Raw genomic sequence first — 72089 nt, 5'->3', positions numbered from 1 at the left:
AGATATATGAAGAAATGAGCGGTTTTACGCATTTTAAAGTTTTTCTAATTTGCCGCTTAATATAAAAGTGCTTTGTTTTCTGCGTGAATTGCGTCCGGATTTTCAGTAAATTGCAAAATGTAATAGTAATTTTGAAAATATTCTGTGGAGTTTGGGAAAAGAGTAGTTGGAAATATTTGTTGAAGTAATAGCCTCTCCATCAAACGCAGATTTACGCAAGTTTCCGCTTGGTTTCATTTCCACTTTCCGTTTTCTTAAACCATTTAGATTTTCAAACGGTTTTATTTGATGGAAAGTATCCTTATTAAATTTCTTATATCCAATAGTAAATGCCAACTTATTAATTCTCCAGCTTAAACAAGTGTTAAATATTAAATGTTGTTTATTTTTATTTTCTGGGTGCGAATTTTATTGTCTTGTTTCTCATGTACGTACTGTATTTGCAAAGTTTAAATTTACCAGTAGATTTCTTTTTTAATTGGGTGTTCTCTGTGTAAATCAATAAATTCAATAAAATTTTCTATTGTTTAATATGAACGCTATTTAAATTAGTATGCTTAATTGATTTTTTTTGATAAAATATGATATATTAATTATATAAAATGTACTAGCAAATTGAACAATTACTGCCTCTTTAAGCAATTTTGTGAAATTATACAATATGTTGCCATTCTATTCTGCACATTTTTGTTCATTATTGTAATTATCTTTATANTTTTCAAAAGAAAGCTATGTATTTGGTAACATTTATGCTTACATCGACAATTGACAGTCCTTCTCTATAGTCCTTCGGAGAGGCAAGAACTTTGGCGTCAGTCGTAGCCCTGGGGCAGACAAGATGAGATTGTTGGGCGAAGCGGATGATCGGTGAGATGGTGCTGTGGAGTTCTAAGTTGTTGGTGGCGACACAACAGAATACAGATTACAACTTTTTGCAGAATACAGAGGAGACCCCGTCTCAACCTTGAATTTCTAATTTTTATAGTTTTTTTCTCCCACTATTCATATTTCCAGTTGGCCTCTCGTCCCCTTCCTCACTTCCCGATTGGTCTCTCTTTTGTTTTGGGTGAAAACCGAGACTGACTCGGGTCATGGGAAAGGTCTGATTCCAGGTGTCTATTTGATGCCTTTTTTGTTTATTATGCTTGGAGATTGTTGACAAAATTGCAAGACTTGCGCTCATAATTTAGCCCTGTTACTTGTGATTTCTGTCATCTGGATACTTTAACGATCATATGCGATGAGTTATATCTCTTAAATCTTTCCCTCTTTTCTGAAATTGTTTCCCTAGATTGATTATTTATGAGCGCTTGAGTCAAAGTTCTATCTGTTTATGAACACTTGTCTGAGTTATAACTTTTCGTTTTGACATTGACAGTTTGTTTAACACATGTTGGAGTCATCCAAGACTTGTTGTTTATATTTTGTGCCATGTTGTTTAAATTAATGGATTTTTCCTTTTTCTCTCTTATTTAGTCTATTGTTAAAATTTAAACATAAGAATTCCATGATTTACACAATTTTGGACTTCATTTGGGTCCTCGCATATGTGAAATTATATTCTAAACTAAAAAGCCTTATTTACTATTACTTTAATATGTTTATTTACTCATATCAAAAATAATTAAATATTTGATTTATAAAATCTGTGAAATGATAACATTATAATAAATTATTTTTAAAAATTTCCCTTGTGTTCTGCTAAATTGTCAATTAAATAAAGTTATGTATTTCTGTTAAATAAACAAAAGTCTACAATATTCTATATTAATTAAAATTGAAGAAATAAGATAAAAATGGCTAACCCCATTTAGGAGAATGATACTTTGTCAAAATTTATACACAATACTCTTTTGTTGTAGCAGCTCCTTTTCCATATTCTCCTTTTAACTTTACATGGAAATGACCTGGGAGTGACACAGAAAACTAAAATAGGCTTTAACAAGTAGGGACTAATTTAGTAGTTCTGTACTTTCAAAATACAAGTAGAAAAGTCATGATGTTATTTTCTATAGAAAGTTGGGTCTGGATAAAATGTATAATAAAATTTCAATTACTAATCAAATATTTATGAAAATTAATGGATAGACTTAGAATATCATAACTATTTGGAAATAAAAGTAAAAAAAATTGTTTATATACATGCACATTACTGAAATAATGGGATCAGTACATCATTGGCATAGCATATAAGCAAAGCTCATTATTTATATTATTAATTTAAATATTTCTATGAAAAAGTTTAACACCATAATTTGTGTGTGGGTGTGTGTAACATTTTGGTCAAAATTGTTTTAAAATATGCAAGATAAGATCAAATGTATTTAAAGCTAGATAACTTAAAACTTTGATTATACATTTTATTGCTAAATATATTAATGTAAAGAAAATATTCAAGAGATGATTTTTATAATTTTTTTATGGTTTACAGCATTAAGAACAATATTTTCATAAAATTTTCAATTATAATAATTTAAATCATTATATTATTTATTAAAGTATCATGATTACATAAATTGGTATTTCATAAATATAAAATTTATTTGAGAAATAGCTTAAAATTTTCTATATATCATATCTCAATTTAAATTTTTTAATGTAATAAAAATTCAGAACTTAACATTAAAAAATAGAAATATATAATATTCAGTTAAATTTATTCATGAGAATGTAATAAATTAAATACTTAATTTATAGAGATGGAAGGCTACAGGAAGGAGATCAGATTCTTGCCATTGATGGGCAACCATTGGATAGTAATATCTCTCATCAGCAAGCTATAAGTATATTGCAGCAAGCTCGAGGGTTAGTTGAATTGATAGTTGCAAGAGGAGGAATACCAACTGATCATCCTGTTAAAGATCAAGATCACTTGCAAGCTTTAGGTGAAGGAGCAAAGGAATCTGATATGGTTGTAAGTTAAAATTTTTCTTGCTCAATATGAGTAAGTAATATAATCATTGCTGCTATAATGACAAAGATTTATCAGTATATATTTTAAATTAATGTGCTTATACTCACTCATGTAAGTGTTTTGTTACATATAAAATATCAGTTTTGAATAACTATAAAAACAGTCAGTTGCTATGAAGCAACTGTCATTTTATTAGATTTCAAGCTAAATAAATAATTATTTGACTTAAAAGTTAATAATTGAACAATTAAAAGAGCAGATTTAACTATGGAAACATTAGAATATTATATTATATTTGAAAGCTAATTCAATACATAAACTAATTCCATATAAATTAATTCTTATTAAATCAAACACAGTTCAAAAATCCTGTGCTGTTTGGTAATGTTAATGTTATAAATTTGTTATGAAATGTTATTTAAAAAGTTACTAGTTAAATTTTGAAATACTGTCTTAGGCTACGTCCTATGTGGCAGTGTCCAGTGACTGCGAGCATGAATGCGCTTCCAAGCAGAGCAAACAAACTGGTTCAAACAAATGTGCGTGTCCAGAGTAACCACGTTTAGCATACAGTGACAACCAGATGACGCTTCTACACATGTGTGCAGGAAGCAGCTACCAAGCAAGTTTGATTGTCACTTCCGCTGCTTGCGCTTCCAGTGAAGAAAATGGCTGATTCTGTAGATGAATGAAAACAGAATGACAAATGAATTGTGTATATATGTTGTATGTACTTTAATTAATAATCTTTTATGTAATTTAATAATTTCTGATTCTGTAAATCTAACGTTTTAAAATAAAACTTTTTTTAACTTATTATTCTATGAAGATTCTTTATATTTGTGGTGTATCTAGTTAGTGATAACAATTACCTGTCAAATTTACCGTTTTAATGCTTGTCATATTTTCCGTAGCAAGCATTTGACAGTCATCTCGCCACCATTTTGTAAACAACATGCATTCACTCTGGACAGAAGTCGCTTGCAAGTTGGACACACGTACAAAGATTTTTTCTGCTCATGGTCACTGGATGCTGCCACATAGGACATACCCTTAAACATTATTAAGATATTTAAGTGACTAAATAAAATTAATTTTTATATCTTGAACAGAACAACTAACACACTTTTAAATCATGTGATAAAAAATTAAGAGACCATTTAAATATATGTTGTTTACTTATTAGTTAATAAATTGATTTCAACAGTTTTAGCAAAACCAAAAATCTGTTTTCAAAATGGTTTTAAACAGGCATAGAAAACAGAATCTTTATTATGATTTCATTTTGTTTACCTTTTTTTATTTTTAGTTGGCATTAAAATATGCTTGCATTTCATATGGTTCCACATAACAATACTACCAACTATACTCCTAATTTCTCCTAAGAAAATTTCACTGTAATGTTACAATTTACACACTGCGCCAATTTATTATATTAACTTTTTTAAAGTAATGCTACACATTGTTTATATTTCAATTTGTAAATTAAAATTGATGTTAAAACAGCAGCAATTAATCTTAAAATGATAGTTTTTAAATGTTGTTTCTTAAACACAGACTCCAATGTTTATCAGCATTAAAGAAACACTGACATTTTTTTGGTGAGAATTAAATATGATAGACATATTCATGAATCTTGGTTAATAATACTTACTGTAGAATTTTATTAATGTTAATAAAATACAATAATAAAAATTAATTCTACTGAATTTAGTTTGGGTTTTGAAACTGATTTGTCAACTGATGTTTAAAAATGGGTTTTTACTGAAATAAATGAGTTTTTTTTTTTTTTTACCAATTTTCAGCAAAACTGGTTAATTGATTTTGAGAGTTTCTGGGTTTTGCCAGCTATTCAAATTCAAATAGTTTACTTTTGACAATTGATCATTTGAAAATTTAAAAATATCTAATTTTTTATTAGATTGAATTTATTTAATATTACATCTAATATTTTATTTAGCATTATAAAATAAAACATATTGAAAACAAGGTCCTTAATTTTTGAGTAAATATACAATAATAAAACAGTTTAAATTATGAAATAAATATGCAAAATGATAAAATTTTTATTTTTTTGTGAAAAAGCTAACAACTGAATGGGCTCAAGTGGAAGCAGTAGATTTGATAAATGATGGAAGTGGATTAGGATTTGGTATTATTGGAGGAAAAAGTACTGGTGTAGTTGTTAAAACAATTCTTCCAGGAGGAGTAGCAGATAGGGTAAGTTAATTAAATATTTTTTATTTGAAGTTTTATTATATAGAAATAATTTAATTGAATATCATATATATAGCTGATCTGTAGATGAAGTTATGGAACATTAACGAAGCCGTAAACTGAATAATAACTATTGCTATCTTTCATTTTATATTTTGTTTATAACATAAATATTTTTAATGTGAAAATTGGCAATTAAATTTCAGAATTTTATTGTTTAGTCACTTCTTTGAATAAGGATAGGTTATTCAAACATACTTTAACTAACATTATACATGTTGAACTCTTGTACATGTTAAAAAACACATTATAACTTGCATTTGACGGGCACCTGTCAAAACGGGCAAAAATTTTTGGCACCGAATAGTTTATCCATAGAGTCTTCATATAAGTTATCTGTATTAAACGACCACCTGTGTAAAACGACTGTGAGCATTGAATTTTGGTTTGAAACAATATACAACAAATGTAATAAGCGACCACTTTCACAAATATATCTGGTCTAAACTATTGTTCAATAACGTTTCCCCCTCCTAATATAATGAATTAGTCTATACTCTCGTTCGAACCCACCTCGGCACTTCTCCCACCCTTGAAATTAGGTGCAGGTGTTAATGAATTAGTCTAGCAACAAAGGAAATTAATTTCAGTTTCTTTGAAATTGTCCAAAAAACGAAAGAAATGCAAAGTGCTGTCGTTAGAAGATCGTTTAAAATTATCACAACAGCAATTAGCGGCGAAGTTTAACTGCGGGAAAACAAAATTTATTTTACCGTAGACCTACAGTATTTTCCTAGGGAGTATAAAATATTGTACACTATACAATTAATTGGCTGATCTCATCAAATTGATAAAATTTGATGAGATCAGCCAATTAATATTGATTTGATAAAATTTATTTTTATTTATTTATTTTGAAGCTCATATACAGTACGTGTGCAATAAATAGTTTCTGTATCAACCTACCTTATTTCCATGATATTTTTAGAAAAATAATATCCATGTAATTTTCGCATGCAAAATGTTCAAAAAAGAATAAATTCATTAATGCAAAAATCAGTTTTACAGGCAACCTTCCTTTTTCGATTCCGAAATTGTCATTGCAGAATGTAATGAAATTGTATAATGAGAAAAAATAATGAAATCGTTTTATTATTAATTAATAATTTTTCTCATTGTACTTAAGAAAATATTTTTTAAAAAATACGGTATTTTTAAAGTTAAAATAAGATTAAACTAACGAATACCAAAACCAAAGTGATGTAGAGATACAACACACTTGTATATTGATGACATAATACATGTAACTGAGGAGCGAACGAAAAGAACCAAGCCGAATTAATTAAGTCGGAAGAAAGAAAATGTGCATTATAATCGAGAAAATGCGACTGTTGTATTAATCTTTAAAATATTGGTATTAAATCTGTCTGATAAAATCATGACGACTCCTGTAAATTGAGTTATCTGATAAGAATAAAATACAATACCAATATAGCCCTATTGTTGAAAAATTTACTTATTTTTGCTCATCTCAAGATTTGCTTAGTAGAAATGGTTAAAAAGTGTGCAAAATATGTACGGAAATACGTTATTACAGCACCACCTGTATTGGATGACTACCTGTCTAAAAGACCACTTTTTGAAGGAACCATGTGTGGTTGCCATAGACAGGTTTTACTGTATAATAATATAGCTTAACCAAAGTAAAAGGAAAACTGGAATACATAGAATGTTGATGAATAAATTTTTAGGGGATTGAAAAACAAAAATAAGAGAAAATAAGTTTGGAGAATCATTAAAAATTATAGATAAGAACATTTTAATGATTATATATATATTTTTTTAAATATAAGATACAACATTACAATATATTTATTTAAAACACTAATTTTTGATAAAAAAATATTTTTGATATTTGTTGTCTATAAGCTTTGTCTAAAATTAAAGTGTGATTTTTCAGTGCTTAGAATGCTTTGAACAATCACTTTCACTTATGCTGTGTGCATATATATATATATAAAAGGTTTTTCTTTTATTAGTACTCCATGTGCCTCAGCTAAACTTAGTACAGCTTTGGAATTATCATCTCTCCTCCTTCCCCTTTACATTTCTAGATGTCAGGAGGCTCTTGCATAGCTTATCCACTTTTTCTATACTATTGGTTTGCAAGTAATTATTCGTCAGACATAGTTCTTAAAGTTCTTTTTATGTAGAAGTTTATGCATGGTTATGCAGTGTAGTGGGAAGAGACTACATTACAGAAACAAAACAGCACTTACAATAACACAGATCCATATGAATCTAATGTAAACAAAGTTGTCAACAATAAAATCTTGTGGCTGAAAGTCAAATATGGTGAAATGAACTACCTTATGCTCAGCCCTCATCATTTAACACTTTGGCACAAGAAATGTTAGTAATTGGAAGCACATGTCTGCATGAATCCAGCCATTTGTCATGAAGTTATTTTAATAAAAAATAATTATCCAGAGACTAGACTTTTTTGCATGGGAAATTATAAATGTCTGATTATAAATAAATGTTAAATAAAATATGATAAAAAATAGCTTAAATAAAAGTAGATGGGACACTTGTGTTTTGTGAGATAGAGACAATGGTTTTTACAATTTTTTAAAAAATATTTATAAGGATGATTATAATTCTTTGGGTTTTTCTTTTGGCTTATTTTATCCTATTGAGAGTAGATTTTACTAATTTATTTGTATAATCTGATTGTATTCAGTTTTTACAATGGTGTACTGATCATCATTTTATTGATACAAGCAAGCCAGGCAGCTTGTGTGTTTGATGAATTCTTCTGTTTGCTCTCCCTGATTGTTGTTTACTATGGTTTTTTTAAATCAGTTTTTCTTAAATTTGAACATAAAATATATTAAATATATTAAATGAACATAATAAATTGTGTTCATTTTAACTAACAGGTGTTAGTTGCTACTTTTAAAAAATATTTGTTTTCTTTTTTAAGCTGGTTGTCACAGCAGCCGACTAATTGTTTGAGTAGGCAATATTTCTGACATCCTCCCACCTAAGTTGACATAACTATTGAAGTCAATTTACAATTTTCAACAGTAACATATGTCTATAGTAATACCGTTTCAGAAAATTATGTTTCTTGTGTTTAAGAGCATATGTAGTTCAAGTGTGAAACCATCAAACTTTTACACCTTAGTCTTTTGGGTTTTGTTCACTTACCAAATTTTGAAAATCAGTTTTCAAGAACCATTCTTCCTCTCTCTCAGAATTTTCAACTGGTTTGGCTTCTGGAACTTCTTGAATTGAAGAAATTTTTAATGGGTAGAGAGACTGAAGAGCTCTGACTTTTTTCTTCTCCCTGGGTTTTAATTCTAGCATGATGACTTATTCCATCTGAAGCAGGCAATAATTTGATTATTGACTGAGAGGCCGCATTAGTCTTATATTCTCATTGCTAACAAGTACAATGTCACCAACTTTAACACTATTGTTATTACTACTCTTTCTTGATTTGTAAGACTGTAGGACTCCTAAATATTTATGAAATCTGCGATTTTTATGCTGATGTCAGAAAAATCTTTGTAAACAACTCCAATGAAAAAACACTCTTTGTGAGAATTATATTGGAGGTCACTGATTGTTTTCACACTTAGTTGATCGGAATGTACCATTAGTGTCAACAGAAGTCGATCACGTGACTCCTTTTACACGAAAAACGTATAAAAGTTTGAGCCCCCGGAAGCTCCGGGCAACCAAAGGAAGTTATACTTATTACTGTGTGCATCTTGTCTCTATACACCGGACATTGCGACTGAAGGGACATCGCCATACGACAGCCATTCAAACTTCCATGATTATCGCCATTCTACCATTCCTGCGCCGACTACGATTCATACAGCCCATTCAATGAATGCATATTAGTCATATTCTTATAGAGGTATTTGTTTTTTCGAGCATTGTGAACTCTCTCTCTAGATAGTGGTTAGAGCTGTTAGAGCAGCCTGTTTTTATAGTTAACTGATATTTAATCGCATTTAGCCTATATATATTGTTATAGCCTCATGTATCTTAGCTGTAATATTAAAATAAATGCTTGTTTACTTTGTTAAACCTGTCTCCTGTTGTTGAAAGAATGCCTGCCGGCTTACCGACACACTCCTCACTCACTTTTTGCCCTCCTAGCCATCCTATGACCACGAAATCGGGTTTTACCAACCTTGTGCAGTGTAAGTGGTCATTGGGGATTAACCCTTGACCTTCTGCTTATCTCACATATTCTAGTTTGAATTTCCTTTTGAATGCTTCATGAACATTTTTATATATAGTGTAATCTGAGTTTTAGATAATGTGTGTCTACATTGGTATTAGCATCTAGCATTATCAAGTATAATTTTTTTAGAAAAATGCTGGAGTCAATAGGGTTAAATCTGATCAGCAAACACAACTATAAGAGGTCTATTGTTTAGAATCGCTTTACAATTGCATATGACAGCATACATTTCTTCATAATCTAAGCTAGCACATCCAAGAATCTTTCTTAAAACTTGTTTTATCATATCTATAAGTCACTCTCATCAAGAAGTTGCTGGTGGAATAAACTTCCAAGTAATATGTTCTTTTTTTACTTTGTTGCAAGACTTATTCAAAGTCAATTGATGTGAAGACATTATTAGCTCCTATAAAATTTGTACCATTGTCACTATATACTGTTTTAGGTTTTCCTCATTGAGCAATAAAATGATGAAAAATTTGTATGAAAGCTTCTGTAGACAATGATGATGCAGTATACAGCACATGTGAATAGGCAAACTCAGCTTTTCTTTTATCCCTTAATATTAATGGATCAGCAAAATCTATTCCTGTAGTTTGAAAAACAATAGCATTTTGGCCAACTGGTGGAAGTGTGGATGGTGGTATAATAATCTATAAACAACACCATAAAATAGAATGAACAGTCTTTTATCCACTAAGTATCCAAAATATTTCAATACAGTGTTCAATACATAAGACATGCCAACATGTCCTAGTCTTTTATGTTCATTCATCACTAACCATTTAACAATTGTGTTTCCCAGATAATATCACAGGCATTCTAAATTCTGAAGTATCATTTTTCTGACACACATTTGTACTTGCTTTAATAATTCCTTCATCATAAAATGGGTTAAGAGCTTTCAGACATTTATCCTTTATTTCTTCAAATGATTCCTTTTGTATGATACAGATAATAACTTTTTCTCCAGAATCTATTTCAGGTACAAAAAGATCACCTTCCTTCATCTGTTGATTCCTACAGTTGTGTACAAATTGATCCAATCTGTCTTGTAATAGTTCAAGAAGTAAGTATGAATCAAACTGCTGTCTCCTATATTTAAAAGGGATGAAACATTCTTCACTTTTCTCTCACTATATACCTCTTCTTCATTCACAACGAAATCAGTACTAGGCCATTTGTTGGGTGAAAGTTAAAGTCAATCCAGACCATCCCACCACTTCAATCTCAGCAAATTATGCAAGATTCATTGTTCTGGGAACATGTCTCCGAGTCTCCTTCTGTGTCTAAAGTTTTATTTCTTGAAGTCAGTTATGCACAAATACACCCTATGCTTCTCTTTTATTCAAAAAGAACTGTTGTAGAATCTGTCCAAAAATATACTTTCTCATTCTTATTATTATATATTAAAAGAAAGTTGAGAGGCAATTGTAGCTACAAGTAACTCTAGCTTGTCTTTTGCTGCAAGGTGAGATTCTAATTCAAGCTTGTAAGAGCTGAACTTTAACAGAATCTATCAACTCAGTTTGAATAAAGAAATGCCACAGTGTAGGCAGATTGACTCGCATCCTAGGATAACTGTAAAGAACAATTTCCATTCGTGTTTTTATCATCTAACCATCTGGGAATCCTTGTTCTAGAGAGAAATATTTTAAATTCATTTAAAAAATTCAGACTTAATCTCTGTAGACTGTTCCTTGTTTCTAGATTAATTTTACCTCCCACATACACTGTAGTAAGAGCTTAAGGATCAAAATAACTAGACAGATCATATCTAGTGGATTGAAAATATGATGAGCAGTAGCTAAAATTAAATTCTTTGTAATTTTTGTGAAACATTTTTTTCAAATTCATCACATTTATTTAAAGGGTGTCATTACTTCAGTTCCAAATTATTCCTAAAACATTTGTATCTGCTATACAGTTTAAAGTAGGGTCAATATACTCCCATCCCCTCAACCCAAACTTTCTTTCAGCCATAACGTTTGTAGCCACTTGCACAAAATATTGTAACTCTAGTTTACTTTGAACACTCGTTATAGTCATCAACATAAAAACTCTTTCTGATTTTTCAAATAGCATCTTCTGGATACGTCAACTCCCTTTTCTTGATCAGTTTTAAAACTGACTGAAGATGATACTGGATCACAGCTCCTGGAATAAAGAGACTACAAGATACATCAAACACCACTCTACAATGCCTATATTGTTTCAAATTTCCATCATTTCCATAAAAGAGAAATCTGAGAAAGTTCTTATCATTAGGAAACAAGCTGATTTGTAGAAAAACTTTATGAATGTCTGCAACTATATCTATTTTTTAAAAAAAAAAGACTTAAAATTGTAGGAATCAATTTAATAAGATTTAGTTCTTTTTCAAGACATTAAGACTAGGGAATCCCTTTTGCTTAGCTGATGCATCAAATACAGGTCTTATTCTCCTTGACTACAGGTTTAGGGGGAAAATAATGACATGAAGCTTTCATTTCATTTACAGGCACTACTGCTACATTATTATCAAGGAGCCATTCTTGAAATATATCATTATAGGCTTGATAGAAATCATCTGATTTAAGTTTCTTAACTGTCAAATTCAATCTCGTGAAAGCAAGTTCATAATTCTCTGGAAGTGGGGAATGCCCTTCAATTCACAGTAAATGCACCACAAAATTCCCACTATCATCCACTTTGAACAGTGCTCAAAAAATGTTGCTCTTCAGTCTTATGAAGTTTAAGTTTACTTTTCTTTTTTGAAGGATCAGTGATACCCAATGAATCAAGAGTCCATAAATCCAAAACAAAAATGTTCTTGTTCCACATGGAAGTAACAATCAAGGCTGTATTATTAGATGATGTTTCAGCAGTGTGGCCCATGACCATCCAACCTGATTTAGTTTTTATAATTGTGAGGCCACAAGCAAGCTTCCTATATTTGCCTGTCATCAATTTACCATCCACGTCAGCTCCAATGAGAAGTTTAATTGGTCCACTTTCAAGATCAGTCAACTTAATACCATATCTTTTAAGCTCCAGTAACGTTGAACCTTTTTTTTTTTTTCCTCACAAATAATAGACTGACCAAGAACATCAAAATGACAATTATATATTGCTGATAAATTGGACAGAAACACAGTGAAAATGTTATGATCACAAATATCAGAATTAACTCTTCGAAATAGTAATGTTGGAGAGCTTTCTTTCTAATAAATTTATAATGCATCTTCTTGGCTATGAAATTCAATATATAGGAATGTTGAGAACCAGAGTCTATTATTGCATGAACAGTGTTTAATTTTATACCTTTCAATGAAAAAGCCAAAGTTTGCAACATTACAAGGAATTTTTGTAAAATTAGAAAGTGCTGTGTCTTGTTGTAATGGTAGTAAATCTTTATCTGTTCCCTCTTCAGATGGACAGACTTTTACCCTTGGGAAACTTCTACACAGGGTTAAATGATGATGATGATTGTTGCAAATCAAGCAACTCATCTTAATTATACATTATCTTACTGTATGGCTTTTCTTCAAACAAAGAAAACAACAATATGTCTTTTCCACAGCATCTTGTCTTTCTTGTAATGACATTTTTCGAACTTCCCTACGTTCCTCTGACTTATGGTATATAGAAGAAAATATGTGTATCTTCTGAAATCCTTCTTTGGAAGAAGCAAACAAATCAGCTGCAGAAGGTATTAATGATAATTTAACTCTCTTAGAATTACTATCTTCTTGTCTGTTATTAGAATGCTGAGTTGGAATGAATGTATCAAACCCTTTGATGGCCAACTGCATCCTTTCTCCTGCAGCTTCATCTTGAAGAAAACTTAGCAAACGATGAAGATCAGTCCTACATGATGAGTACTTGATTACACAAGATTATTTGGTTACAAGAATGATCTTGAGTTGTTTTTTCTCTAAACTTATGAGGAGCTGACTGAAATTTGTTGAAGATAAATGGTTTGTGAATTGTTAATAGTGTTTTGTTAAAGAGGAGTGATGTTGATAAACTTTTGCATACAATTGGAGATTGAACTTTTCTTTGTTTACTAGGAGAAGAAAATTATTCTATTCAAAATGGAACATTTATTATTAAAAGTATAATTAAACATTTAAAAGTACCACTTTTTGTTGTTTATCAAAAAGTGTAAAAAAAAACCATTATTGGAAATAGGATTATTTCTTGGGGCTGTGAAGATAATTTACAGTTTTGTTTCATGAATTATAGTAAAATTTTTGTTTGCTTTATTGTGTGAAAATTAACATGATGACAATGGCATTTTACCAGGACAACAGGAAAATTTGGTTTATCAGTGTTTGTTTTAAGGCAAGTTGACTGTATTTAAATTTCAGTTTTAAAAGCAAATCATTTCTATATACATTTGAAGAGTAAAAAGAAAAAGAATTATGAAGAAAAAACTTTATTACATTAACCAATTTAAATGTTTTTGCTATGGTTGAATATGATTTTATTACAGAAGTGGACAGCACGCCGACCATTTAATAGGAGAAACTTTTATCATACAGGTATTAAATTACAAATAAATGTTGCTAGACCGACAAGCGCTTTCAACAATAATTATTTTCATCTTCATCAGGTCATTAAATGATTTTATTGATTATTTGATTAAAAAAAATTTTTTTTTAAATAATAAATTTGAAATTAGTTATTAATTTTTAATGATATTGGTAACTGAGTCTTCTTTGAGGCTATTTATATTAGATTTAGACAAAGGATTACTGCAAAATCTAACTTATTCTGCTAGAACAATGGAAATATGCCTTTCTAATTAGTTCTCTAAAAGCTAATGTTGTTTGATATTCTTTCAATTTAAAGTTATCACCTTTATCTAAAAAAATGGGTTACTAATAGGAAGAATCATAGCCAGTTTATTATATAAACTGATAAGAAAAGGAAAGATATCTTTTTTACTTTTGTTCCATAAAAATGAAATAAAACTGGAGTTAAAAGATGTAATCTATCAGATGTTTTTATTAACCATTTCATCTGTTAAACATATTTATCTAATGATCCTGTCAAATACAAAATATAAACAGGATACTTCCCTGATTATGGAAAATTGTGAAATCATGGAATTCATCGTAGACTGCATTTCTTACTAATTACACACATTCAAGAAAACCTTTTAAATATGCAGCCGTATTTATTACATTCTAACGTTTTTGGTCATATTCAATGACCTTTTTCAAGAATAAATGGAAAAAAGAAAAAAAATCAAACTCCTAACTCTAAAATTTGAATTAAGGATACAAGCATTTTGGAATGTTTTTAAAAGGATATTCTACGGGAATAAAGAGTGCCATCTCTACATAAAGGCTGTCATTATGTAACCACAGTAGCTATTAGAACATTAAAAAGTATGACATTCAAGATATAAAATAGCATAAAAATAAAAATACAAACATACATAAAATACCAAACATAAACAATGTGATGCGCAAATACATTAGTTTAAGAGTCCTTAAGTAAGTTGCAGCTTTGCCATCGTTCTTGCCACTTATAATATACTTGCTCGCCAGGCTGCCGATACTTTGCTTGCCGATACTTCATTTCTGTCTTGGGTACTGCTGCAGTGTGAGTAAGCTCGTGTGATGAGCGCCCGGAATACAGCTAGTTTATATGTTGGCGAAGAAACGAAGAGCTGTGTTACATCAATAAACTAGCCAAGAGGTATGGGTTTAATACTAAAGCTATTACTAGCCAAATTAAGACACGTGGCAAAGTGCAAAATTTACAAAATACAGAAGAGTTCACAATGATGGAATATAAGGCCTTGCTGAGCAGCATCTATAGGCAAATAGGAGCAGCTACAAAGAAAAGTATAATTTACAAAAGGAATCCTACTATTTATCAATTGCTAAGGGCAGACAAAGATGCTGTGGACAAGAACGCGCTTCCAAGAGTCTACAGTATCCCTGCTACAGACACGCAGAGGCAGAATATGATGTTCTACATCGGAGTTACTGGAAAATCCCTCAAAGAAAAGCTGTCAGAACACCAGAGAAACATAAGAAGCAGACAGCCATGCACAGCACTGGCGACTTACGTCTTAGCTGATCCTCAAGAGGTCAAAGCTGAATGGGACCGAGCTAGATTGATACAAATAGTTCGCGACAAAAAGCACCTCCGGTATGCTGAAGCCTGGCATATCTACAAAACCAGCCAAAAAGGATTAGCTATCAACTTCCGAGATGCAAGCAAAGTATTGGCAGCCTGGCGAGCAAGTATATTATAAGTGAAAAGAACGATGGCAAAGTGGCAACTTACTTATGGACTCTTAAACTAATGTATTTGCGCATCACATTGTTTATGTTTGGTATTTTATGTATGTTTGTATTTTTATTTTTATGCTATTTTATATCTTGAATGTCATACTTTTTAATGTTCTAATAGCTACTGTGGTTACATAATGACAGCCTTTATGTAGAGATGGCACTCTTTATTCCCGTAGAATATCCTTTTAAAAACATTCCAAAATGCTTGTATCCTTAATTCAAATTTTAGAGTTAGGAGTTTGATTTTTTTTCTTTTTTCCATTTATTCTTGAAAAAGGTCATTGAATATGACCAAAAACGTTAGAATGTAATAAATACGGCTGCATATTTAAAAGGTTTTCTTGAGTGTGTTTAATCATGGAATTTTCATGAATATTGAAAATAATGTAAAATTTTATGAAAATTAATTCTAGCATGTAACAAATATAGTAATTGTGTCAATTATCTTTTTTTGAAATAATTATTAAAATTAAAAATGAAGAAAAATTACTCATTAGCCCAGGGGTGGTCAACAGTTTTTGCCTCCGGGCTAAATTGGAAAGAAAACTTTTTCCACGGGCTGAACCAGAGGCTGCCCTAGGAGGATTTTGAGGTGGTGCAAGATCTCATTGTGGTGTTACCCTGTAGAGACTGAATTGTAGATAGAGATTACAGATACATTTTTCACATTATCATGCTTTATCAACATTCTTCACTGCACTTNATTCTAAACTAAAAAGCCTTATTTACTATTACTTTAATATGTTTATTTACTCATATCAAAAATAATTAAATATTTGATTTATAAAATCTGTGAAATGATAACATTTATAATAAATTATTTTTAAAAATTTCCCTTGTGTTCTGCTAAATTGTCAATTAAATAAAGTTATGTATTTCTGTTAAATAAACAAAAGTCTACAATATTCTATATTAATTAAAATTGAAGAAATAAGATAAAAATGGCTAACCCCATTTAGGAGAATGATACTTTGTCAAAATTTATACACAATACTCTTTTGTTGTAGCAGCTCCTTTTCCATATTCTCCTTTTAACTTTACATGGAAATGACCTGGGAGTGACACAGAAAACTAAAATAGGCTTTAACAAGTAGGGACTAATTTAGTAGTTCTGTACTTTCAAAATACAAGTAGAAAAGTCATGATGTTATTTTCTATAGAAAGTTGGGTCTGGATAAAATGTATAATAAAATTTCAATTACTAATCAAATATTTATGAAAATTAATGGATAGACTTAGAATATCATAACTATTTGGAAATAAAAGTAAAAAAAATTGTTTATATACATGCACATTACTGAAATAATGGGATCAGTACATCATTGGCATAGCATATAAGCAAAGCTCATTATTNCTGCATTAGCCTAAAGAATTAAACAGATACAAAACAATGTCAAATTATCTGGTTGTAGTGATATCGGACCTTCTTGTCCTCCCTCAACTGCAGTTTTGTCAGTCCATGTGCAATCCATTTGCATGCAGTCATAAAGGGTAATAAGAAATATAGACAAAGGGCCATAAAAAGAAAGGGAGTAAAGGCGGGAAAAGGGACAGTCAGAGTAGGTAGGAGGATGGGGGAGAGAGGAATAGCAGTGGAGTGGTGGAGTCCAAAAGTGGGATTAAAGAATAAAGTATTTTTTTGTTACAATATTTAGTTGTTCCAGTTCTGTGTGATGAACTGGTGGGATGAAATCTGTTAAATCATATCTGATTCCCTACATTGGCTCAGTCAGCAGGCTAGTAAAGCCAGACCAACAACATTTGATCTATGAAAAGAGTGATTATGATCCAGAATAAGAAGAGTGATTGGCAACTGGGCTGAGTGGATAATTGGGCACGGCACAAAGGTTTGAAGAATACACAGGTTTTACACTGGAGAAGAGGTAGGAAAACTTTTTTTTGTCAGAAATGAAATTCACGGCAGAATGCTAAGCATAAAGGAAGTTAAAAAGGAAGATCTACAGATTGTGGTGGAAGAGCTTTGTGGCACACTAAATGATGATCTGAAGGTATCGGAGTTAAGGAAACTTATTATAAAAAGTGATGATTTTGCTAGTGACCCGGATTTTGTGTTGGAAATTTTGCTCTACAGTTGCTGAAAGGAAACAGAAGGAAGAACAGGAAGCAGAAGGGAAACAGGTAGAGGCTGAGAGAGAAAGGGAACGTCAGCATGAGTTGGAGCTGGTGTGGATTAGTGCCAATAATCAAAACAGGATGAGTAACAATAATCTTAGCCTTGCGGACAGCCACCCAGGTGACGGGCCAGTCATGAGTATCGAGAAATTAATTAAAAGCATAAAAACGTTAACGCTGCCAGTTCCAACTAGGTTTAAAAATTGGAACCTATTTTTCATATCTATAGAGTGAGTGTTCCAATCAAAGAATGTGCCAGAGGAGATGAAAGTGGAGATACTGATTAATATTCTGGGAGAAAAGGCCACAAACATTTTAATTTATATAACCAGAGACTAGTTAAATGATTACTTAAGTGTTAAGAAGCTAATATTATGAGAATATGAACCATTAGCTCAATACTGCCTAGAAAATTTCCTAAGTGCTATGCATAGACCCAACAAGACTCGCATACAATTTATGTTGAGACTAGCGTCAGCTTGGGAATATTATTGTGAGATGAGGAAAGTCAAGGATCTTGAAACTCTAAAACAATTCTAATCATGTTGGATAGATTATTCCAGACGTTGGATGTCAACATGGCAGCTCATGTAAGCTTCCATCAGGATGGGAGCTGGTTTAACCCTATTGACATGGTGAGCGAGTGCGATCTATATTTTGAAAGTAAAGGAAAATCACTAACCAAGACATATGATGATTTACAAAGATTGCAGCATCTTTCGGCAGGTCAGGGTACTGATCCGAAGTATGTCCCCCCACCATCGAGAGACGAGAAATGGAAAGAAGGATCTAACTATCACCAGGAAATAAAATGGAAGGAGTGCTTCATTTGTAGGTCACTCCAACATATTTCTAAATTCTGCCCTCAGAAGATAAGTCATTTGAAGTCAGCTCCTAGCATTCAACCTTTACAATGTTATGGTTAACATAAATGGGTGAGATATCGAAGGTATCATAGATTCAGGCACTCAAGTCCCAGTCTTGCGCCCCAAAGATGTTATCAACTTAAATGACGAGGGCTGGGAAACAAGTTTTGAGTTCAGCATTTGGAGAAGAGATTAAGGCATGGATAGTAAAGGTCCCTCTGGCTGTTAAAGACCACTGCAACCAAACTTTATTATCCCCTGTGGAAGTTATGGTGGCACTGACCAAGAAACTGAAGGACCCTCGTCTCATACCGCCAGGTATCTACAAAATGTTAGGAAGAAAAGCTGGCGTATATAAACCTCCTCACCTTCATAATTGTGTAAGTGAAAAAGATAGTTGTGAACCAACTGATTGGGACCAAAACAGGTATTCAGATAAAAGTGATCGATACATAGATCCTTACAATAGAGCATTGTCTGAAAGGACCGATAGTTATAACAGAAGCTATCCAAGCTGAAATGATTCTAGTAGTCGAAATTACAGTGACCTTGTAGATTTTTAAAATGTAAATAAATAGGAAGACAGTCACAAATGAAGAGCAAATTTCTCTAATTTTAGAGGAAGAAATCTAAAAGTTGGCTCTGATAGTTACATATCATGCAGGAGAAATAGTGAACGTGATCAAAACTGGCGAGATCCCAATGCTCCATGGAATCACTGGTGCGACGGTAATCACAGAAGTAAAAGTGCCTGGAATTGGCGAAATGGTAGTAGGCATCCTGAGTATGATGACAATTGGAGCAGACAAGTTGAACAAAGGACCAATAATCAAAGAAAATATTTAGGGGTTGAAGTAGGAGGTACAGCTCCAGCAGCTTTGGATCTTGTGATTATCATCAGGTCAGCTGTGATCAAGGCTGTACAAATTGCATCACGTTTTAAATAAATATTCATCTACTGTTGGTTACTGAAGAAATAACTATGATCCTCCATATAAAGGCAACCACAGTGGAAATTACAGTCCCACCAACAACTGGTGGGGTAACTGAGAACTGTTTATAACATGCCGATGATGGAGGCAGCAATGAACTATTTTGGTGGAATTTACAATACTTCCTGTTCAGCAATGTGTTTGTAACATTAATAGTAACTTTTATTTCAACACATAGTGATAAAATNCATATCTCAATTTAAATTTTTTAATGTAATAAAAATTCAGAACTTAACATTAAAAAATAGAAATATATAATATTCAGTTAAATTTATTCATGAGAATGTAATAAATTAAATACTTAATTTATAGAGATGGAAGGCTACAGGAAGGAGATCAGATTCTTGCCATTGATGGGCAACCATTGGATAGTAATATCTCTCATCAGCAAGCTATAAGTATATTGCAGCAAGCTCGAGGGTTAGTTGAATTGATAGTTGCAAGAGGAGGAATACCAACTGATCATCCTGTTAAAGATCAAGATCACTTGCAAGCTTTAGGTGAAGGAGCAAAGGAATCTGATATGGTTGTAAGTTAAAATTTTTCTTGCTCAATATGAGTAAGTAATATAATCATTGCTGCTATAATGACAAAGATTTATCAGTATATATTTTAAATTAATGTGCTTATACTCACTCATGTAAGTGTTTTGTTACATATAAAATATCAGTTTTGAATAACTATAAAAACAGTCAGTTGCTATGAAGCAACTGTCATTTTATTAGATTTCAAGCTAAATAAATAATTATTTGACTTAAAAGTTAATAATTGAACAATTAAAAGAGCAGATTTAACTATGGAAACATTAGAATATTATATTATATTTGAAAGCTAATTCAATACATAAACTAATTCCATATAAATTAATTCTTATTAAATCAAACACAGTTCAAAAATCCTGTGCTGTTTGGTAATGTTAATGTTATAAATTTGTTATGAAATGTTATTTAAAAAGTTACTAGTTAAATTTTGAAATACTGTCTTAGGCTACGTCCTATGTGGCAGTGTCCAGTGACTGCGAGCATGAATGCGCTTCCAAGCAGAGCAAACAAACTGGTTCAAACAAATGTGCGTGTCCAGAGTAACCGCGTTTAGCATACAGTGACAACCAGATGACGCTTCTACACATGTGTGCAGGAAGCAGCTACCAAGCAAGTTTGATTGTCACTTCCACTGCTTGCGCTTCCAGTGAAGAAAATGGCTGATTCTGTAGATGAATGAAAACAGAATGACAAATGAATTGTGTATATATGTTGTATGTACTTTAATTAATAATCTTTTATGTAATTTAATAATTTCTGATTCTGTAAATCTAACGTTTTAAAATAAAACTTTTTTTAACTTATTATTCTATGAAGATTCTTTATATTTGTGGTGTATCTAGTTAGTGATAACAATTACCTGTCAAATTTACCGTTTTAATGCTTGTCATATTTTCCGTAGCAAGCATTTGACAGTCATCTCGCCACCATTTTGTAAACAACATGCATTCACTCTGGACAGAAGTCGCTTGCAAGTTGGACACACGTACAAAGATTTTTTCTGCTCATGGTCACTGGATGCTGCCACATAGGACATACCCTTAAACATTATTAAGATATTTAAGTGACTAAATAAAATTAATTTTTATATCTTGAACAGAACAACTAACACACTTTTAAATCATGTGATAAAAAATTAAGAGACCATTTAAATATATGTTGTTTACTTATTAGTTAATAAATTGATTTCAACAGTTTTAGCAAAACCAAAAATCTGTTTTCAAAATGGTTTTAAACAGGCATAGAAAACAGAATCTTTATTATGATTTCATTTTGTTTACCTTTTTTTATTTTTAGTTGGCATTAAAATATGCTTGCATTTCATATGGTTCCACATAACAATACTACCAACTATACTCCTAATTTCTCCTAAGAAAATTTCACTGTAATGTTACAATTTACACACTGCGCCAATTTATTATATTAACTTTTTTAAAGTAATGCTACACATTGTTTATATTTCAATTTGTAAATTAAAATTGATGTTAAAACAGCAGCAATTAATCTTAAAATGATAGTTTTTAAATGTTGTTTCTTAAACACAGACTCCAATGTTTATCAGCATTAAAGAAACACTGACATTTTTTTGGTGAGAATTAAATATGATAGACATATTCATGAATCTTGGTTAATAATACTTACTGTAGAATTTTATTAATGTTAATAAAATACAATAATAAAAATTAATTCTACTGAATTTAGTTTGTGTTTTGAAACTGATTTGTCAACTGATGTTTAAAAATGGGTTTTTACTGAAATAAATGAGTTTTTTTTTTTTTTACCAATTTTCAGCAAAACTGGTTAATTGATTTTGAGAGTTTCTGGGTTTTGCCAGCTATTCAAATTCAAATAGTTTACTTTTGACAATTGATCATTTGAAAATTTAAAAATATCTAATTTTTTATTAGATTGAATTTATTTAATATTACATCTAATATTTTATTTAGCATTATAAAATAAAACATATTGAAAACAAGGTCCTTAATTTTTGAGTAAATATACAATAATAAAACAGTTTAAATTATGAAATAAATATGCAAAATGATAAAATTTTTATTTTTTTGTGAAAAAGCTAACAACTGAATGGGCTCAAGTGGAAGCAGTAGATTTGATAAATGATGGAAGTGGATTAGGATTTGGTATTATTGGAGGAAAAAGTACTGGTGTAGTTGTTAAAACAATTCTTCCAGGAGGAGTAGCAGATAGGGTAAGTTAATTAAATATTTTTTATTTGAAGTTTTATTATATAGAAATAATTTAATTGAATATCATATATATAGCTGATCTGTAGATGAAGTTATGGAACATTAACGAAGCCGTAAACTGAATAATAACTATTGCTATCTTTCATTTTATATTTTGTTTATAACATAAATATTTTTAATGTGAAAATTGGCAATTAAATTTCAGAATTTTATTGTTTAGTCACTTCTTTGAATAAGGATAGGTTATTCAAACATACTTTAACTAACATTATACATGTTGAACTCTTGTACATGTTAAAAAACACATTATAACTTGCATTTGACGGGCACCTGTCAAAACGGGCAAAAATTTTTGGCACCGAATAGTTTATCCATAGAGTCTTCATATAAGTTATCTGTATTAAACGACCACCTGTGTAAAACGACTGTGAGCATTGAATTTTGGTTTGAAACAATATACAACAAATGTAATAAGCGACCACTTTCACAAATATATCTGGTCTAAACTATTGTTCAATAACGTTTCCCCCTCCTAATATAATGAATTAGTCTATACTCTCGTTCGAACCCACCTCGGCACTTCTCCCACCCTTGAAATTAGGTGCAGGTGTTAATGAATTAGTCTAGCAACAAAGGAAATTAATTTCAGTTTCTTTGAAATTGTCCAAAAAACGAAAGAAATGCAAAGTGCTGTTGTTAGAAGATCGTTTAAAATTATCACAACAGCAATTAGCGGCGAAGTTTAACTGCGGGAAAACAAAATTTATTTTACCGTAGACCTACAGTATTTTCCTAGGGAGTATAAAATATTGTACACTATACAATTAATTGGCTGATCTCATCAAATTGATAAAATTTGATGAGATCAGCCAATTAATATTGTAGTGTACAATNAGCTCATATACAGTACGTGTGCAATAAATAGTTTCTGTATCAACCTACCTTATTTCCATGATATTTTTAGAAAAATAATATCCATGTAATTTTCGCATGCAAAATGTTCAAAAAAGAATAAATTCATTAATGCAAAAATCAGTTTTACAGGCAACCTTCCTTTTTCGATTCCGAAATTGTCATTGCAGAATGTAATGAAATTGTATAATGAGAAAAAATAATGAAATCGTTTTATTATTAATTAATAATTTTTCTCATTGTACTTAAGAAAATATTTTTTAAAAAATACGGTATTTTTAAAGTTAAAATAAGATTAAACTAACGAATACCAAAACCAAAGTGATGTAGAGATACAACACACTTGTATATTGATGACATAATACATGTAACTGAGGAGCGAACGAAAAGAACCAAGCCGAATTAATTAAGTCGGAAGAAAGAAAATGTGCATTATAATCGAGAAAATGCGACTGTTGTATTAATCTTTAAAATATTGGTATTAAATCTGTCTGATAAAATCATGACGACTCCTGTAAATTGAGTTATCTGATAAGAATAAAATACAATACCAATATAGCCCTATTGTTGAAAAATTTACTTATTTTTGCTCATCTCAAGATTTGCTTAGTAGAAATGGTTAAAAAGTGTGCAAAATATGTACGGAAATACGTTATTACAGCACCACCTGTATTGGATGACTACCTGTCTAAAAGACCACTTTTTGAAGGAACCATGTGTGGTTGCCATAGACAGGTTTTACTGTATAATAATATAGCTTAACCAAAGTAAAAGGAAAACTGGAATACATAGAATGTTGATGAATAAATTTTTAGGGGATTGAAAAACAAAAATAAGAGAAAATAAGTTTGGAGAATCATTAAAAATTATAGATAAGAACATTTTAATGATTATATATATATTTTTTTAAATATAAGATACAACATTACAATATATTTATTTAAAACACTAATTTTTGATAAAAAAATATTTTTGATATTTGTTGTCTATAAGCTTTGTCTAAAATTAAAGTGTGATTTTTCAGTGCTTAGAATGCTTTGAACAATCACTTTCACTTATGCTGTGTGCATATATATATATATAAAAGGTTTTTCTTTTATTAGTACTCCATGTGCCTCAGCTAAACTTAGTACAGCTTTGGAATTATCATCTCTCCTCCTTCCCCTTTACATTTCTAGATGTCAGGAGGCTCTTGCATAGCTTATCCACTTTTTCTATACTATTGGTTTGCAAGTAATTATTCGTCAGACATAGTTCTTAAAGTTCTTTTTATGTAGAAGTTTATGCATGGTTATGCAGTGTAGTGGGAAGAGACTACATTACAGAAACAAAACAGCACTTACAATAACACAGATCCATATGAATCTAATGTAAACAAAGTTGTCAACAATAAAATCTTGTGGCTGAAAGTCAAATATGGTGAAATGAACTACCTTATGCTCAGCCCTCATCATTTAACACTTTGGCACAAGAAATGTTAGTAATTGGAAGCACATGTCTGCATGAATCCAGCCATTTGTCATGAAGTTATTTTAATAAAAAATAATTATCCAGAGACTAGACTTTTTTGCATGGGAAATTATAAATGTCTGATTATAAATAAATGTTAAATAAAATATGATAAAAAATAGCTTAAATAAAAGTAGATGGGACACTTGTGTTTTGTGAGATAGAGACAATGGTTTTTACAATTTTTTAAAAAATATTTATAAGGATGATTATAATTCTTTGGGTTTTTCTTTTGGCTTGTTTTATCCTATTGAGAGTAGATTTTACTAATTTATTTGTATAATCTGATTGTATTCAGTTTTTACAATGGTGTACTGATCATCATTTTATTGATACAAGCAAGCCAGGCAGCTTGTGTGTTTGATGAATTCTTCTGTTTGCTCTCCCTGATTGTTGTTTACTATGGTTTTTTTAAATCAGTTTTTCTTAAATTTGAACATAAAATATATTAAATATATTAAATGAACATAATAAATTGTGTTCATTTTAACTAACAGGTGTTAGTTGCTACTTTTAAAAAATATTTGTTTTCTTTTTTAAGCTGGTTGTCACAGCAGCCGACTAATTGTTTGAGTAGGCAATATTTCTGACATCCTCCCACCTAAGTTGACATAACTATTGAAGTCAATTTACAATTTTCAACAGTAACATATGTCTATAGTAATACCGTTTCAGAAAATTATGTTTCTTGTGTTTAAGAGCATATGTAGTTCAAGTGTGAAACCATCAAACTTTTACACCTTAGTCTTTTGGGTTTTGTTCACTTACCAAATTTTGAAAATCAGTTTTCAAGAACCATTCTTCCTCTCTCTCAGAATTTTCAACTGGTTTGGCTTCTGGAACTTCTTGAATTGAAGAAATTTTTAATGGGTAGAGAGACTGAAGAGCTCTGACTTTTTTCTTCTCCCTGGGTTTTAATTCTAGCATGATGACTTATTCCATCTGAAGCAGGCAATAATTTGATTATTGACTGAGAGGCCGCATTAGTCTTATATTCTCATTGCTAACAAGTACAATGTCACCAACTTTAACACTATTGTTATTACTACTCTTTCTTGATTTGTAAGACTGTAGGACTCCTAAATATTTATGAAATCTGCGATTTTTATGCTGATGTCAGAAAAATCTTTGTAAACAACTCCAATGAAAAAACACTCTTTGTGAGAATTATATTGGAGGTCACTGATTGTTTTCACACTTAGTTGATCGGAATGTACCATTAGTGTCAACAGAAGTCGATCACGTGACTCCTTTTACACGAAAAACGTATAAAAGTTTGAGCCCCCGGAAGCTCCGGGCAACCAAAGGAAGTTATACTTATTACTGTGTGCATCTTGTCTCTATACACCGGACATTGCGACTGAAGGGACATCGCCATACGACAGCCATTCAAACTTCCATGATTATCGCCATTCTACCATTCCTGCGCCGACTACGATTCATACAGCCCATTCAATGAATGCATATTAGTCATATTCTTATAGAGGTATTTGTTTTTTCGAGCATTGTGAACTCTCTCTCTAGATAGTGGTTAGAGCTGTTAGAGCAGCCTGTTTTTATAGTTAACTGATATTTAATCGCATTTAGCCTATATATATTGTTATAGCCTCATGTATCTTAGCTGTAATATTAAAATAAATGCTTGTTTACTTTGTTAAACCTGTCTCCTGTTGTTGAAAGAATGCCTGCCGGCTTACCGACACACTCCTCACTCACTTTTTGCCCTCCTAGCCATCCTATGACCACGAAATCGGGTTTTACCAACCTTGTGCAGTGTAAGTGGTCATTGGGGATTAACCCTTGACCTTCTGCTTATCTCACATATTCTAGTTTGAATTTCCTTTTGAATGCTTCATGAACATTTTTATATATAGTGTAATCTGAGTTTTAGATAATGTGTGTCTACATTGGTATTAGCATCTAGCATTATCAAGTATAATTTTTTTAGAAAAATGCTGGAGTCAATAGGGTTAAATCTGATCAGCAAACACAACTATAAGAGGTCTATTGTTTAGAATCGCTTTACAATTGCATATGACAGCATACATTTCTTCATAATCTAAGCTAGCACATCCAAGAATCTTTCTTAAAACTTGTTTTATCATATCTATAAGTCACTCTCATCAAGAAGTTGCTGGTGGAATAAACTTCCAAGTAATATGTTCTTTTTTTACTTTGTTGCAAGACTTATTCAAAGTCAATTGATGTGAAGACATTATTAGCTCCTATAAAATTTGTACCATTGTCACTATATACTGTTTTAGGTTTTCCTCATTGAGCAATAAAATGATGAAAAATTTGTATGAAAGCTTCTGTAGACAATGATGATGCAGTATACAGCACATGTGAATAGGCAAACTCAGCTTTTCTTTTATCCCTTAATATTAATGGATCAGCAAAATCTATTCCTGTAGTTTGAAAAACAATAGCATTTTGGCCAACTGGTGGAAGTGTGGATGGTGGTATAATAATCTATAAACAACACCATAAAATAGAATGAACAGTCTTTTATCCACTAAGTATCCAAAATATTTCAATACAGTGTTCAATACATAAGACATGCCAACATGTCCTAGTCTTTTATGTTCATTCATCACTAACCATTTAACAATTGTGTTTCCCAGATAATATCACAGGCATTCTAAATTCTGAAGTATCATTTTTCTGACACACATTTGTACTTGCTTTAATAATTCCTTCATCATAAAATGGGTTAAGAGCTTTCAGACATTTATCCTTTATTTCTTCAAATGATTCCTTTTGTATGATACAGATAATAACTTTTTCTCCAGAATCTATTTCAGGTACAAAAAGATCACCTTCCTTCATCTGTTGATTCCTACAGTTGTGTACAAATTGATCCAATCTGTCTTGTAATAGTTCAAGAAGTAAGTATGAATCAAACTGCTGTCTCCTATATTTAAAAGGGATGAAACATTCTTCACTTTTCTCTCACTATATACCTCTTCTTCATTCACAACGAAATCAGTACTAGGCCATTTGTTGGGTGAAAGTTAAAGTCAATCCAGACCATCCCACCACTTCAATCTCAGCAAATTATGCAAGATTCATTGTTCTGGGAACATGTCTCCGAGTCTCCTTCTGTGTCTAAAGTTTTATTTCTTGAAGTCAGTTATGCACAAATACACCCTATGCTTCTCTTTTATTCAAAAAGAACTGTTGTAGAATCTGTCCAAAAATATACTTTCTCATTCTTATTATTATATATTAAAAGAAAGTTGAGAGGCAATTGTAGCTACAAGTAACTCTAGCTTGTCTTTTGCTGCAAGGTGAGATTCTAATTCAAGCTTGTAAGAGCTGAACTTTAACAGAATCTATCAACTCAGTTTGAATAAAGAAATGCCACAGTGTAGGCAGATTGACTCGCATCCTAGGATAACTGTAAAGAACAATTTCCATTCGTGTTTTTATCATCTAACCATCTGGGAATCCTTGTCCTAGAGAGAAATATTTTAAATTCATTTAAAAAATTCAGACTTAATCTCTGTAGACTGTTCCTTGTTTCTAGATTAATTTTACCTCCCACATACACTGTAGTAAGAGCTTAAGGATCAAAATAACTAGACAGATCATATCTAGTGGATTGAAAATATGATGAGCAGTAGCTAAAATTAAATTCTTTGTAATTTTTGTGAAACATTTTTTTCAAATTCATCACATTTATTTAAAGGGTGTCATTACTTCAGTTCCAAATTATTCCTAAAACATTTGTATCTGCTATACAGTTTAAAGTAGGGTCAATATACTCCCATCCCCTCAACCCAAACTTTCTTTCAGCCATAACGTTTGTAGCCACTTGCACAAAATATTGTAACTCTAGTTTACTTTGAACACTCGTTATAGTCATCAACATAAAAACTCTTTCTGATTTTTCAAATAGCATCTTCTGGATACGTCAACTCCCTTTTCTTGATCAGTTTTAAAACTGACTGAAGATGATACTGGATCACAGCTCCTGGAATAAAGAGACTACAAGATACATCAAACACCACTCTACAATGCCTATATTGTTTCAAATTTCCATCATTTCCATAAAAGAGAAATCTGAGAAAGTTCTTATCATTAGGAAACAAGCTGATTTGTAGAAAAACTTTATGAATGTCTGCAACTATATCTATTTTTTAAAAAAAAAAGACTTAAAATTGTAGGAATCAATTTAATAAGATTTAGTTCTTTTTCAAGACATTAAGACTAGGGAATCCCTTTTGCTTAGCTGATGCATCAAATACAGGTCTTATTCTCCTTGACTACAGGTTTAGGGGGAAAATAATGACATGAAGCTTTCATTTCATTTACAGGCACTACTGCTACATTATTATCAAGGAGCCATTCTTGAAATATATCATTATAGGCTTGATAGAAATCATCTGATTTAAGTTTCTTAACTGTCAAATTCAATCTCGTGAAAGCAAGTTCATAATTCTCTGGAAGTGGGGAATGCCCTTCAATTCACAGTAAATGCACCACAAAATTCCCACTATCATCCACTTTGAACAGTGCTCAAAAAATGTTGCTCTTCAGTCTTATGAAGTTTAAGTTTACTTTTCTTTTTTGAAGGATCAGTGATACCCAATGAATCAAGAGTCCATAAATCCAAAACAAAAATGTTCTTGTTCCACATGGAAGTAACAATCAAGGCTGTATTATTAGATGATGTTTCAGCAGTGTGGCCCATGACCATCCAACCTGATTTAGTTTTTATAATTGTGAGGCCACAAGCAAGCTTCCTATATTTGCCTGTCATCAATTTACCATCCACGTCAGCTCCAATGAGAAGTTTAATTGGTCCACTTTCAAGATCAGTCAACTTAATACCATATCTTTTAAGCTCCAGTAACGTTGAACCTTTTTTTTTTTTTCCTCACAAATAATAGACTGACCAAGAACATCAAAATGACAATTATATATTGCTGATAAATTGGACAGAAACACAGTGAAAATGTTATGATCACAAATATCAGAATTAACTCTTCGAAATAGTAATGTTGGAGAGCTTTCTTTCTAATAAATTTATAATGCATCTTCTTGGCTATGAAATTCAATATATAGGAATGTTGAGAACCAGAGTCTATTATTGCATGAACAGTGTTTAATTTTATGACCTTTCAATGAAAAAGCCAAAGTTTGCAACATTACAAGGAATTTTTGTAAAATTAGAAAGTGCTGTGTCTTGTTGTAATGGTAGTAAATCTTTATCTGTTCCCTCTTCAGATGGACAGACTTTTACCCTTGGGAAACTTCTACACAGGGTTAAATGATGATGATGATTGTTGCAAATCAAGCAACTCATCTTAATTATACATTATCTTACTGTATGGCTTTTCTTCAAACAAAGAAAACAACAATATGTCTTTTCCACAGCATCTTGTCTTTCTTGTAATGACATTTTTCGAACTTCCCTACGTTCCTCTGACTTATGGTATATAGAAGAAAATATGTGTATCTTCTGAAATCCTTCTTTGGAAGAAGCAAACAAATCAGCTGCAGAAGGTATTAATGATAATTTAACTCTCTTAGAATTACTATCTTCTTGTCTGTTATTAGAATGCTGAGTTGGAATGAATGTATCAAACCCTTTGATGGCCAACTGTATCCTTTCTCCTGCAGCTTCATCTTGAAGAAAACTTAGCAAACGATGAAGATCAGTCCTACATGATGAGTACTTGATTACACAAGATTATTTGGTTACAAGAATGATCTTGAGTTGTTTTTTCTCTAAACTTATGAGGAGCTGACTGAAATTTGTTGAAGATAAATGGTTTGTGAATTGTTAATAGTGTTTTGTTAAAGAGGAGTGATGTTGATAAACTTTTGCATACAATTGGAGATTGAACTTTTCTTTGTTTACTAGGAGAAGAAAATTATTCTATTCAAAATGGAACATTTATTATTAAAAGTATAATTAAACATTTAAAAGTACCACTTTTTGTTGTTTATCAAAAAGTGTAAAAAAAAACCATTATTGGAAATAGGATTATTTCTTGGGGCTGTGAAGATAATTTACAGTTTTGTTTCATGAATTATAGTAAAATTTTTGTTTGCTTTATTGTGTGAAAATTAACATGATGACAATGGCATTTTACCAGGACAACAGGAAAATTTGGTTTATCAGTGTTTGTTTTAAGGCAAGTTGACTGTATTTAAATTTCAGTTTTAAAAGCAAATCATTTCTATATACATTTGAAGAGTAAAAAGAAAAAGAATTATGAAGAAAAAACTTTATTACATTAACCAATTTAAATGTTTTTGCTATGGTTGAATATGATTTTATTACAGAAGTGGACAGCACGCCGACCATTTAATAGGAGAAACTTTTATCATACAGGTGTTAAATTACAAATAAATGTTGCTAGACCGACAAGCGCTTTCAACAATAATTATTTTCATCTTCATCAGGTCATTAAATGATTTTATTGATTATTTGATTAAAAAAAATTTTTTTTTAAATAATAAATTTGAAATTAGTTATTAATTTTTAATGATATTGGTAACTGAGTCTTCTTTGAGGCTATTTATATTAGATTTAGACAAAGGATTACTGCAAAATCTAACTTATTCTGCTAGAACAATGGAAATATGCCTTTCTAATTAGTTCTCTAAAAGCTAATGTTGTTTGATATTCTTTCAATTTAAAGTTATCACCTTTATCTAAAAAAATGGGTTACTAATAGGAAGAATCATAGCCAGTTTATTATATAAACTGATAAGAAAAGGAAAGATATCTTTTTTACTTTTGTTCCATAAAAATGAAATAAAACTGGAGTTAAAAGATGTAATCTATCAGATGTTTTTATTAACCATTTCATCTGTTAAACATATTTATCTAATGATCCTGTCAAATACAAAATATAAACAGGATACTTCCCTGATTATGGAAAATTGTGAAATCATGGAATTCATCGTAGACTGCATTTCTTACTAATTACACACATTCAAGAAAACCTTTTAAATATGCAGCCGTATTTATTACATTCTAACGTTTTTGGTCATATTCAATGACCTTTTTCAAGAATAAATGGAAAAAAGAAAAAAAATCAAACTCCTAACTCTAAAATTTGAATTAAGGATACAAGCATTTTGGAATGTTTTTAAAAGGATATTCTACGGGAATAAAGAGTGCCATCTTTACATAAAGGCTGTCATTATGTAACCACAGTAGCTATTAGAACGTTAAAAAGTATGACATTCAAGATATAAAATAGCATAAAAATAAAAATACAAACATACATAAAATACCAAACATAAACAATGTGATGCGCAAATACATTAGTTTAAGAGTCCTTAAGTAAGTTGCAGCTTTGCCATCGTTCTTGCCACTTATAATATACTTGCTCGCCAGGCTGCCGATACTTTGCTTGCCGATACTTCATTTCTGTCTTGGGTACTGCTGCAGTGTGAGTAAGCTCGTGTGATGAGCGCCCGGAATACAGCTAGTTTATATGTTGGCGAAGAAACGAAGAGCTGTGTTACATCAATAAACTAGCCAAGAGGTATGGGTTTAATACTAAAGCTATTACTAGCCAAATTAAGACACGTGGCAAAGTGCAAAATTTACAAAATACAGAAGAGTTCACAATGATGGAATATAAGGCCTCGCTGAGCAGCATCTATAGGCAAATAGGAGCAGCTACAAAGAAAAGTATAATTTACAAAAGGAATCCTACTATTTATCAATTGCTAAGGGCAGACAAAGATGCTGTGGACAAGAACGCGCTTTCAGGAGTCTACAGTATCCCTGCTACAGACACGCAGAGGCAGAATATGATGTTCTACATCGGAGTTACTGGAAAATCCCTCAAAGAAAAGCTGTCAGAACACCAGAGAAACATAAGAAGCAGACAGCCATGCACAGCACTGGCGACTTACGTCTTAGCTGATCCTCAAGAGGTCAAAGCTGAATGGGACCGAGCTAGATTGATACAAATAGTTCGCGACAAAAAGCACCTCCGGTATGCTGAAGCCTGGCATATCTACAAAACCAGCCAAAAAGGATTAGCTATCAACTTCCGAGATGCAAGCAAAGTATTGGCAGCCTGGCGAGCAAGTATATTATAAGTGACAAGAATGATGGCAAAGTGGCAACTTACTTAAGGACTCTTAAACTAATGTATTTGCGCATCACATTGTTTATGTTTGGTATTTTATGTATGTTTGTATTTTTATTTTTATGCTATTTTATATCTTGAATGTCATACTTTTTAATGTTCTAATAGCTACTGTGGTTACATAATGACAGCCTTTATGTAGAGATGGCACTCTTTATTCCCGTAGAATATCCTTTTAAAAACATTCCAAAATGCTTGTATCCTTAATTCAAATTTTAGAGTTAGGAGTTTGATTTTTTTTTTTTTTTCCATTTATTCTTGAAAAAGGTCATTGAATATGACCAAAAACGTTAGAATGTAATAAATACGGCTGCATATTTAAAAGGTTTTCTTGAGTGTGTTTAATCATGGAATTTTCATGAATATTGAAAAAAATGTAAAATTTTATGAAAATTAATTCTAGCATGTAACAAATATAGTAATGAACTATTTTGGTGGAATTTACAATACTTCCTGTTCAGCAATGTGTTTGTAACATTAATAGTAACTTTTATTTCAACACATAGTGATAAAATTGTGAGTATAATTTGTGTAAAGAGAAAATTGTGTGTGTAGTGCCTATATGAACATTATGTATTCTCAAGAAGCTCAATTCTATTGTACCCTTGTTCTTTGAGAGTTCAGTTCGGGTCTGTGTTTGAGTTACCACCCTAACACTTATGTTGCGGCGGGGGTGTAGTGATATTGGATCTCCTTGTCCTCCCTCAACTGCGGTTTTGTTGGTCCATTTGCATGCAGTCATAAAGGGTAAAAAGAAATTAGACAAAGGGCAATAAAAAGGAAAGGAGTAAAGGCGGGAAAAAGGACAGTCAGAGGAGGTAGGAGGATGGGAGACAGAGTAAGAGCAGTGAAGTGGTGGAGTCCGAAAGTGGAATTGAAGAATAAAATATTTTTGTGTTACTGTATTTGGTTGTTCCAGTTCTGTGTAATGAACTGGAAGGATGAAATCCGTTAGATCAGATCGGATTCCCTACACTGGTATTAGTTTATCTGTCAGTCATATATGCCTAAGCACACTTTTTGTTTGCAATGCAGCTGTTTCTTTTTTCTTTCTCTTTTCTTGAAAGCTGGAAATGCTTCTTGTGTTATGTTTATTCAACCTATTTTTTAAACTTAATGGAACCTATTCTTATTTTTTAATACCCTGTATATAAATTATGATATTAAGTGTTTCCAATGACAAAAGTGACTGCATGATCCACCATTCTCACACATCAAGTATCCATACTTTATATTTACAGTTATAAGCAGTTATACAGTTGTTTCATTGTGCAAAGTTGCGACTGGTGGCCACCAGTTGCGACTTTGCACAATGAAATATGACATGTGTCCACTTTTCATTTCAATTAGGCAATTCTTATATCTATTTCCTGAGAAAGAAAGATAAAAGTAGTGAGATCACCTACCTCTAGTTGAATTAATTACTTATTAACATAGCTCAAAAGCAGCCTGATAATTTTGGCAAGATCATTTGTCTTAAGTAGTGAGACTTTGCCCAAAAGAATCATAACAGTACATATCTAAAAATAATTGCTGCCAGCACTCCTAGTATTGCACAAGTCTTCTTATATAGACTCCCATTTCAACTAGTTCTCTTATAACTTCATGTGGTTGATTATTTGAAAATTATATATAAAGTGCAAATATGTGATAGTGCTGTTCCAATACTGACATCGGCACTGTTCACAAATTCTTTGATTGTGATTTTTTAGTTGGCCTTTATTATAGTATCCACATATGCAATTACAGTCGACCCCCCCTATAAGATAGAGATACGTTCCATTCTCTAGGAATCCGCTTTCTTACGAATCCTTCCAATCACAACCCGACACGTATCAAGTTTACGGACTACGGCTGTTTGAAAGATTTTCTTCCATAAAATTAATCGATTCTAGACTAATCCGACTCAACATTTCCAAAATACGTATATATTTTTTGGGAATAATCCGTATAAACTACGCTATAAACAAAAAATTGTAGGATTACTTACCGAGTGTCACCATTCGACATTGCCATTGCTCAACATTGTTTTCGTCGCGGAACAGCTCAGCAAAGAGCGGCCGATTTCTAACAACTTATTTTTCTGTGAAAACTTCGTAGAACTTCGGAGACATCATTAATATAAATAATTTTAATCGCCGTTGAATAAGAAATGTTTCTTTCACAAGAAATGTATAAAATTACAGTACTGTATTAGACTTACGGTACCTAATTTACATACTGACAGACGATAGTTAGCGTAAAAATCTCCGTAGCGTGGCGCCACGCTAGACGGCGGAAATTATATATTTAATTATAACAAAGTTACAATAAGTTAATATATAATTATATATACAGTACCTAATTTATATATAATTAATATATAATTATATGTACAGTACCTAATTTATATATAATTTATATAATACTGTCCAGACGATAGAAATCTCTCCGTAGCGTGGCGCTACGGACGGCGGGAAAGTAGTTCGGCTTCCCGATGACGTTTGAGGTGTTTATAGGGAACTTTTACTATTTTTTACGGATACCAGTAGCAATTTTTTCGTAGTTTTATAGGAATCGTAACTATAGGGACCATAATTATAGGGGGGTCGACTGTATTGCCAATGAAACAGCATGACATGATGCTCCTAATTTTGGCTGGTCTGTAATGCTTGCTTGACTACCAAAAAAGAACTAGCACTATTGAAAAACAGTAGACTATTGTGTGGAAGACAAGCAGGTCCATAAACCATTTTCATGTGCTTGTGAATTTCTTTGATGGTATTCTCTCCACAATCAGAATCTGCATTATAGTAAGTTGAGCAGCTTTGGCTGTATAAGAGTTGCCCAAATGAAAAGTGGACACACATCAGAACTGTCAAAAAATTAATTGTGAATCTAAAAGAAATCTCAATGTTTGTTTAGACGAAGATTCCAGCATCTCACAAATGGATCAATGCCCTTCATGTAGAATTCTGGTGGCTGTTGGTAAAAAATTTCTTTGACTCTATCCTTCACCTCATCATTCAACATGAATTTTTGCCCTCACAAAGTATTCTTGAGAGGTCCAAAAATGTGAAAGTTGCATGGTGACATATAAGGACTATATGACGGATGTTCTAGTATCTCCTAGCAGAATTTCTGTAACGTGGCAATGGTTGCACTTTCCATATGGGGATGGACATTGTTGTAAAGCAGGTTGACTTTTTGCACGAGGTGTCCTGGGCATTTTGACTTTATTGCTTTGTGCAGCTGTGACAGAGTTTTGCAATAACGTTCTGAGTTGATTATTGTATGTGGTGATATAAAGTCAACAACAGTGGTCATAGAACAAAAAAGAAAGTCAACATCACTTTTCCAGCACTGGGCATCGTTACAGACTTACGAGGTGCTTGGGAGGATGGATGTTTTCATTGCTTGTTCATGTTCTTCATTTTGGGAGTGTAATGGTGGCACCCTATCTTATCTCCTACAACAATACTAAGGAGGAACTCAAGATCTTTGTCATAGTGTGTCAGGTTATGTAGACTCAACATCTGTATAGTCTTGTGATTTCTGATGAGGTTTTTCAGTACCCATTGTGCACCGACTTTTCTGAATTGGAGGTATTTGTAGATGATTGTTTGCACCATCCCTCTGCTCAAATTTGCTTATGCACTGATTGTATGATTTGCGACTCATGTCAGTTCTGATTTTGTTATCCACAGCAGTGATTGATGCAGCAGGGATTATGATGTGTGCCTGACCTGGTCTCAATTTATTCTGAATTGACTTGCAGTCTTTTCTTTAACTCTTGTACAGTACTTATTATTCACTGCTGTTCACCATAAACATACTTCATTCATCTATAGATGTCTGCATTCCTATTCCCTTCAGCCATTAAAAATCAAACTTTCACCCATTGCTTAATTCTGGATGCTTCCATTGTAACTAACTTAAAATTAATCTGCCAATTACTGGAGATAAAATCTATTCCTGCTATACTAAATGCAGCCTGCACTTTGCCTATGTTGAACTTAGGCAAAGTAGGAACTGGTGGCCATCAGTTGCTACTTTGCACAATGAAATATGACATATCTCCACTTTTCATTTCAATTAGGCAATCCTTATATCTATCTCCTGAGAAAGAAAGATAAAATTATCCACAAGTTACACAGCTTATATAACAAACAAAAAGTAATGCAGTATTCATATACTTTAATTCACCTAAACACTAGTGAGATCAATTGACAAAATTAAGAAGCACAAATTCACTCTCTAACAAAGTCTTACTATTTATTGAAAATATCTTTTATATAATCATCAGGTAAATGAATGCAAATTATTTTTAGTCTCTGGACAGATCGATTTCATTGATTGGCTGTGGGTGAGATGGATACTTGTATCTTAATTTTAGATGAGAAAAATTAATTACGTTTTAGAAAAAAAGTAAAATTGAATCAGACTGTAATGAAACTAGATATACTGTCATTATTATATTCTGGAATAGGAATTATTTTTATCTCAACAACTATAAAAACAAATGGAATTAAGAAAGTACAGTGGGTGATCAGTTAACAAACAGTTCGGACAGCGAACAAATCAGATAACGAACACTTTTGCAAAAGATTTTTATGATCGGACAATGAACATATGTTCATATGTTCATTGTCCGATTCAGTAAATGTTACTGAATAACTTTAACTTTACTGAATACTTTAACTTTACTGAATAACTTTACTGAATAACTTACTTTACTGAATAAACATAAAAAGAAGCGACGGAAAATAACAAATACCGATTGATTTTCCCTTGTCTTCAGGTAACAATTTGAAACCTTTCGGAGCATGGGAGATGTAACATCGACTCTCAACTCGATACCGATCGGATAGTATTCCTCCGAATTTTGAAACTCACCCTTGTAATTCCATCTTTTTGTTTACTTTTCTGACAAATAATTTTTATAGTCTTCGCGAGACTGTCAGATGGGTACTTGTTAAATTTTGCATTGGAGTTTATGAAAGGTGAAAGGATATTCATTAATGTTTTAATACCAAATTTCGAATTTCATCCGGGCCTTGTATTTAAATAATTTTTTGTGGGCTAGTTGATTTCTGTTCTCTGAATTTTTATAAGTGCTTTTCTGAACTTTTTATTTAATAAAGAAACTGATAATATTATGGAGCTTAAAAAGAGGAGTGTCAAGAATTGTGCTCACCGTAGAAACCAAGTAAGAGATAATAGGCAAGGTAGAAAGTGGGCACAAGATGTTGCTAGGCAGTATGGATTGAACAGGTCTACAGTAGGCACAATCTTAGCTATGAAAGATATATCAAGAAGTTTGAGACTTCTTGATATATCTTTCAAGCTGCTAATGGAGTAATGAAAATCACATCTGAGAAATAAAGAGCATTTTAGAGCTCATAATGGAACCTGAAACTGATCTGATGACAGAAGAACTCCAAGAATTCTCAAATGAAGAATACCAAGAAACTCAGCAAGATGTGCTTTCTTTTGAAAAAGAGGAAGACGAAAGAGGACCAATGTTTACATCTGCTACTAAAGATCTTTTGAAGAAATGGGAGGATGTCAGATCATCCAAGTAACATCCAAACCAGAATAAGGTTAATGGGGTTGGGGATCTCTACAATTACAATACTATTAATTACTTCCAAAAAATCCTGAAGAAAAGAGAAAAGCAATCGACATTGGACAGATTCTTTAACCCCCATAAACAGAAAAACATGAATAATAAAAATGCAAGACTGCATATATATGTATTTTTACTGAAGTTTACATAAATAATATATAAGTGGACACATTTTCCTGTATTTTCTGTTTCAAGCTCTCCATTCTGCACAGATCAGTGAACTAGATATCGATCAGAATAACCAAGAAAACAGTGTTGCATTTAAACTGAATGCAGTTGCATGCACAAAAGAAAACTTTGGAAAAGCAGCAGCATGGAAATTCAAAGTGCATCCAAAGCAAATTTGTGAATAGAGGAGCAAGCATGATGCTCTTAAGGCTATCAAGATAAAGAGTGAAACAAAGAGATTAGCAGGAGGAGGTCACAAGAAAGATCAATTAAGAATTAGAAGAAAAGGTTCTGCAATGGATCTGTGATCAGTGAGAGAAAAATAACTGTCTCTAGATGGATGGTAATGGACAAGGCAAGATAAATCTTCACCAAGTTAGATAAAAGTGATAAATAAATGTGGTGTTCACAGCTAGCAGAGGATGGCTAGAAAATTCATGAAATGTAGATATAGTAATAATGTGATGCTTATGGTAGTTATGTTTTGTAGCAGTATTCTTTTCTATTTAATATAAAGGAAAAATTTTTGTGAATTGCTCACAATTTTCATGATTTGGCAAGAGAATGGGGGAAAGCTGGAACTGATTTTTTTAGTAATAGTTTTGATGCAAAATTCTTCAAGAATAGAATAGATTCTGGGTCTCCAACAGAGGCTCTTAAATATTTCAGGAACTAAGTATATTCTGTCCAATAGACCCTGTGTGTCTATTAGAGGAATTACAGTAAACACAGAACTCAGTAGAATCAAGCTAATCAAGCATAAGATACAGTTCTTTCTGAAGAAGAAATTTATTGAAATTGTATATCAAAATCTAATAGCAGTTCCAATTATCCGTTTTAAAGATTTTTTTTACTGATATATCATTGAGTTATTTTATGTATGTTTATAAAACTATTTACAGTAATACCTTGACTTACATGAACCCGGAGTTATGCGATTTTCAAATCTCGTCGATTCGTCTTTTGTTTGAGTGCCACGGAACTCTTGATTACTTACTCTCTCCACACTATTGTTCAGCTTACATGTTCGGACGTGTCGCGCGGAATCGACACATAGCTACAATTTATTTTGTGTTATTTATTTATTTCTGTGTTTGTTATATCTACGGAGCCTTGAGAGACTATGTGGTAATTTCTTGTAACTGTGAACAAATCGAAAGATGAGATAAGACTAACGAGAACATTTATTAGCTTACATATATCAAACTTGGATTTTACACAAATTGTGAAATTATACCTGACTTACGCGAATTTGACTTACACGGTTATCGCTCAGTTTCACCTATCACGTAAGTTCAGGGTATTACTGTACTTTTTAATACATCTTTTGCATTAAAGGTTTATGAACATTAAAAATTTAAAACAAGTTGAAACAATTAAGTTTAAAGTTGCATACAGATGAACATATTTATTATTGTTAGCAATGAGTATAAAGAAGCGGAAAAAAATTTTTCAAGGAACTGAAAAAGTCAATACAGTAGAGCGTCAATTTTCCGAATCAATTGAGGACTGGGGTTGTTCGTATAACTGATATTTCGGATAACCGATTTATGCACAAAAAAATAGTTTAATGTATCCGATGTTAAAATTTTTATCCGTTGCGTGTCGCTTCGCGTTGAATTTTCATCGATGTTAAGCCTAACAAAGACTACTATATCATTAAAAATTATTTTTTTATTGTGTACAAACAAAATAAATATATTGAAAAATATAAAAACAATAAAAAATTATACTTCAGATGTTAATTTAGTATCAAAAACGTAAAATATTTGAGNTATAACTGCCTGAAAGAAGTTAAAAAAAATACAAAAAAAAAATGAAACAATAATAAAAACATACAAAACTATAACATGATATATAAAATATATATAGCAGAGAAATATTAAAAAATACAGATAATATACATTAATTAAAAAGCATAAAAATCATATACAGTGAAACCTCCATTAACAGACACTCCCAAATAGTGGACACTTCTGTTTAATCAACATTTTCATAATCCCCAGACCCTTCAAATAGAACATCTATTATATTTACCTTTAAATAGCTGTCACTCTAAATAGTGGATGCAATTGTCCTTAACCAACCTTATGAAAATGCAATGTCCAGCCTTCAATATTCCAAAAGAATTAATTACGTATGAAATATTTTAAAACAGAAACAAAGAATTGGCTCAAATACTCTTTCAGATGAGAATTTTGACCATAGGTGTCGAATAAAGACTGGCTTAAAATAGGAATAGGAGAGGAGGGCAAGTTATAGTCAAACAGTATTCTTTACCTGTTCAAGAAGTTTAATTTGATTCAGTTGTCAATACCATTTAATGTTATTAAACTTTGTTCTTGTTGGAATTAAACATATGATACCAAAAAATTATAAACTTTTTCAAAGTTATTCATTCATTTGATCAGAACCATAGTATAGTAGTAATGAAAAAGAAACTTAAGATCATAAATGACATCATGAATGCAAGAAAGCCAAATATATTTTCACACTTTAAAGTGGTTGGCAAATTGCCTTTGTAACAAGACCTTTGAACTTTCACCAAACAAATGCTGTTGTCGTAACTGTTTTAACTGCTCTGTGGTGGATAAAGTTAATTTTTAATAAATCAGTTACTGAAAAAAAGCAAAAAATGTTCAAAAAGTTACACCTACTTGATAACTACAGAGCAGGTAAATCCCTATAATGATTTTTATTGGTCGTTTAAATCATAAATGATGTTATAAATGTAACAATTTCAAATATATTTCCAGTCTTTGAAGTGGATAGCAAATCCACATTCGAATGAGATTTGATTAAAATGAGATTTTCACAGCTGAAAAAATAAAGAATATATTGTATATATATTTTAATTATATATACTATGTATACTTCTTGGTATATTCACATTCCTAATGCTAATTTGATGTCTTTGTAATCTGTTGTATTCTTCATTATATGATGACTGAGTTAAGATACATATAGCTGCTAGTCTATACCTATGAATAATGGACACCTCTAAATAGCAGACAAACTTCTCAATCCCGACAGTGTCTGCTATTTGGAGATTATACTATACTGCTGGCCATTAAAATTGCAACACCAGGAAGGAATGATTGTATGAACGTCAAAATCATATGAAAGGAAGAAGAGGTTGGGATATGCAAATGATTAGTATTTCAGTGCATTTAGACAATGCAGGAGGGACAAATGACATCTGAAGCACTGCATAAAAGAAAAGTTATGCAGTGGATTTCTCATTCGGAAATCGCTTTGTAAGGTCAGAGTTTCATCAGAATATCGTGTTATGCCTCGAATAAGAAGAAGAAATGCTTACCAGCAAGTGTTGGAATTCAATAGAGGCAGGATCATTGCCTATCGAGAGTGTGGATTATCGTTCCATGATATTGCCACTCGCACTGGTCGAAATCCAACCACTATCATGCAAATATGGAATCGATGGGTTGCTGAGGGTCTTACTGAACAGCATGCAGGATCTCAACACCCTCCCATGACTAATGTCTGAGAGGATGGAAACATTGTGAGATCGGCTGTGCAAAACCGTACAACCACATCACGGACCATTAGTCAAGAAATGAGCTTGTTTGCAGCACGTCCAGTATCTGCTTGTACAGTGCGACGACATTCGCAGCAGTGTGGACTGTCAGCATGGTGACCATTACTTTGGCTTCCCTTGACAATGCAGCATAAAGAGAGACGACGACTCTGGTGCACCCAACAACAAAGCTGGATACAGGAGTGGCACAATGTCATCTTTTCAGACGAGTCCCAGTTCTGCATGCAGCATTCTGATGGCCGTATACATGTCTGAAGGCTCTGAGCGGACCGCTCGTCACCTGCTTGCATTTGATATTGGCTTAGGGGCCCTGCACCTGGTGTGATGATATGGGAAGCCATTGCGTACATGACAAGCACATCTCTAGTTCGGATTGATGGTAATTTGAACGCAAATCGGTATATTTCTGACATCTTACATCCAGTGATTGTGCCCTATCTTCGAGGCCTGCAAAATGCCATCTTCCAACAAGATAATGCAAGACTTCATGTTGCACATCATGTTCTGACCTTCCTTGATACAGAGGATATTCAATTGTTGCCCTGGCCTGCATGGTCTCCAGATCTTTCACCAATTGAAAACATCTAGTCATGGGTTGCTGAGAGACTGGCCTGCCACCCCTCTCCTGCTAATACAGTTGATGAAATATGGCATAGACTTGAAGCAGCATGGAATGAGTTGCTTGTTTCTGTCATCCAAGCCCAGTTCGACTCCCTGCTTAAACGGATAAGGGCCATTTTAGCTGCCGGGGGTGGCAACTGTGTCTACTAATTTCGCGCCCCTGTAAATCCCTGAACTGCTTGCAAATTTAATCATTTTGTCTTTATGCCATACTGTTTATGTACAATAAATATTTTTTTTTTATTTGCTTTCCTTCTTGGTGTTGCAATTTTAATGGCCAGCAGTGTATATTAAAAAAATATTATGTAAGAATTCTTATTTCAGTCTCCATAGCTGTTGCAGAAAAGCCAGTGTTGATTCCTTCAAGGTTCAAAGAGTTCAAGTAATTAAGGAGAGTAGACTGAATTTTGGTTGATCCTTTTTCTCTGATCTTCAGGCCACATGTAGAATGTCAAGTTTGGAGGACTTTGCATTAATACAGCAGAAAACAAAAACTTATTTAATAGGGTAAAATGCATCATTAATTGGAAGAGGTTGGACCTGTTGAGGATTGAAGCAAAATGTTTTAGAATTTAGAGGAAAACATGCACCCTCAGTGTCAAAACATCAAATATAATTTGAACAATGAAAAGAAAAACAAAATGATGTATCATGTAATAAGATACAAGCCATCTATGAAAGGCTATAAACAAGCAAACTTCCCATTCTAATGGTGATTAGGATTTTACTGTAATGTTATTTTCTTCAACAATAGATGGCAATGCAGTATAGGGATTTATCAGGATTTGTTTAAAGTATGGATTTATGTAGGTTTGTGCAAAACAATTAACTTTGCTGGCAATTTTAAATGGAAAAGATCAGCTTATGCTTAAAACCAACTTTACATATTAATAGTGCAGTGTTGTATTAATTAATAGGAAACCATGTATAACACATTTTTATGCAGATGTGGATTTATCAATTTTTGCATGTCATATCAATTGCTGATCTACTTCCACCTCTCATACTGGTTGTCTTCTAGCTCTAACTGTAGCATAATGGAAACTTCATAACATTACTTTAGAAATGCTAGAACCTGCTATAGGGATGTTAGCATCTCTTGTTTCAAGAAACTGAGTCAATTCATTAACTTAATCATTTTTCTAGATTGCAAATTTTGTGATATTGTTCAATATCTTAACATTTTAATCCTTAAATGCAATTAATAATTTAGAAAAGTCTCAAGTAGTTAAGCTATCTCCCATAATTTTAGCATTTCTCTTCCTATAAGCTTATCAGGTCCTCAAGAAAACTTTGCTAATGTTGCTTACAAATTCATGAAGCATATTAAATTTCTACAGCATATGCAAGGAATTACATTGCAATACAAACATTGTGAGATAATTTTAAAATTCTGCTATGCCTCTTTCAACCTGCAAGTTTCTTAGGTCATCAGTAGCTTTGACACTTATTTAAAAATAACTAACAATGCTTTTAGTTTTTCTACTAGTACAAGCAGTTCATCAGATCTACCCATACACACTATTGGAACAAGGTGCAATGTATGAGCAAAGCAAATCAAATGTTTTGATTTTCCAAACAAATCTATGATAGCTTTTTTTATTTTACTGCATTGTCAGTAATAATAAGCATTGCTTTTTTAAAGGAAATTTTCCACTCAATATTAAGATTCTCTAGGCATTCTTTTATAAGTGACTACTTATAAAAGAATGCCTAGAGCACTAATTTTTATTTAATTCCTGCAAAGCTGTGTCATAACTTTACATCTTATCATTTATAAAAATTAACTCTAAAACACAAAATGCTGCATATTATTATTTTAGACCATATATCAACAGTAAGGAAAAGTGACTCAACTTCTTGGAGCTTGGCTTTTTTTTTAAGTCACTATACTTATCATCAGGGCTGAGATGTCAATTCTGGAAAATGCCAGAGAAGTCAATGCATCTGTGCTGATTAACATGACACTGGAGTTATACAAAAAATGCATAGTTTTAGAAACCCATTAGATATGCCTTTTATATAAAACTTTGAGCATAATGTTAACAGAAGACAATAAATACTTACTGTTATATTTTCTTTCCTTTAATTGTTCAAGGTTGTTTTTAGAAGGCCTGTTTTTATATGTTGCCAGGGCAGAATTTTATTTCTAGTCCAGCTCTGTTCACTTTCTTTGCATCTAGAACTTTAAAATATGATAAAAATAGACTGGTCCACTGGAAAATTGGGAATTTTCTAATGGTTGTTTGCTCAGTGGCCTTTCCTTATTTTGATATACATTATGTTTTGAGAAAAACAAATTAATAAACAAAATAAAAATGCTGTCTATTGCATTAAATTAAAAAAAGTCTTGTTTTAATTCAGTTCATAGGCTGCTGAGATATCTTATATGAACAGGTGTTCAGCTCATGCAAACATGGTCTATTCCCTTTATGGAAATTTTAACTGATTCTGATTTGGATGTGAACTGCTGTGGAATGGTTTATGTAAACTGACATTCAGTTTGCCATGATGTGCACATTATAACTTTTAATTTGAAAATACCAATTATGGTCTTAGGATGCCATGATTTTTTTTTACTCTTTCTTCCATGTAGGCATTAAGATGGATTTTTTCAAGCCCATTGTAAGTTTGGCCAGTTTCCTGTGGGAATGGCCGGTGGCGAGAGCCACAGTCCTATGTATCCAGAAAAAACCAGTATCCAAAAAATTCCTGAGGTTTTTACAATGCCTGGATTAAGTCTTGGATCCACAAACAGAGTGGTAGGCTGGTGTGTTTAACTACCTTAGTCAACTATATGAAATGCATAATGTTGTAAATGCTAAATAACAAACTTTTCAGGAGAAATAAAAAGTTCTTTTTCTAGTGAATGAGTTCCTTCAAGTTTTGAAGGAAAATGGTAAAAAAACTCAGGTTACAAATTCTCTAGAATAACTAAATCCAAACAAAAACATCTTAGATGTAAAAAATTATGCCAAGTAAAAATTTATGACAATTTAGATGATGGTCAAAATTTTTCTTAGCAGTTTTTCTGTAGTAAAGATAAGCTTGGTGCTTGGTGGCAAAATTAGAAAACAATAATACTTGTAAAAATCATGTGAGTTCCACTTTCAAGCGCCAAACTTATCTTTACTACAGAAAAACTGCTAAGAAAAATTTTGACCATCATCTAAATTGTCATAAATTTTTACTTGGCATAATTTTTCTGTATCTCAGATGTGTGTTTGTTGTATATCAATTGTTTTTGTTTAATACTGTAACTGTATATTATGTTAAGAGATAAGATGATGAGATACAATTCGGTCACTGACCAATGCGCCGCTGACCGAGGCTTTTGATACGCCATTTAGAAAAATCATTATAAGTCTTAATTTGCATAAATTTGAGCTTTTGTAATTCTGAGTAACATTTGAATAAAATTCATTTGTTTCCATGCAGTTTTATTTTTAAGCATGAAATTAAACCGTAAAATTGAATTAGCTATATGGGGGAAACCCCTGTGAATTTTGACTTATTGTCCTGGAAACGAGCTCACTGATAACGAGAAAGGATAAGTTTAAAGTTTGAGCTTTCTAGACCTAGTAGTTTTTTCTCTGAGCGTCTGCAGTGCCGGATGAAAAAAAAAGAAGAAAATACAACTTTTTTGGTGATTTTGGCACTTTTCAATTGCTTATATTTCGGCATCTGCATTACGATCTTGAAATAATAAAGACTTTGAAATTCTGCACACTACCTAAGAAAATAATTTTCTTTCAAACGAGATATTCGTAATTCAGGAGTTTGGGGGCGAAAAAAATCACCCCTGAAAATCGGCAACTCTGATTCCTGTATACAAGTATGTAGTCAGTCACTGAGTTTTTTACTTCGCATGGAGTCACTTCCTTGACTCCTGATGATGTAAACATAAGCTGTAAGCTTCATATACAGTCGAGTCTGCATAAGTCCACAACCCAAGGGGGAAGTGGAAATATGTCGAGTTATCCGATATGACGACTAAAACGAAGTTGAAAAAATCCCAAAAACTACAATTAGGAAAATACAGTAGTGCTTTAGTCCAGGAATACACAAGCATAAAATTGTGTGGCAGAAAACTGAATCATAAATTAGCTTTCGGTTCAGTTTCTGTTTACGCTTTTATGCCAGAACACACATACGTAAAAATTCTGGCCGAATAGGAAACGCCACTGCCACTAACAGTGCTACATTTTATTAATTTTTTTTTCTCATATATCTATTCCTTTGTACCTTCTATTTATTTCTCCGCTTCCTCTGCTATAATATAGAAAATTTAAATTAATAGACTTGTATTCGGAATGCAAATAAAGAACGTGTGATCTCAATACAGGTATACCTCGCCTTACGTCGGTAATTGGTTCCAGGAGAACGACTTAAGTCGAAAAACGACGTAAGTCGAATTTACTTGTCTCCAAATGTACTTGTCACTAGGCTAAACCATAAATTGCCAATTCCGGTTCTGTATTTTATTTATTAATGCATTTTTAATAATATATGGTTAATAAGGATCTATTTTAAGCTTACAAACAAATAAATTTTAGTTTTTAATATAGTACAGAAAAAAGTAATCTAAATTTACGAATGCATGTACAGTACTGTACTGTAAATACAGTACATACTTGTAAATGTATATATTTTAATATGATTTTATATGCTTTAAACATTTTTCTAGTGATATTACGACTTCAATATTTGTGGCGGACGGACGTAAAGTCGAATAAAATGACTTAAACTTGATTTTTATTTTTCCATATACTTTTTTGACAAACGACGTATAATCGGGAACGACGTAACTCGAAACGACGTAAGTCGAGGTATACCTGTATATCGATTCTACTAGACCTACCAGTTATTTGAAATTTAGTACCTATAGCCATCCATAAACGTTGTTTAAATAGTGTCTTTATTAGTGTTGCAACGAATAGTATATTCGGCCTCAGGCCAAATACCGAATATTCGGCCAAACTATTCGGCTTGATTAACGCACGTACGAAAATTGGCGCTTAAAGCGCATTATGGCAAGGACCTGCTCTTTATTGGCCCGCTGTCACTACGCTTCGTCAATCACGTTAATTCTTGATAGTTGTAGGCTTGTAGCGGACAGACAAGAGCGTCATGGCAGTACTGTATGTGATAAATGATATCAAATGTGGATAACAATGAAATGACCTACACGTGTAAATAACGGAAAAAGAAGAGAGAAGGACCGCGAATTGCAAATGTGAAAATAAATATGAAATTGNGCACTGGCGAAAATTTAAATTTGCCGACTGGAATTCTTTCGGATAATTGACGTTTCGGATGATTGACTTTCGGAAAATCGACGCTCTACTGAATTTCCAAATTTTGAGCTATTTTAAGCTAACCTATTTTAAGCTAGTATGATAGTTTTTCATGTTATGGACAGTTTGCAGAAACAATTATTTAGAGGTCACTGACATTGCTAAAGTTAATGCTTTGCAACTTTGTAAAAATTGGGATATATTTGTTTTAATGCATGTGATGCTATTAAAGGTTAGATTTATCAAAGGACAAACCGAAAATTTCTAATTGAGGTGACATGAAAAAAAAACCAATACATTCACTTTTCGTAATTTGTGGAAAAGTGACAAAAACATAAGTTGCTATCACTTTCAGGTATTCAAATTTTGTTTTTGGCAGAAAGTGTGTTTGGAAGTTATGATTAAGGCTTTAAAATGTAAGTGAAATTTAAAAACAACGCTTTTTTCAAAAAAAAAAACTTTTGAATTTATTAGCTTTTGCAGGAAAATCATATTTAAGTCCTTTTTTTGATAATGTTTATTGTACTTTTTGTTAAACAATGGAAGACAGTTTGATAATTTCTGTTAAAATTATAACAAAATAAGTTTTTCAAGAATATATTAATACATATTTGATAGATTCTAAACAAGGATGGCCACTTTTTCCAGGAAGTGACAAAGTATCTGCATTTTGTCACCTTCATCAACATTAATGGATTCATGTAATAATTCTTATTCTGTGCAAGTTTTGGTAATTCATCATCTTCCCAAGCAAAACCAAATGTTATGATGCCTTAAATACTTTCTTGTTAGCTGAGATGCTGCATTCCATATTAATTTCATGAAGTGAGAGATCATTATCAGTCAAATTCTTTTTTTAGAAGCTCTTGGATTCTTTCAGTACCAGTGGTGAATAAAAAATTAAGGTAACCACAGCATTTTACTAATGTATCACCAAACTTCTTAATAACAGTCCTTTCAGATCCAATATTTCTTTCTTTTCTTTTCTTTTTTTTCTTTTTTCTTTTTGCCTCATGACTTTTGATGTCAAGAATTGTCTATTCTTTATCTAGTCTTCTTATTTCCATAAATTTCCTACATTCTTTGCCTGACATTGTGGTTGAATTCTGTTGAAATGCTTTTTCTACTCTTCCAAATACTATATCTGCAAGTAGAAATTAGTGGCCAATGAATGGGAAATACAATCAAAATTTCCTTGACATTGGATGATGACTTAAATCTAAGCCAAAAGTACAGTGCTTGAATTTATTTATTTATTTTATATTAAATTTTAGAAATGCCCTGAAGCAGTTGATTTCCATCCTGCAGTATATAACTGCCTGAAAGAAGTTAAAAAAAATACAAAAAAAAAATGAAACAATAATAAAAACATACAAAACTATAACATGATATATAAAATATATATAGCAGAGAAATATTAAAAAATACAGATAATATACATTAATTAAAAAGCATAAAAATCATATACAGTGAAACCTCCATTAACAGACACTCCCAAATAGTGGACACTTCTGTTTAATCAACATTTTCATAATCCCCAGACCCTTCAAATAGAACATCTATTATATTTACCTTTAAATAGCTGTCACTCTAAATAGTGGATGCAATTGTCCTTAACCAACCTTATGAAAATGCAATGTCCAGCCTTCAATATTCCAAAAGAATTAATTACGTATGAAATATTTTAAAACAGAAACAAAGAATTGGCTCAAATACTCTTTCAGATGAGAATTTTGACCATAGGTGTCGAATAAAGACTGGCTTAAAATAGGAATAGGAGAGGAGGGCAAGTTATAGTCAAACAGTATTCTTTACCTGTTCAAGAAGTTTAATTTGATTCAGTTGTCAATACCATTTAATGTTATTAAACTTTGTTCTTGTTGGAATTAAACATATGATACCAAAAAATTATAAACTTTTTCAAAGTTATTCATTCATTTGATCAGAACCATAGTATAGTAGTAATGAAAAAGAAACTTAAGATCATAAATGACATCATGAATGCAAGAAAGCCAAATATATTTTCACACTTTAAAGTGGTTGGCAAATTGCCTTTGTAACAAGACCTTTGAACTTTCACCAAACAAATGCTGTTGTCGTAACTGTTTTAACTGCTCTGTGGTGGATAAAGTTAATTTTTAATAAATCAGTTACTGAAAAAAAGCAAAAAATGTTCAAAAAGTTACACCTACTTGATAACTACAGAGCAGGTAAATCCCTATAATGATTTTTATTGGTCGTTTAAATCATAAATGATGTTATAAATGTAACAATTTCAAATATATTTCCAGTCTTTGAAGTGGATAGCAAATCCACATTCGAATGAGATTTGATTAAAATGAGATTTTCACAGCTGAAAAAATAAAGAATATATTGTATATATATTTTAATTATATATACTATGTATACTTCTTGGTATATTCACATTCCTAATGCTAATTTGATGTCTTTGTAATCTGTTGTATTCTTCATTATATGATGACTGAGTTAAGATACATATAGCTGCTAGTCTATACCTATGAATAATGGACACCTCTAAATAGCAGACAAACTTCTCAATCCCGACAGTGTCTGCTATTTGGAGATTATACTATACTGCTGGCCATTAAAATTGCAACACCAGGAAGGAATGATTGTATGAACGTCAAAATCATATGAAAGGAAGAAGAGGTTGGGATATGCAAATGATTAGTATTTCAGTGCATTTAGACAATGCAGGAGGGACAAATGACATCTGAAGCACTGCATAAAAGAAAAGTTATGCAGTGGATTTCTCATTCGGAAATCGCTTTGTAAGGTCAGAGTTTCATCAGAATATCGTGTTATGTCTCGAATAAGAAGAAGAAATGCTTACCAGCAAGTGTTGGAATTCAATAGAGGCAGGATCATTGCCTATCGAGAGTGTGGATTATCGTTCCATGATATTGCCACTCGCACTGGTCGAAATCCAACCACTATCATGCGAATATGGAATCGATGGGTTGCTGAGGGTCTTACTGAACAGCATGCAGGATCTCAACACCCTCCCATGACTAATGTCTGAGAGGATGGAAACATTGTGAGATCGGCTGTGCAAAACCGTACAACCACATCATGGACCATTAGTCAAGAAATGAGCTTGTTTGCAGCACGTCCAGTATCTGCTTGTACAGTGCGACGACATTCGCAGCAGTGTGGACTGTCAGCATGGTGACCATTACTTTGGCTTCCCTTGACAATGCAGCATAAAGAGAGACGACGACTCTGGTGCACCCAACAACAAAGCTGGATACAGGAGTTGCACAATGTCATCTTTTCAGACGAGTCCCAGTTCTGCATGCAGCATTCTGATGGCCGTATACGTGTCTGAAGGCTCTGAGCGGACCGCTCGTCACCTGCTTGCATTTGATATTGGCTTAGGGGCCCTGCACCTGGTGTGATGATATGGGAAGCCATTGCGTACATGACAAGCACATCTCTAGTTCGGATTGATGGTAATTTGAACGCAAATCGGTATATTTCTGACATCTTACATCCAGTGATTGTGCCCTATCTTCGAGGCCTGCATTATGGCAAGGACCTGCTCTTTATTGGCCCGCTGTCACTAAGCTTCGTCAATCACGTTAATTCTTGACAGTTGTAGGCTTGTAGCTGACAGACAAGAGCGTCATGGCAGTACTGTATGTGATAAATGATATCAAATGTGGATAACAATGAAATGACCTACACGTGTAAATAACGGAAAAAGAAGAGAGAAGGACCGCGAATTGCAAATGTGAAAATAAATATGAAATTGAGTTGATAACATAATCGAACAAGTGGAGGCAGCTTATTGGCGCGAAATTCGCGGCCGTCAATGTCAAACAATTGTTGTCATAGACTTCCGAAAGCTAAATGCTTGTAATGAAAGTAACTTAGTGTGCACGGGCGAAAGCCTGGGACCGTTCGGGCTACCAAGCTGTCTCGAATCTGTGAAATCATAACTGTGACTTATACCGTCATCCTATCTGTCTCTTTTCTCCATTATCACCATGCTATGAGTCACGTAATTGTAAAATTGGAAATCTACGACGGAAAAGTGACGAATCGAAAGTATCGTGAGCGCGTATTATGATGTATGCATAGGCATATGTGGACTAGAGCGATAGAGGAAAGAGAAAGGGAAGAGCGCTTAAAAAGGAGGATAGGCTGGTTCAGACCTCAGATGTGCGACGATTCTCGAACGAATAAGTGTATACGTCTGCTGATCTTTGTAATTATAAATTGCGAATACATGTGACTAATATTATTTTTTTTTTATTTTGTGCATGTTATAAGTTATAAATAAATATAAACAAACAACACTAACCCGATAACATTAAATATCAATACCAAAATGATTAATTTACTGTGTTTTTGTTATTTCTTACTCCTGTTTTTAGGTATTCGGTATTCGGCCGAATAGCGAAAAATAGGCCGAATACCGAATAGTAACCGAATATTCGTTACATCACTAGTCTTTATACATGACACTGATGTGGTCGAACGGATTCAATAAACTCCTCTATTTCATTTATTTTCTTCTTTTTCGAGACCGTCACAATTGTAGAGTTAACACCTCACTGAGCACCCAAAAATTTGGGTACCACTGGTGTAGAGTGTAACGTAATGCTTTGAACCATACCATTCTAAATAAACATGTAAATCCTGAATTTTCTTCGTTGTTTTGTATCGTTGTCAAATTTGTTTTAGTCGCAGACATTTACCTAATATTTTATTTGTAGTTTGTAAATTTTGAATTTTCCATAATACGACTATATACGATCAATATGTAAATAATTAAGAATTACCGATGGCAATGCACGTTACGGATATACATAAATATTAAAATGTAATTTTATTTGTAGTGATTTTAAATTGCAATTTTATTACATAAATTTATTATATAATTTACAGACACTAGGCTATACATAAGAGTAACACAGCCCGAAATATATTATAAAAAAAATTGCCTTATATTATACCTCAATTCATTTTTAAGAATTTTGTAAATTATGTTTAATTAATAAAGAATTGCTCTAGAAGTTTGTCATATTTTCTAAGTCGGAAAGAGGAAGATTAATACTGCATTTGTAAATTTTTTCAAATGTATACCTACGTTGATCCATTTTTATTTTCACTCATATCTGCCATATTTGTACGGTACTTGAAATAAAAACAAATATAATAATTTTTATACATAGGATTTTAACAAACATGAATGATAATTTTCATATTTTTGAGGAATTTTTAAGGCGTTTCCATAATATGTTTTAATAATTTAACATTATCATATATTATTTTCTGGACTAATAATTTTGTAGTTATGTTGCATTTGTAATTAATACATCTTTTGAAGAACATCGATATTATCCATATAAAGTTATTAATGATAAAAATATCGATTAATGATTAACGTGTCGATTTCTAATTTACATGCAAAAATAATAAGCACAAAATGTTAACGTTCGAGTAGGTCTACTTGGATATTAAATTTTTTTGGAGGAGGGAAGTGTACGCGTTTTGATGTTCTCTTGATGTCCAAATTGTTGGAGACAAGGAAACGTCAAGCGTAGACAGTTTAATATGATTGATAGAGTTGCTTACGTATTAATTTTGATGAATTATTTGAGAACGTAACACAATTCTATTTTGAAGATAAGTTGTAATTGAAATATTGCATAATGTAATATTTTATATAATCATTTCTTTTTGTTTAAATCAAAATTTTTAACGCATTCGTATCTTTAATATGCCGCACTGTGATTTTATTATTTTACAATGTATTATGAATTTGTTGTTTTTCAATACAATTTTATAAATTTAATATATTTTAGTGTTCTATCTTGTATAACTCAGTTATTAAAAATTAGAAAGTATTTGAATGGTATAAAATTAAAAATTTATTAACTTATTTTTCCTTATAAAATATACAAGAAAACATATATTTTAAAACGAAAATTAATTCACATAATAATTTTTAAATAAATCGGTTAAGGAAAATACTTTCGTAGTTTACGCTTTCAGAAAGAGATGGCACCACTTGGTACAGATGATGGTATTTTCTGTCGAATTTTGTTTAATATTTGATAAGCTGAATTTATTATAGAAAATACATATTGATTGTTCACAAGGCACGGATCAATAATTTTGTTGTTATGTCAATAGTGCAGAAGACAAACATTGTTTTCATCTAATGGATTACCGTCTCTACTAAATAAATATTTTCTTTTAAAAAAAGATTTAATTGACTCGATCGAATCGCCGTTAGATGATATATGTTTCGCTTAATTTATTCGCGTATTTCAAGGCTGATTTACAGATTTATTACGTGCTGCGTTTAAGCATTTGATCATTTACAAGAGAAATTTCTCTGAGTTTTAATACCAGTTTTATTGTTTAATTTAGGAAGTTTACATCTTTTCTCGAGTTTAGTTCGACAATTTTTTAAAAATAAATATAAAAAATTTGATCACGGTTACGTATTATAGTTTCATAAAATTGCGTTACAAAATGAAGTTATCGACAGTAAAAACAGTTGATCGATAAGATATAAATTAAGAGGAAAATTAATTAGCGAAACAACGTTAATGCTATAATATAATTATTTGTTAGCGAGATAAGCAAAGTGAATGTAGTAATAAGCCACAATCTAACTACAATGGCTTTTGTGTTGTATTCTCGGTTCACTCTCCAAATCTTTTTATATATGAATACACAGACTGATCTGTATACGTATGTATAGAAATGAAATAGTCGATCAACAGAGAACAGATAGACATTTTATACTTCTTTTAACAAAATTAGCTCAGTGAACTCTCTATATTCTTTGTTTTTTTTTCTTCTTTTAAATTAAATAACAGACATAAAGCGGTTGTTCAAACTGACAGAAAGAAGCAAAAAATACAAGGCAAAGGCGGCCTGACTGTCATTCGCAGATTATTGAAATATATTGTCAATAAACGAGAATTCGTGATTTGTAATATTTCGGCGAAGACCAAGTTGTAATTGATGTGATCCATTAAGATACTGCCTGCAGCGACAAAATGAAGTCTGAATCGAATATAAACTAAGAAATGGTAATGCACTGCTTTTCCGTTCTCCACATGTAATTAAAGTAGATGATCTCTCGAAATATGAACTTGAATAACAATTGCAAATGCTATCTATCCATTCATGTATTTAATGCGAATATAATCTACTAATTACTAGATATTAAAAAGTATTTTTAGGAATGGTGTTGATCAATAAAAATATTACAGAAATTTCGGGCGTTAACCTACCACTCCCTTTATCTGTCGTCTAACAGAATTTTCTTGCAGTTATTTTATATTCGATTATAATAATTTCTTTTACAGAGCATTTTTTATTAATGTTTTACTGAGAAAAATCGATGTCGATGTCTGTTTTGTATGCTGTATAAGAAAATCAGCTTAAACCCAAAATTAGATTGATAAAGTCGTATTACTGTTTATGAGAACGAAAATAAATCACGTAGGGGAAGGAAAATTGCACTTACCTGGAGTTTGCAAAAAAAAAAGAAAGAAAAAAGTATCGATTGAATTCTAGTGTTTTATGGGCATAATAGCTATTATAGTGTGTTTTAAATCATTTTAATAAGAACTCATTGGATTATAAATTATGATAGACTGGTTAGAGATAATGAGGTAGTAGTAGTTTTATCTGTGTTCGGTATTTATAAAGATAAATAGTTATGGGGTTCGATATATTTTGAAGATATACTTAGAATTTGGATTTAATTATTCATTATCGATACTGCCAAAATTAATATTTAATTATTTACAGAGAAACATCGAATCGTATATTCGTTAAACAAATAAATATATATTTCCCGATTTTTGTAAATGGAAAAAATGGCAGAGTAAATGTTTAGAAATCATTTCGTTAGTGAAGTTAATTTTTTTAGGATTTGTTAATTATTCAGTTAAATAAATAAATTTTCTTGTGTGATCAAATTTTGAAATTATGGGAAAAATGTGATTTTATTAAGAATTTTTAGGATTATTAATATTTAAGTGTAATTTAATGAGTTGTTTGTTTTGTAATAAAGAAATGACTTTCTTTAGTAGACAATACATACAAGATGTGCCTTTTATACAATTTGTCTTTTCTCACACAGATGAGGGATAAGGCAATTAGAGTTGTTTGTTAAATCTTTAATCTTTCTATTGTATTTTAAAGCATTTAGACATTTTTTAAGAGTGAATTTTTTTCTTAGGATGGCCGATTACGTAGTGGCGATCACATTTTACAAATAGGAGATGTTAACTTGCGTCGAATGGGTTCCGAAGAAGTAGCCACCGTTCTGAGACAGTCGGGAAGTCATGTCAGAATTATTGTAGCTAGACCAGTTGATCCAACTTCTCCCGATTACAACGCATTACATAGCAATGCTCCCATAGTGCCAACTAGAATATTAGCCGATCCGGAAGAAGTGGAACGCCACTTAACTATGTTCCAGCAAGCTCATAATGGATTTGGAGAAAATGTACCCGATTATATCAGGTCATCAGACCTGTCTCATATCAATCACATCAAAGACAATGTAAGAGAAGAGGTAAGTATTATGCAGTCGAGAAAGACTTTTTGTTGTTTGGGGATGGAGAAAGTGAGCTCTGATAATGGAATTTTATGCGAATAAGATTACTTGGCCTAAGGTGAGTACATACACCTGTATACATCATCTTCTGGCTGAAGTCTTTTATTAAAAAAATACTAAATTTAAAATTTATTAATTTTGGGAAGAGTATTTACTTCTATTTTAATAAAAGTAATATATAAATGGCTTTCATAGATTTTTATTTAGATCATATTTAATTATGTCCTGAAGTATATCTCGACTTATAACTAATTGTTTGTTAATATTTTTTATTAAATTGATATTGAGTGAAGTTCGAGATTATATTTTTCTCATCCATAACTTTCTTACGTAAAGTTTTTGGAGGAGAATTTGTATAAGATTCTAAGATCTCTGAGAAAAATGAAAACGTAAATATTTTATAAATCCTTATAAATAACGTAAAGTTTTTTACGTAAAATATTAGCTTTTAAAGAGATCTTAATAACATTTTATGATTTTAATTATAGATTTAAATTGTTGAATACATCGTTTAAAAGTAGTTTCATCAAAAAAAAATAATAAATAAAAAAAACGTAAAAATAATTAAATTTTTCTTTGATTTAATAATTTTTTTTTTAAAATATTTTCGAGTACTTTTTTTCGTTCGTCATCAGAATATTAAGAGTTGTAAATGAATTTCTTTTAGTTTAAACAGGTATTAAAATTTGCATTCGTGGGAAAATTAATGTAATTTTGAAGGTTCTGTTGCTGTGTCTTAATGATAAGTGCCTAAGCACTCTAAACGTTAAAAAAAAAATCAATTTCTTTATAGTAGCCGAGCTTCTAATATGTTTTTATATTAAAAAAATTGCATAATTTAACTTTTTAGCGTTTACCTAATTTCACAAATTTTTATTAGACATTCAGAATAATTGTGTTATATATGTATGTAGTGCATATATAAATGTGTTTTAAAATACCAGATAAACTTACGAGCATTTTCATTATGATAAGCGGAAAAATATGTAATAATTAAAATTTTTATTCTTGTTTTTCGATTATCATAAAGATAATTTATCAGATAATTAAAGAATTATTATAAAATATATGAATTTTGTACAATTTAATGCAAAAATTATACGCATGTTATTACTAAATCTAACGTTTTAAAGTATAGTTTAGTATTATTTAATTAAAGTAGGCCTAAATGTTATTATTTTTGTATGAAAAATGAAAATAATTGATCTTATTTAGAACGAAATTTGAAATATTATATTAAATTTCTAAGTAAATAAATATCTGTATGTATATGTAATTTTTGATTAATGAAAGATTGAAATTAATTTTAGAATTCAACTAATTATGTGTGATTAAGTAAAGTATTAGGTATTTTAAAATTTAAAAAGACCTATTTAATTTCCCATTAAATTTAATTGAAGTATACATGGTAAGATAAACAAATATAAATGGTTAAATATTGATCCCTTAATCTTTTAGGTATATAATGTATAATACTTAAAACATTTTTCTCTTATCATAAATTTGCATAACTTATAAAAGCCTAATTACCATATTTATCTAAATATTATTCGACTTCAAAGACACATGCATTAAATTTTTTTAAACAAATAAAAAAAAATCAGTAATTTACTAACCGATTCAAATAATACACCGAATCTATCATTATCAAAACAAAAACAAGATGTACTTATAATTAGAAGTAGTACATTTAAATGAAACAGTATAAACTAATTATTATAACATGGAAAAAACCTGTGGGAATTGAATCAAAAGTATGTTAACAAATGATGATACTATGTGAAATTAAAATACTTTTTGACCTTTCGATCATCATATATTTAAGCTAGATAAACATCACGCATTTCCAATAATAATAATATAAATTGCAATGATTTTAAAATAATTATTGAACGGATGAATTGTAACGGAAGGATTATAACTTGACAACAACATAATTTGACATTTCTCTAGCAGGGAACTGAGTTGCACAGGGGGAAAAATTCTTGAAAAATATTATAATATATTCAGTCTTATATAACCGCAAAGCCAAGAGGAGAATTATAAATAATATAGATGCGATAATGTTGTTAATTACGATTGAAGCGAAATTATTTCAGAATTAGTACGTAAAATAATAGCTAAGCATTATTATTAAAATGAATTTTTAATACTAATTTCAAAAATTATCTTAAAAAATTAATAAGGCAATTTACAAAACTTATTTTTGCAAAGAAACATTTACAAAAAAAAAATACTTTGGTTTACTTGTTACAGTTATTTATTTTTATGATAGAACTTTAAAATTTTTAGTAGCATTTATCTGTTTTCGCTGCAGAAAGACAATAATCAGAGAAATGAATGTAGGAAGATGCCAGTGATTTTTAAATTCGATCATCATTAAATAGTCATCGGATATTAATTAGTTCTTTATCAGACGAATAAGATTATAAAAAATTTTTTTTAATTTCCTTTGTAATATAAAAAAAACTTCTTTGATATACAGCGAAAACGATTTTTATAATGTTAATCGTTTTAAAAAAAATGCTAATGATTTTGAACAATCGTTTTCATTTGTCAACTGCGCTGATTACTAATATTTTCAAAAAGAAAAAAATTCAGTTTTTAGTATTGTAAACTCTCGAAAGATTCTGTAATCTGTTTTTAGAATGCATTAGACAGAAAGAAAAAAAATATTTTAGTGCAGAATTGTGTCAGATGCAGTCTTAAATATTTATAGACGCTAGTGACTTAAATTCACACCTCATCATTTATTGACCGATAGTTTTAAATAAAAATTTATTTTTACATACAGAAGCAGTACAATCTAATGTATGTTTATGATATAGTTTTTTACGGTTATACATAATTAGACTTAAATTATTCAAGGTTATAATATTCGGAAAATTATGCGTGAAAACTATGTTGTTTACGAACTGAGAATATATATATTTGAATTTAATTTTATACTCTTAATCTAAAATGAGCGTTGAGGTTTGGTAAAATATGATTTATTTAATGTTGATGCTTTTAAATTATTTGCCTGATTAAATTCTAAAAGATGATTTAAGTTTTATGAAATGTGCTTGTGCTTACGTATCTAATTAGTAATTTTGTTGTAAATATGTAAACATATTATATATATATAAATTGTAGTAGTAATTGTTTTAATTATGAAAATGCATTGTAAAACGAATTCTACTTGAGGATATTATTTCACTACTATTCAGCTACAGTGAAGTCTTCTCGGAATGATGTACATTTTTTTTATGTGACTTTTAAAAGTATTTAATGCAGTCGTTACTGGAGTTAATTTTTTTTTTAACTTTCCTGACATAAGATAGTTTATCAGAATTTTGACTGTTCCCGAATGCTTATCTTAAGTATTTTTCCTGAAGTCATTTATCTAAAAATTAACCGGTAAGCAAAAATATTTTAAAAAAGTATCCTGACGCTGAAGTATTGAAATTTGTAGATTATATCTGGAAGTGCTGAGTTAACTACGGACAGGAGTATCGGATCGAAAGAGAATTGCCAGGAAAAAAACGAGGTCAAGTTCTAGAGAATTACATAGAATATTAGCCTAATTGGGTTTTAGTCTTAATGATTAATGATCAGTAGGACCCTCTGGTGAAACTTAAGCACAAATTTACTCCAATTAAATACTTTTCTAGTTTTATCTTTGCCTATTATTAAAAATAAATTGATATATAAAGCATATCTTGGATTTATTATTATTATTATTATGTATCAATATTAATCTATAAGAACTGAGCTTATATATATAATAGAAATTTCTTTTAAATATACATTTAAGAATTAGGTTGTAACAAATTTTATTGAAAAGTAAAATTGAATTGTATAGGTCTATATGTATACAGTATATATTTAGATTCCAGATACACGTTGGATAATTGATAACTACGAAAGCCGAATAAAAATATTTTTATCAGTATTAATTTAATTGATTTCAACTAGATTTTTATAGAAGGATTAAATTTAATCATTTTTAAAGCCAATTAATTGCTTAAAAAGGAAGCTGCAAAATTTCATATTGTACTTGATGAAATTGTGAGTTTGTGGTATCACGAATCTTAAGAATTGTATTTATATTCAATTTAAATAATTTTAAGGCTTTTCGACAATACGAATATTTCGGTAATCGACTACATTCTTGTGGTTTAACGTATCAAAATAGTCACAGCACTAGTACATGAGTGAATAAAGTTACCAACTGCGCAATTTTATATAAAAGATATTCCAAAATAATTAAATCTGTACGATAGTTTATGGCACCACTATTTTTACATCAGTAAAAATAGATGAATTTTCATATTCAAATTGTATATGCTTCAACGTATGTGCCCTAAATGAGGATAGTTTTATCGTGAATAATTACGATAGTTTTTGGATTTGTAGCTAATATGAGGATATTCCCTAAGTTTATGAATAAAAATTATATTTTGCAAATTATAATAAAAATTTTAAAATTAATGGCATTGATTCTTTTTTTTATTGATGAAATGATTGCTATTCTGTGGAGAGTTCGCGACCTATTTAAGATGAATAATTGCTTTCAGCTATTTGAATTCGCTTGAGTGAAAATTACCATGATGTGTATACTGGATATTAGTGTGATTTTGGTAATTATGAAAGATTAAGATTGTTTGAAAAATTCAATAAATAAATTACTCTTTATTCGTATGTATATAGGCCTACATAGTGATCTTTGTAAATGCAATTGATATCTTTTGTTCACTCATACACAAATACTGTTTCTAACTAGATAAATAGAACACATTGCAGAATTAATGTTTGTTCAAAACATTCATGCTCGCTTTCTCATATTGATGACGATTTACCTTATGAAACGTTAAACATTTTGTCGTTCTTTACATTTTTTATTACTTGAATTAATTTATTTATATTGTAGTTCTTTTATAAGTAAATGTTTGCATGCAAGTCACTAGTATTTTGTTTACAAATGCTAAAATTATTTACAATGATTTCAAGGTTTGTGGGGTTACTGTATATATCAATGATTTCAGTTGCATTTTTATACTAATCAAAGACTGAATAACTATTTGCTTATAAACTTTTTAACAACTTAAATTTTATAAATATAAAAATAAATTGGATTAGTTGACTAATTATTTAAAATTTTTTTCTCAATTAAAATAGTACACTTTTTATAACAATAATTAAACAAAAGATAAACAAAATAGGTATTGATAGAAGAATTAATTCTTCAGAAATATTAAAATTTCAATTGTTACAGATATTTTTTGAAACTGTGTTTCGTAATTATTATTATATCAAGTGAAAAGATTTTCTTTATGACTATTTTAAAAATATGTTGTTTCTTTTTAAATTTAAACAAATTATAAACAAAGATTAGTTACACACATCAATAAAGTATTTTATTGAAGTTTATTTTTCTAGTAATATTGATAAAGAAATAATCACACCAACAACAGCGATGTTTTATTCGAAATAATTTTATTTGATAGACCATCTTCTGGATATTGAACTACTCTAAATCTCTATCCTATTATAATTCCCATATTCTGAAGATGTTCAATCAAATAGAATGATTTTGAATAGAACATCGCTGTTCATAGTGAGACTATTTCTTCAGCAGTTAAAAAACAGAACGTTTGTATTAAAATTCAAAATTGTTAGTTTTTGGGCTGCAATTTGAAAAAGCTGTAGAGCTATAAATTCCCACTGTCGTTCGTCCGTCCGTCTCTTTCCTTAATCTCGAGAACAGAGTTAGATAGATGAAATCCGATAACAGATATGGATATCTTAGGGGACAGGAGGCTCCGATTAACTATATACGAACTTCCGTTGCAAACCGGAGGTCACGTTATTTCAATTTAAAACTTTCCCCTAAAAGCAGTTAATAGACGACCAGCACGATAATATTGTTAAAGGAAAAGTATGATGTACAGGGGCAAAACACTACAGTACTAATTTTAGATGGAGAACATATATTTTAAATTAAATAAATTAAAAATAAGATTAAAAATTGCATCCCGGAATTGGGACGATGTCACAATAAATAATTGCTCGTTAAGATTTATTTTCTCAAATTTCGCAACTAACAACAACCTTCAAACGGATTATGAAATTGTATCTGTTCATAAGTTACAAAAATTAGTGCAGTAGCAAGTCAGCAAACCTGTCCAAAACGGAACCTGAATACAACGGAATTCTGCCAAACCGGAAAAAATATTCGGTACCGTGCGATTCCGTTTTACACAAATTTTACTGTAATATAAAATCGAAATACTTCGGTAAGTTGGGAAATATTTAAATAGCGATAAATATACCGGAAATTAATTTATTCGCGTTTTATTCGAAGAAGAATCGAAATACGATATATACACAGATGATGAATTTTACGTAGTTTCAAATTATCAATTTAATGAAGATTTTATGGAGGTCATCCAATTTTAAATTGCTGGAAAGGCTTCCTGCAATCTAAAATTAAGTATTTAACAAATGTAATAAAGAATTACCACAGTTGTTGTGCTTATATATGTACATAAGCACAATATTTAATTATAAAATTTACTTATATATAGTAAATATAAAATTGTATAATATTTTCAAATCATCCTTCTTAGTTTACATTAACGAGGATTTTAAATTAAACATTTAGCAATCGATATCGTAATTAAAAATTTATACAGTAATTTTGTATAGTTAAGATTTTAGGAGTAACTACCTTGATTGAAACTGCCCTCAATAAAAATAAGTATTGGATAGATGAATGACAATATATAACTTTATGTGTTTGACTTATACCCATTTAAAATTCTGTTCATACTGTTCGCCTTTTAAGTTATGCTGAATTGTTTTGATAACGTCAATACATCACGAAAGGAATTTCATCCTCAATTCACCAGGCGAGTTAGTCTTCTAGGTATTATGCATAATGTTTATCAAACTATATACGATTATTCCGGATTAATATCAATAAAAGTTGTTTCTGTTATATAACTATATCGAGGATCACACTATTACAATTTAATTTTAGGCATGTATTGTTGAAATTACTGCATATCTCTGGTGGAATCTTAATCATGTGTTTTCTTTCGTTGAAACTTCTGATGATTAATTTATATTTTTATTACGCTAGACCCGGATTCAGGTAATCGTTATTTTCACTTTATTTAATTGTCGATTAGAATTTAAAATTTAATATAGAATTGAAATTTAGTAGTGATAAGTACTACTTTATACCGAAATAAAATTTGTTAAATTTGTAACGACTATTTGTATTTTTATTTAAAAAAAAAGTTTACGGAATTCAAAGCACACACGTAATATAAATGGAAGAGGACGTCTGAAAAGAATCAAATTATGGTATTTTTTTCAGATTTTCTCTTGTATTTTATTATTTATTTATTTTTTTATAAAGGAAAAGGAGTTTATATTTAGCTTTTAATTTCAATCGTTCGTTGGAATTTTGTAAAAAGTATCATTTGAGTCGATTTTAAAATTTCATTTTGATTCTCTTCGTATTTTTTAAAAATTTATTATTTATTACGTACTTACATACTTACAGTATATTGAAAATCTACAAGTGAATCACTTCATCTGAGAATTTCTTTCTATTCATTGGAGAAAATGGGTATTTTTTTTTATTTGTAGTGGAGCTATTGACATAGTTCTTTGAGTGGTTGACTTGACTTGAGATTCAACTTGGTTATAAGAAGAAAACGAATATTTTCTGTTTGCAATTCTCTTATATTAAGTGTTTAATTTTCGTTCTGATCGAATGACCTTTTTATCCTTTAATTTTTGTCCCGTCAAGCTAATTTCTTCTCAATCAAACGATTTAAAATTACTCGTAGGCTTTCGGTTCTTCACTCCGTAGATACATTACCGTGTTATTGGAAGAAAATGTTATTTAATGTAGGAAATAAGATGAAACATGAAGGGGAAGAAAATCATATATCCGACTTAAACGAAACTTCCGATTCCTGCTGGCAGGGGGTGTGATGTGGATAAATGACGATGGAAAGAGAAGATTCTTTTTCGCAACCCAGCTATTTGTCACTCAGCTTCTATTGTCTGTCTTTTGGTTAAGTTCTTTTTTCCGTATCATAGTCTTTCTTTCTCCCTCAGGCAAAAACGAAAAATAACAGTAAATACATGTCATTTTATATATTTTTTTTCTTAGTGAAAGGAAAAATATATCCAGTCCAGTCGGATATGAAAAGACATGTTTTTATATCAGAGCTCGTTTAAGCTATATCATAAAAGTAGAGGGGAAAAAGTGAAAAGAATGAATTTAATGAATAATATAACTTAAAAATGCTGTGACAATAAGAAGAGGCATTACATAATAGGTTGCTTCTGAGGGGGATTACACGGCATTGTTTGAGTTTTAGCTAAGTCGTTTCCGTTGAATTCGTGTAATTTCGGGAAATTGTTCTAGCGCTGGATGCTCCAAACGACTCCTTGGAGACGAGGACGATGAAAGGAAAGAGGGGGGTGTCTAATTTATACTGGAACAACAGTGTAGCTCCCGTGAGAGTAACTGACGATTGTCCATCGACTGAGAAAGGTAATATGTCTTTTGTTTACTGACAAATAAAGAAAAGGTGCTGCTAGTTTTTATCTTCTTCGCAAATCTATTTGTTTCTTGTCTACTACCGAGAAATAAGCTTTAGCCATGATTGGTCTGTAAGCTCATTTAATCCTCTTTAACTTTCAATATTGACTAAATTGGGATTTCTTACACGAATTTCTTGCGCTTTTAATTGATCGACCACGTCGGATTTTAATGGCGTGGACGTGTTCCTCGTTTTTATTTATGAAAAATTTACGATTCCCTCGCATAACGTAAATTTCAAGGATGGGAGGGAATTGTGATTAGAACGAATGGGCGAGAGGAATTATTTAAAATTCCGTTTTTGCTGTAGAAAATCGCGACGTTTACGTATGCATTATATTATCCGAAATATCACGGGTATAAATTTTAAAGCCGTAAACAGGATTCAAAAGCGGCAGCAAAATGTCAAAAGTATCGAGTTTGTTTTCAGTTTATTTCCATGTGTATTGGACGGCGAAGATAGCCAGACCATGTACGAATGTTATAAAATAAATATTATCTGTCACCACGTTCACAATGCGTTACCATAGCGACTAGCGAATGAGCGTAAGAATGACACTGGCAGGTGTAGTGTGGTTGTGTTCGTCGTATAGGTACCTTACATAAAAGAAGTAAGTAGGATAGTGACGATATTTATTTATTTTTATTTTTTCCTTTCCTGTTAGTAATATATAGTTCGTTGCAGTTCGATGATACAGAATTACATTGTTGCCTTGACGACCGTAACTGGATACAGATAGTCGTCACAGTCATTCTTCTGCTGGAATTATGGGATTGGTCACTATCGTGTCAACGGGCCTGAAGGAAAATTTTTGATCTATCGGTCATTAATTTTTACTTTGAAACGTTATTTGTGCGGTTACGCCTACTTTTACGTGTGGAAAAATGAGCCGAATTTCTTTCTTTCTATTGTTAAAAATCGTTGACATAAATCTTATTACCCCCGTTTAAAGATTGATTAATCAGATTGAATAGAATCGCGGTAAGGATTGTCAGGTAATAGTATTATAATAGAGATTTCTTGGAATATCGCTCCAAAATTGCTAAAATAAAGATGGACGGTCACTGGGATACCTTCTAAGAAAGACCCGTTTCGAATAAAATTCGTTGGCCTTGTCTTGACGATAGCTTAAGTCTGCTATAAAAAATTTATCGAATTTTGCATGAAAATGTTTCGATCATCTAACGATAACAATTCTAAAATTGATCACATGTTGACAACTGAAATTACGCTTACAATGTGAAAAAAAATCATTCACGGTATACTGTTTTATACCTAATTTAATTATTAATTATTGTGCTTTTAGATTTTTAGATTGAATTTACTTTACTTTTAATGATATCGATCTTAAATTGAAATTGCTTTCTTTCTCAGTTTCTTGTTTTCTTCCTTTTCCCGGTTCAATTTTTCAATTTTTACAGAGATGTCGATCGAATATTTTTCAGCTCTTACAAGTTGGGTTGTTTCCTTTAAAATTGCTTTCGTTATTTGATCCAATTTCCATTAATACTGAAATTAATGAGCATCGTGGAGAGGAATTTAATAACGTAGTTTTTATTATTTTTTAATATTAAGATAGAAGTATCTTTTTTAAAAAAGAATAAAAAATGCACTTTTCAAATTTTATTGAAATAAAGTATTAGATACAAATTAAATATGTATATATATAGCTTTTCGTTCGTTTGGTTCTTTATTGAAGTTTGTTAATTTATTTCTCTATTTTCTTCTTTAAACTTTGGATGGATTGATTATTTCTTGATGGACTCGTTTAGTAATCAGTGTATTTGAAGAGATCGGAGAAAATTTTCTTTCGAATTTCTTGGAGTGGTGCTGTTGTAAACGTCAATTAATTGAGCTTATCTAACTATTAATACTTTTTTTTAAACCACTCACGCAAAGTACTGATAATGTACATTTTCCGATAAGATAAACTTCCGATTCCTCCCGCGCGCTGAGATTTAAAATAAATCTATCTATCGTATATCGACTGCGTTACACTTTTAACTGCAATCTAAAATAGAAGTGAGGTACACTCAGTCGTTGGGATTCGAAGTTGATTCAAGTCGATCGATATATGTCCTTTTAACAAAATTTTCCAACTAACTTTAGTTCTGATGATTGAAAAGGTGTTTTAGTAGCTACTACCTTTCAATTGTTCTCTCCTCTCATCGTCTCAATTCTTTTGTTTTTTTCCAACTTCTGTCTGCTGCTTTACGTGAAATTTCTTCCCGTTTTATGGTTTAAACCCTTCTTTGTTAACTTGCCTGGTGGCCGATCTTAATTATTTGATTGAATTCTGATTTTGCAACGATCGATACTTTGTTTTAAAAATTGTAAGAGTTAAACATTTTAAATCTCTTGCATTGATTGTTGATAATCTGGATAATCCGAAATTTTTACCACAACAATAATAAATTCCGGAGAGTATAATTGTTTCTGGTTAAATTTCCGGAGCCACTTATTTATTTATTGGATTTGGACATTATTCTTTCATCATCGCTTAGAGTGAATCCGAGAAAATAAGATTATCTTCTCTTTTAATGAGGCATTCCTAAGACTTACAAATTGAATCTTAGTCAATCAATAGAAAATTGATGAAATTTACTCAAATTTTTCTTGGAGAAACTATTGATACTTTCATTAAATTTTATCGGGACCGCGGTGTATTTAAAAAAATTGGAATAAATCTCTTTCCAAATAAATATGTTAAAGTAGTTATCGTCTTAATTAGGCAGCAGTCTTATCTTCAGAACTGTTAGTTTTTGCGCCCGCTATATAGCCTTTTGGTAAATACATTTCTTTCCTTCGAGTGATTCGAGTTTTGAATCCAGTTAGAAACTTCATGATTTTTAGCTTAGTGACCGACCTTTCTCTTTACCGATGGTAGAAACCCATTTACAGTTTAGATCCGCTGGTAATTGTCGAAATTGAAGCGATGTGACCTAAAAGATTCTTAAAACTCTGCCAAAGAATTCAGTCCAATTCATTAATTTTTGAAGTAAACGACTTAGATAGATTCAATAATTAGTGTAAATCGCTAAAAGTTTCACTTTTCATTTATGGACTGCATTTTACTTTTCACAGTTCTTTTTTCTGTTGAATACATTTTACTTTGTTTAACTTATTTCAGTTATATTCGGAATATTGATTCAAAAACATTATTTGAAATAAAATACCCTCCCGTAACATCAATATTAATTTTATCCCGTTCGTTTACGATTTTATAATTCGCTTCTGTTAAACTTCAAATTAAAATTTTTCAAAACTTAGTGTAAGAAAAAAAGGAAGGAAAAATCGATATCATCAGGCGAATAATTTTTAGTCAATTGAATATGAAACATGTCTCGGGGTCGTATCTATCATATCACGTTTCGTTGGACACAGATCTGATTTTCTCTCGTCCGGCCGAAACAAATTTCCAGTTCACATTCCCTCGAGGTAATGAAAAAAATATATATATCAAACCGAGTTTTTCCTGTTATCGTTGTTGAGATTACATCTCGGGAGAAAAGTGTTCGATTTTTATTAAAAAAATACTCTCTTCTGTTCTCCAATATAAGTATTCGTTAATTATAATCATTGTTACATTTATTATTATTATTATAAAATCCACATTTAAAAAAAAAAAATAGAATTTTCAGGATTCGATTGTAGAGATTTGTATGTATACTTAATTTGAATTCGTTTGGATATTACATTAATATTGGAAAATTCATTATTCCTGAATTCTTTTGTAGATAAAAAGTATACTTAACGTTTATTGATAAGTTATTTGTATTTTCTTGTGTATTTTAATGAGATTTTTCGGGGTTTCAAATCAAGGTTGGTCAATTCGATGACGGTTCTGACGAGAAATTATTTTAATTTAGATTCGGTTTGAGTTCGATTCCCCCTTCATTTATTTAGCCAGAACCATTGAGAATCAGACAGTTCTTACAACAGATAAAATTGATACCTGTCTTATATGAAGAATTAATTCTATTTAAGTTAAAATAAAGGTTAAGAATTAATAATGATCTTATTAATACGGCGTAATAAAATAGAATTAAATATACAGTAATGAAATATTTTTATGAAAATTGAGTAAAGTGTAGAAAGTTTTATATTTTCAAGCATCAACTGAACTAGCGAATCAATAAAATTACTTCAGCAGTTCTATTGACAGAAAATTCGAAATTGTTCCGGTTAGATACAACTTTCAATGTAAAATTTATTTGCCGCTGGGGTGAATAAGTTTCGAATCATTAGAATTACATCGATTTATTGTGATACTTCACAGTTATGAATTGAGGATAGTGCCCCATTTATTATATAATGTGTACTATACGAGTGAACTTGACTAGTTGAACAGGCTGCATAGTCCGTTGTTGATTGATCAAGCAGCAAATCCCCAAACATCCAAAAAGTCTAGCCTTTCTTTTTTCAGCACTTTGCATTTTTTTTATTTATCTATTCGAAATTTACAATATATATATAATGTATTTAAAATGCTTATTTTTGGAAGAAACCACAAAAGGGAATCGATAATTTCTTAACATAATACTTTTCCTTCATAGAAATATTTTAAATGGACTAAGTTTTGATTTTATTTGCACTGCAATGAAAGAAATTAAAAGAGAATATTTAGAGGCGATTCTCACTCGAATTTTATTGAAATAAAGTATTAGATACAAATTAAATTATCAGTTATTGGTGTTTCAGTTAGAAATAAATCGGTATTCTTTTTCAGATCCAATTGTTAAATTATATTTTTACGTTACAAAAGCGGCCAGCTTGGATTTGATTTTAAACGTACCATTTTGGGTATGAAATTTAGAAAACATTTTTAATTGGAATGTAGCAGAATAACAATCTTGATGTGATAGTCGTTGAAATGTTTTATTATTTCTATAAGATTTTGTGATATTAATTGAACAGCCTAGACAATCTTTATTGTAACTTTAGAAGCAGTTTCTATCTATTTTAAGATAGATTACCATTTCAGTATATATGTTAAGATATACCTTTCTTTATATTAATTAATGTTCTCAATAACTATTCGTATTCTAAATATTTTCGAAAATTGATTTGTGGACAGCTTTCTTTCTAATTCGTTCAAGTTTCCAAAGCTGGTGACATTCATTAGCATCATTATCATCATCATAATATTTAAATTAAATGTAAAAAATTTTTGAAAAGTTTTTTGTCTGTACGAAAATTAAAAAGTAGAGTAGTATTTAACATTAATAATTTTTAGTACTTACAACTTTTCATTTCATTACCCTTATTTTATGTTATTTAATCGAAGAAATTCTTGATTAGCTTCAATAATTATCTTCAGAACACTTAACAATCTACCGATCGCTCAATATTCTAATATCTCTCGTGCCGTGTTCTTGAACTATTTTTCTTTAGCTCAAGTGATAGCGAGCGAAGATATTAAATTTTTGAGTATTATTATACTTGAAATGAAAAGTTTCTATGTATAAAAGTTATATAATATATATATATATATATATTTAGATATACTGTACATGTATTTATTAATTTTATTAGAATACAAAAGAATTTTATTAGAATTTTTATGATGCAGTTAGTTCTTAAAATGAAAAGTAAAAGTTTTTTTTTATAACTCTTTATGCTAAATATAAAGTTTTTATAATTCTTCAGGCGTAGATTTGTAAATCAAAGGCATATATTAACTTTATATAACAGAAAACTTCAACCTTTTCATATATTTAGGCCTATATAATCTTTTCGGAGAATTTGACTTGGTGTCGTTTTGCTTCATATTCCGCACTTCGGACAAATTGCATGTCATAATGTAAATCAACCTGCAATAATGATACAAAGTATACGAACGAAATTCTCTTCTGTTGGAAGTTTTGCTCGTCAATTCCTTCCATATCCAACTAATTGTTTCTAGCCGTTATAGCCTACAGCGTGCCGTTGCCTGCTTTCGTCAATCAATCAAGTTCTCGGAGTTTTGAGTTATAAAAATATTGATTCCTATCAAATTTATTTGGAATCGTGTGCTTTTAAATCATAAAGTTCTTTGTATTAACGACGAATTAAACGAAAGTTGATTTCTCTTCATTTTATTAATCGATAATGTTTTCCTATAAATTGTAATTATAATCAACGTATTATTTTAGATTGTGCAATTTTTCACAATCTAAAACTACTTTTTCAGCCGATTCATTTAAAATTTGAATATAAAAAGGAAAAAAGTTTTCAGTTTTATGTTTTGCTGAAAATGAAAAATTGATAGTTTTATTTATTAGTTCAAAATAACTAATAAATAAAACTATCAAGTTTTCATTTTCAGTCATATATCAATCTCATTTTTTACATTAGAAGTGATCATGCTGCATTGTTTGTTTTGCTTTTTGTACCAGAAAGCGAAGTTGCTAATGTAGTCTAAAAGAAAACAAAAAATTGAAAATGATGATTTGTACGAATATCGATTATTTTCGATGGGACCGATGCGATTGTTAATATTTGCAAAATAATTTTCGCATATTATTAAAATCTCCTCTCTTCCGAGCATTAAAAACTGATACTGAATTGTTTATAGACTGAATCTTTGCCATCCCGGACATTTTATTTCACTTCGTCATTGATTTATAAAATTTTCGATTCTCTCGAGTATTTCA

At 31.0% G+C, this 72089-nt stretch overlaps 1 protein-coding gene and 3 pseudogenes across 1 annotated transcript; 2 read left to right on the top strand and 2 right to left on the bottom strand.

Moving 5' to 3' along the window:
* Window positions 1–11649: 11649 nt before the first annotated feature.
* LOC111638797 lies at window positions 11650–13189 on the bottom strand (annotated as a pseudogene).
* A 3862-nt stretch (window positions 13190–17051) lies between these two features.
* On the top strand, window positions 17052–19849 carry LOC111638790 (annotated as a pseudogene).
* A 9073-nt stretch (window positions 19850–28922) lies between these two features.
* LOC111638796 lies at window positions 28923–31993 on the bottom strand (annotated as a pseudogene).
* Window positions 31994–32445: 452 nt separating this feature from the next.
* LOC111638795 lies at window positions 32446–61041 on the top strand. Its single transcript, XM_023384550.1, has 3 exons — window positions 32446–32892; window positions 56465–56803; window positions 60958–61041. The coding sequence occupies exons 1-3, from the start codon at window positions 32446–32448 to the stop codon at window positions 61039–61041; spliced, it is 870 nt and encodes a 289-aa protein (XP_023240318.1).
* The last annotated feature ends 11048 nt before the right edge of the window (window positions 61042–72089 follow it).

Source organism: Centruroides sculpturatus, unplaced genomic scaffold, assembly GCF_000671375.1.
Source record: "Centruroides sculpturatus isolate CEXI.00-Female unplaced genomic scaffold, Cexi_2.0 scaffold1191, whole genome shotgun sequence".
NCBI classification, from domain to species: domain Eukaryota; kingdom Metazoa; phylum Arthropoda; class Arachnida; order Scorpiones; family Buthidae; genus Centruroides; species Centruroides sculpturatus.
Note: the sequence above shows the minus strand (reverse complement) of the source record. Positions and strands in the feature narration are given on the sequence as shown.

What these genes read in the sequence shown, in the direction of transcription:
- LOC111638795 (XM_023384550.1), top strand. Translation starts at nt 32,446, where the DNA reads ATGATGGAATATAAGGCCTCGCTGAGCAGCATCTATAGGCAAATAGGA. An exon ending in ACTTCCGAGATGCAAGCAAA is followed by an intron (nt 32,893 to 56,464) that starts GTATTGGCAGCC and finishes TTTTTTTCTTAG; the next exon opens with GATGGCCGATTACGTAGTGG. An exon ending in AAGACAATGTAAGAGAAGAG is followed by an intron (nt 56,804 to 60,957) that starts GTAAGTATTATG and finishes AATAATTTTAAG; the next exon opens with GCTTTTCGACAATACGAATA.